This window comes from Sturnira hondurensis, unplaced genomic scaffold (assembly GCF_014824575.4).
Source record: "Sturnira hondurensis isolate 20B ecotype Veracruz unplaced genomic scaffold, ASM1482457v3 Scaffold0001221, whole genome shotgun sequence".
In the NCBI taxonomy this organism is placed as follows: Eukaryota; Metazoa; Chordata; class Mammalia; order Chiroptera; family Phyllostomidae; genus Sturnira; species Sturnira hondurensis.
Genome location: NW_028073852.1, coordinates 6435028 through 6502416, shown reverse-complemented (window position 1 = coordinate 6502416; position 67389 = coordinate 6435028). Strand labels below are relative to the sequence as shown.

General features: G+C 55.7%; 3 protein-coding genes and 1 long non-coding RNA gene across 11 annotated transcripts in view; 1 reads left to right on the top strand and 3 right to left on the bottom strand.

Moving 5' to 3' along the window:
- The window catches only part of FMNL1 (formin like 1), a 26109-nt gene extending 12815 nt beyond the window's left edge, over positions 1 to 13294 (top strand). For 2 of the 7 annotated variants that reach the window (XM_037067166.1, XM_037067127.1), the window contains exons 7-28: positions 39 to 56; positions 1580 to 1688; positions 2289 to 2365; positions 2584 to 2677; positions 3782 to 3856; positions 4123 to 4233; positions 6338 to 6487; positions 6985 to 7086; positions 7274 to 7526; positions 7782 to 8069; positions 8240 to 8364; positions 9010 to 9212; positions 9654 to 9888; positions 10055 to 10123; positions 10770 to 10850; positions 10937 to 11066; positions 11224 to 11387; positions 11638 to 11739; positions 11860 to 11955; positions 12207 to 12327; positions 12487 to 12585; positions 12841 to 12932. In XM_037067166.1, coding sequence (XP_036923061.1) covers positions 39 to 56; positions 1580 to 1688; positions 2289 to 2365; positions 2584 to 2677; positions 3782 to 3856; positions 4123 to 4233; positions 6338 to 6487; positions 6985 to 7086; positions 7274 to 7526; positions 7782 to 8069; positions 8240 to 8364; positions 9010 to 9212; positions 9654 to 9888; positions 10055 to 10123; positions 10770 to 10850; positions 10937 to 11066; positions 11224 to 11387; positions 11638 to 11739; positions 11860 to 11955; positions 12207 to 12327; positions 12487 to 12578 — 2695 coding nt within the window. In that variant the 3' untranslated portion in view covers positions 12579 to 12585; positions 12841 to 12932. Of the gene's footprint in view, positions 1 to 38; positions 57 to 1579; positions 1689 to 2288; positions 2366 to 2583; positions 2678 to 3781; positions 3857 to 4122; positions 4234 to 6337; positions 6488 to 6984; positions 7087 to 7273; positions 7527 to 7781; positions 8070 to 8239; positions 8365 to 9009; positions 9213 to 9653; positions 9889 to 10054; positions 10124 to 10769; positions 10851 to 10936; positions 11067 to 11223; positions 11388 to 11637; positions 11740 to 11859; positions 11956 to 12206; positions 12328 to 12486; positions 12586 to 12840 lie in introns of all 7 variants that reach the window. The other 5 variants (XM_037067147.1, XM_037067124.1, XM_037067156.1 and 2 more) reach the window with 3 other exon arrangements.
- Positions 13295 to 18110: 4816 nt separating this feature from the next.
- On the bottom strand, positions 18111 to 19140 carry LOC119001709 (uncharacterized). The gene is made up of 3 exons (XR_005069619.1): positions 18673 to 19140; positions 18274 to 18498; positions 18111 to 18157 (listed from the first exon to the last, which is right to left on the bottom strand). It is a non-coding gene; the product is annotated as an uncharacterized LOC119001709 (long non-coding RNA).
- Positions 19141 to 20206: 1066 nt separating this feature from the next.
- Positions 20207 to 22044, bottom strand: SPATA32 (spermatogenesis associated 32). Its single transcript, XM_037067114.1, has 2 exons — positions 20948 to 22044; positions 20207 to 20329 (listed from the first exon to the last, which is right to left on the bottom strand). Exons 1-2 carry the CDS (start codon positions 22012 to 22014, stop codon positions 20245 to 20247), a joined length of 1152 nt encoding a protein of 383 aa, XP_036923009.1. The 5' UTR covers positions 22015 to 22044; the 3' UTR covers positions 20207 to 20244.
- Positions 22045 to 28891: 6847 nt separating this feature from the next.
- On the bottom strand, positions 28892 to 67008 carry MAP3K14 (mitogen-activated protein kinase kinase kinase 14). 2 transcript variants are annotated; one of them, XM_037067094.1, is made up of 16 exons: positions 66912 to 67008; positions 45425 to 45700; positions 44157 to 44226; positions 42514 to 42724; positions 41806 to 42423; positions 40715 to 40852; positions 36389 to 36518; positions 36030 to 36161; positions 35465 to 35569; positions 34030 to 34193; positions 33395 to 33545; positions 32618 to 32992; positions 32315 to 32421; positions 31732 to 31876; positions 30792 to 30892; positions 28892 to 30435 (listed from the first exon to the last, which is right to left on the bottom strand). In XM_037067094.1, the coding sequence occupies exons 2-16, from the start codon at positions 45678 to 45680 to the stop codon at positions 30271 to 30273; spliced, it is 2868 nt and encodes a 955-aa protein (XP_036922989.1). In that variant the 5' UTR covers positions 45681 to 45700; positions 66912 to 67008; the 3' UTR covers positions 28892 to 30270. The 2 variants fall into 2 exon arrangements, with proteins under 2 accessions (XP_036922989.1, XP_036922998.1); XM_037067103.1 differs by lacking the exons at positions 45425 to 45700; positions 66912 to 67008 and adding an exon at positions 42960 to 43072.
- Positions 67009 to 67389: the final 381 nt, after the last annotated feature.

Below are 67389 nucleotides of genomic sequence, written 5' to 3'. Positions count from 1 at the left end.
ACCCATCTAATCCCAATTTTCTTCCATGCGGCCTCCAGGTGCCCCCCATCTCCCCGGTACGTAGCTGCCTGGGGGCAGGTGCATGTCTGGTGGACTCCCGGGTGGTGGGGTGGGGTGAGGCCACTGATGCCCCTGGGTTTAGCTGCTAGGGATAGGTCACCCCACCCTAACTTAGGGCCTCCTGTTGGGAGGTGGGGAGAGGGAAGGAGATGGCCCTGGAGCCTCATGTGGACGCTTAGCTTCCTTTCTTCCTACTTTGGGTCTGGGGGACTAACTTCCCATTAAGACCCAAATGCTCACAACATTTCTTCATTCATTCATTCCCTCATTGAGTGAACATTTTTTAACATTTAACGTATCAGTCATGGTAGCAGGTGCTCAGGAGACTGATTACCCTGCCCTTGGGACTCCCTGGTCTAGTAGGGGACAGTGTGTGACAGGATGTCATGGAGGTGTGACTGGGAGCTCTGAGAAGAGAGGTGGCCACTGCCTGGGGCATCGGGAAGGCTTCCCAGAAGAGATGGCACGGGAACCATGTCTTATGATGAGGGCTTCACAGTCAGTGATGGGGACGGGGAAGGGCACTCCAGGCAGAGGGAAGAGCATGAGCAAAGGCTCGGAGGCACAGCTGAGCAACCGTGAGAGAAGGGTGATGTGGCAGGCAGAGGGGCCTCACAGGGCGTGGTATGTGACAGACAGAGCTGTCAGGAGGACCTGGCGTGGCCATCACAACTGGCAGGTTCTGCAAGGCGAAAAAATTACTTTTTTTCATTTTTTAAAAAAGATTTTACTTATTTACTTTTAAAGGGGAAGGGAGGGAGAAAGAGAGGGAAAAAACCATCAGTGTGTGGTTGCCTCTCGCACGCCCCCTACTGGGGACCTGGCTTGCAACCCAGGCCTGTGCCCTGACTGGGAATCGAACCAGCGACCCCTTGCTTCCCAGGCCAGCACTCAATCCACTGAGCCACACTAGCCAGGGAAAAAAAAAATCATGATTTTTAGGAGAGAGTTATCAAACACACATAGAGCGCCCACTCTGAGCCAGGCACTGCTCCGAGCACATACCACAGTCCCAAGGACTCTATCAGGGAGGTGCTATTATTACCATTACTGTTTTAAAAGTGAGGAAACTGAGGCACAGGGGGAATTCAGCAACTTGGCCAGTGAGTGGAGAGCTGGGGTTTGAAGCAAGGCAGTCAGAATTCAGAGTCCCACTCCCAAGATGGAAGATAAGCCCATGGGGCTGGCAGCCGAAGCGCCACCTTGTGGAGGGCGTTTCTGTGGCGGTTCCCAAGCGTTGACTGTCTTTTCTTATTGGCTCTCCACGCCCACAGCGCAGTCACCCTTCTGAAGGCCATGCTGTTGTTAAGGGTCTTTGCTTTCCCGATCCCCCCTCACAGCCTCCCCTGCATGCCAGCCCCAGGCCTCGGGACCGAGGATGCCTTTCTGCCCCTGGCTAGCCTCTTTGGCTGGGTAGATGTGCCCGCCTCTTGTCCCAGAGGCCATCTTGAGTGGTGGGGGGACTGGGAAGCTGGGTTTGGGGCTCTGACCCCTGCCGCCTCCTCCGCACCCCATCCAGGTTGACCCCGGCCCACAGCAGGAAGACCCTGCGGAACTCCCGCATCGTCAGCCAGAAGGATGACGTCCACGTGTGCATCATGTGCTTGCGGGCAATCATGAACTACCAGGTCGGTCCACCAGGCCGGTCTTCACTGGGGGGGGGGCGGGCACCCACGCTGCTGAGGCTCCAGGACTGCCTGTGCCCCGACTAGTCCTTCACTAGAGAGCCTGGGCATCTGGGCTGTTGACTCAGGGTCTTGAAGCTGACAGTCTCGAGGGGGAGCCCAGATTTCTGACCCTTCCGGGTCAGGTCCCCTAGAACACCCCAGGCATGACGAGGAGTCTGGGTGTGTGTGCCCTCACGTGGGGACCTATGCAAACCCACCAAGAAAAGCCCACCACCAGGCCCAGGGCTGAAACGACGGCCCTGGGTCATTGCATCTGGAGAAGTGATTGGTGAAGCTGGGCCTCCCTCCCTCAGCCTTTGAGGACTCACTGTGCAGGGGCTGAGTCCTGGCACTGACTTTCGAACAGACAAAAGTATTTAAAAAGAGGGGCCAGGCTTTGGCCACCACAGAAGAGCTTGTGGGTGGATATAAAGAACTCCCTCGTCTCGAGGGCAGTCAGAGACCAGAAGGGCATGGCACTGGCAGTCCCAGCGGGTCTGGGCAGGAGGCTGCTGGCAGCCCTGGGGGTCTGCCTGGAGCTGACCTCTCCCCTGTCCCCAGTCCGGCTTCAGCCTCGTCATGACCCACCCAGCCTGTGTCAATGAGATCGCTCTGAGTCTCAACAACAAGAACCCCAGGTGAGATCCAGGCCCCTAACCTTCATGTCCAGATTCTCCTGCCACTTAACCCCTTGCCTCCTCTGCCCACCCCCGCCCCGGCCCCCGTTCTCAGGACTGGGGCTCGGGCTCATCCCACCCTGCCCGTCAGCTTCCTTGTTCCACGCATGCCCGGCCTCCGCACACCCTTGCTGCGGGGCCCGCTGCCCTCGAGGGACACCCTGCCCTCCTCTCCCCAGAACCAAGGCCCTGGTGCTGGAGCTGCTGGCGGCCGTGTGCCTGGTGAGGGGAGGGCACGACATCATTCTCGCAGCCTTTGACAACTTCAAGGAGGTACTGGGGGCCCCACCCAAAGATGTCTTTGTCCTCTAGTGTTGCTCAGAGCCCTGAGGCTGGCAGCTGTGGCCTCTGCTGGGGGTGTTGGGTGGACATTTGGGGAACACAGGGTGGGACAGTCTGGAGTGGGGAGCTCTGAAGAGAAGGCGCAGAATCACATGGAGGCACTGCCTGGGGCAACAGGGACAGTTACGGACATCTGCTGACCCTCAGCCTTTTCGGATCTAAGCTAAACTTGACCTATACATCTCACAGTTGCTGATTCTGGTTCACCGCTCACAAGAAGTAAATGCTTGAGAGTATGACGCAGAAGGCAGCATACAGCCTTCCTTCCTTTAATGAGTATTCATTGAGCACCTCCTGTGTGTCAGGCACAGACTGGGCACTTGACATACACTGGTGATCAGTGAACAAAAGAAATAAGGCAGGGACCCCAGGCCAGCGTGGCTCAGTTGGTTGGGGGTTGTCCTGCAAACTGCAAGGTTGCCGGTTCAGTTCCAGGTTGGGGCAGAAGCCTGGGTTGTGGTTGGGGAGCATGTGGACGGCAACCAGTATACGATGTTTCCCTCTCTCCTTCTCATACACATTGATGTTTCTCTCCTCTTTCTTCCTCCCTTTCCCTCTCTAAAATCAAACATTAAAATTAAGTTTAAAAAATTTTGAAAAAGAAGACATAAGGCAGGGAAAGACAGATAAACGACAACAGAATAAACGACCAAACTGCATGTTAGAAAGGAATGAATGCCATGTGGAGAGTCAGGGCTGCTGTTGGGGGAGGGGAGCTGCTGGTGGGGTGGGCATAGAAGCCTCCTCGAGAGGGCGAGATTTGAGCAAAGCTGTGACGGAAGTGAGGGACTCGGCGTGGCGGCCCTCTCAAGCAAGAGCATGCCAGACAGATGGGTCAGCAGCGCGAATGCCCGCGGCGGGAATGTGCCAGTGTGGCCGGAGGGGAGTAAGGCATGGGGAGTGGTTCTGAGCAGAAGAGGGATGCGGCCTTAGATTTAACTTGAGAGGAGCCTTTAGAGGCTCGAGGGTGGCAGCTGGAAGGTGGCTTAGGAGGTGTGCCCCTGGGCCCTCCGTGACAGCCATCCCCCTACCCAGGTGTGTGGGGAGCAGCACCGTTTTGAAAAGCTGATGGAGTACTTCCGGAACGAAGACAGCAACATCGACTTCATGGTGAGCGCAGGGGCCTGGCCCGGGTTTGAGTGTCTACCCTGCAAAGTGTGAGGGCTGATGGCTGGTGGGGGAGGGGTGGATGTGATGTCAGAGATGGATGTGATGTCAGGGGGGTGACGTGGGGAGAAATGGGTAGGGACCAGGCTGGGTTAGTGGAGTCAGATGTGCACAGAGGGAGGGGACTTGGGAGGTAAGTGGAAGGCAGAAGGCACTGAGGACCCCCCACCCAGAGGATCATAGACCTGCTCATGTCTCCCACCCCCCAGGTAGCCTGCATGCAGTTCATCAACATTGTGGTGCACTCAGTGGAGAACATGAACTTCCGTGTCTTCCTACAATATGAGTTTACCCACCTGGGCCTGGACTTGTACTTGGAGGTGAGCCCTGCACTCTCCCTCAGGCTGAACCATCTGCCCATTGCAGAGTATGACTCAGTGGTTGGCAGCATGGATTTTGGGGTCAGGCAGACCTGGGTTCAAATTCGGGCTCTGCCACTTCCTAGCTCATGTGACTTTGGATAGGGCTCTTCTCTCTGAGCCTCAGTTTTCCCATCTGTAAAACAGGAGACTCTTAGAGATAATAATGATTTGGTAGGATGGTGTCTGCCACATAACAGGCACCCAGCCCATGGCGCCAGGCACTGGAACAGGCTCTAGGTGGCCCTGGCCTGGCTTCAGGAGCACGTAAAGGGGGGTGCAGAGACACCAGGCTCACCCTGGGTGGATCCCGGTTATGGGGCTGTTCTTTGCCCTGGGGAAGGTGGGCAGAAGGGCTCGGTGCTTCCTGGCCTGAGTGTGGAAGCTGGCACTTTCTTCTCTGATACCTTTGGGAGGCTTCCTAGAGGAGCAGAGCCTTTGGGGTTGGATTTCCTTTATTTATTTACATTTAAAAAACTATCATTTATTCTATTACAGTCATCTCAATTTTTCCCCTTTGCCCTCCTCTGCTCAGCCTACCCCCCGTCACAGTCAGTCCCTACGCTGTTGTCCATGTCCATGGGTCACTCCTACATGCTTTTTGACTGACCCCTCCCCCTCCTTTCCCCCATGACCCCCTCCCCCTTCCGCTGTGGCTGCTGTTTGTTCCATGTTTCCAAGTCTCTGGTTCTAGTTTGCTGGTTAGTTTGTTTTGTTCACTAGATTCCTCTTGTAAGTGAGATCATACGGCGTTTGTCTTTCACTGCCTGGCTTATTTCACTTGGCATAATGCTCTCCAGTTCCAATTATGCTGTCACAAAAGGTCGGAATTGCTTTTTTCGTTTTGCTGCATAGTATTCCGTTGTGTAAAGGTACCACAGTTTTTTAATCCACTCATTTACTGGTGGGCACTTAGGCTGTTTCTAGCACTTGGCTATTGTAAATAGTGCTGCTAGGAACATAGGGGTAAATGAGTTCTTTTGAATTGGTGATTTGGGGTTTTTAGGACACATTCCCAGCAGTGGAGCTGCTGGGTCAGAAAGCAGTTCCATTTTTAGTTTTCTGAGGAAATTCCATACTGTTTTCCAAAGTGGCTGCCGTCCCACCAACAGTGCACTAGGGTTCCCTTTCTCCACATCCTCCTCAGCACTTGTTGTTTGTTGATTTATTAATGATGGCCATTCTGACAGGTGTGAGGTGATATCTCATTGTGGTTTTAATTTGCATCGCCCTGATGGCTAGTGATGCTGAGCATCTTTTCATATGTCTACGGGCCCTCTGTATGTCCTCCTTGGAGAAGTGTCTATTTCGGTCCTTGCCCAGTTTTTAATTGGCTTGTTTGTCTACCTGGTATTGAGTTGTATGAGTTCTTCATATATTTTGGAGATCAAACCATTGTCCAATGTATCATTGGCAAAAATGTTCTCCCATACAGCTGGTCCCCTGGGATTGGATTTGTTAAAGCCAGGATTAATAGCAGGCTAGGGTGCTCTATCTACACAGTGGAGCATTATTCAGCCATAAAAATGAACGAAATACTGAAACGTTCTACAACATATAGGAGCCTTGAAAACTTTATGATAAGTGAAAGAAGCCAGACACAAAACACCCCATAGTGTATGACTCTTTTATGTAAAATGTCCAGAGTAGGTAAGTCCACAGAGACAGTGGATGGGCAGTTGCCGCGGGGTGGGGGTGGGGCGGGGAGGAGGGCACGGGGGGGGGGGGGGGGGNGGGGGGGGGGGGGGGGGGGGGGGGGGGGGGGGGGGGGGGGGGGGGGGGGGGGGTGACTGCTGATGCGGACAGGGCTTCTTTGTGGGGTGACGAAAATGTTCTGGAATTAGACAGTGATGGTTGTGCAACCTTGTGAATATTCTAAAAACTACTGAGTTGTACAGTTTAAAGTAGTGAATTTTGGTCTATGACATTCCATCTCAATACAAAATAAGGGAGGGAAAAAAAGCTGGCTAGGGCTCAGGCCCCTTCCCGTGCCTCTGGCGGCTCCGGCGGGTGTTGGAGAGGCCCCTCACACCAAGCCTCACCCGCCCTTCCATCTGGGAGACAGAGGCTGCGGCTCACGGAGAGCGACAAGCTGCAAGTGCAGATTCAGGCCTACCTGGACAATGTCTTCGATGTGGGCGTGCTGCTGGAGGACACTGAGACCAAGAACGCTGTGCTGGAGCACATGGAGGAGCTGCAGGAGCAGGTGACCCTGGTGAGAGCTGCTCCTGGACTCGGCCCAGAACGCAGTAGGCCCACAGGGCCGAGCACCGGCATCAGGCGCCGGGCCTGACACAGGCATGCCCACCTGACTCCTGAGTTTGACCTTGACTATAAATTCTAAACCCTCTCGGTGTCTTTCTCAGTGAGTGTTCATGGAGCCCCTACCCTGTGCTGGACCTCTGAGGAAGGCAGGCCCCCTCCTCTCTCAGTGTGGGGTGGAACGTCAAGCCCGAGGTCCCTCCCAGCTCAGTGACCTCTTCACCTCCCTCCCCCCATCAGTGGTACCTTGGCTTCCCCTCCTGAGAGAACTTTAGTGTCCTCAGTGCCTCACCCATTTGGGCTCAAGTGCCAAGCTCGGCCCACCCGCTTCTGGGCTCTGCACGTCAGGAAGCCTCCCCCAGCCTTCCAGGCGTGTCTGATGCCTCCCCCTCACTGGTGGTGACAGTGCCCGGCAACGGGTGGGAACTCACCATGTGTCGGGTGCCACAGCTGACAGAGCGGCTTCGGGACGCGGAGAACGAATCCATGGCCAAGATCGCGGAGCTGGAAAAGCAGCTAAGCCAGGCCCGAAAGGAGCTGGAGACCCTGCGGGTGAGGCTGGGGGCAAGGGCCGCGGGCCAGGGGTGAGTGGGCTCCCAAGAGGAGATCAGCTGGGGCTTCTAGCCTCCCTCCACTCTGGTAAGAGAATGGAGCTCAGTGCCAGGCCTGTGGGCGGGCACTGACCCCCCCCCCCCCCCCCCGGGGGTCCNTGCCCCCCCCCCCCCCCCGGGGATTGCAGGAGCGCTACAGCGAATCCACTGCCATGGGAGTCTCCAGGCGTCCTCCTGAGCCTGAGAAGGTGCCTGGCGCTGCCCCAGCGAGGCCCTCGGCCCTAGAGCTGAAGGTGGAGGAGCTGGAGGAGAAGGGGTTAATCCGTGTCCTGCGGGGGCCTGGGGATGCAGTCTCCATCGAGATCCTCCCAGTCACTGTGGCAACTCCAAGCGGCAGTGACGCCCCAACTCTGGGAGTGCCCACTGGTTCCCCCAGCCCAGGTGAGCAGGAGAGCCCAGCTGGTGGGGTAGGGTGGGGCAATCAGCGCCTGGAGAGGGAGCCTAAGGCCATCACCTGCAAGAAGACTTGGGAAAAATAGGTTTGGGTTGTGGGCGCTGCTCAGGTAGGTGCGGATGGGTAGGAAATGGGACCCGTGCGCATGCGTGTGGTGGGGAGGAGGAGACGAGACCACCCAAGGCAAGAAGTTGACACTTTCCTCTCCTTCTTCCTATTCTCCTACTCTCGCCCACCTGCAGCAGAGACGGTTCCCGACGCAGCGGCCCCGCCCCCACCACCCCCGCTGCCTGGCCAACCCTCCCAGCAGGAAGCCGCACTCGGGGCGCCCCCATTGGCCCCGCCCCTCCCAGGCAGCTCGGAGCCCCCGCCACCTCCACCGCTGCCAGGCCTATCGCCCCCACCGCCACCGCCTCCGCCGCCACCACCACCGCCTCCTGGCACAGATGGGCTGGTGCCTCCGCCACCCCCACCGCCTCCGGGAGGTCCCCCTGATGCCGTTGGAGGGCCCAGCCCAGAAACAGGCACCGGTGAGTGGACCACTCAGGGCTGGGAGTAGGAGGCCATGACCCTGGCCTTAGTGTCCTCAGGACTCTCCGACTACCTCCTGCTGGTCCTGCCAGCCCTTGCTGGGTCCTGGTGCCCTCCAGCCACCCCACCCTCTGCAGCCCCAGTACTCACCATTCCTTCCTTGTCCCAGGGGTGAAGGCCAAGAAACCGATCCAGACCAAGTTCCGAATGCCACTCTTAAACTGGGTGGCCCTGAAACCCAACCAGATCACGGGTACCGTCTTCACTGAGCTCAATGATGAGAAGGTGCTGCAGGTGCGTATGGCCTTGCTTGTTGCTGGGGTGGGCGCCAGAGGAGGGGCCTTGCCTGATCATGCTGGGCACTGAGAGTGGTGGCCTCCTCTGCCACCGTTTACAATGACGACACGTGAGCCTGGGCCTGGGCAGTGAGCCACACCGGATCAGCGAATCTAGGAGGCCGCGCATCCTGGCGCCCCGGAGGCTCTCCCTTTTATCCCTGCGGAGGGGCCATCCCTCCTCCCTGTCTGGCCTGTCTCTCCTCCTTCCAGTTCCCTCCACCATCTTCCCACAAACAACCTGGGCTTCAGCCCTTCCAACTCCACTTTGTTTTTCAAAAGGCGCATGTTCTCTGGCTGCCAAGCCATTGCTCAGGCTGTACCCTCTGCCTGGAATATCTCCTTTCCCCTGCTCGGCCCTGGCCAGTTTAGCTCTTCCTTCAGCTATAACTGCTTGGACTCTGCTCCTTTTGCTCCTCAGTGCTCCCCGTGCTTCCCCTGTACCCCCATCAGGGCCTGCAGTCAGGCTGAGTTACTGGTTTGTTTCTCTGCCAGTGGCCAGGCCCCGGCAGGGTAGGTGGCTCTAGTACCGAGCGTGGTGATCAGCCAGGAATATACTAGACCCTAGCCCATCCAGCCCTACTTCCTGTCCCCGCGCCCTCAGGAGCTGGACATGAGTGACTTTGAGGAGCAGTTCAAGACTAAGTCCCAAGGTCCCAGCCTGGACCTCGGCGCTCTCAAGACTAAAGCAGCCCAGAAGGCCCCCAGCAAGGCCACACTCATTGAGGCCAACCGGGCCAAGAACCTGGCCATCACTCTGCGCAAGGGCAACCTGGGGGCTGACCGCATCTGCCAGGCCATCGAGACGTGAGTGCCCCTGCCATGGGCTGGTGGGCACCCCGGCCCCTCTGCTAGTCCAGGGCTATAAAAGAGCCCCAGTGATGGGGCAGAGCTTGCCAAGCTTTACATCAACCCTGGTCAGGGACTAGGGTAGGGAACCTTATTCCCATTTTCAGGCCGAGAAACTGAGGCCGCACTGTGAGGTCACGTCCAGACGGAGATGTTCCCATTCCCTCCCTGCCTCCTTGCCCAGCTGAAGGCACTCAGGCTCAGGCGTTTCAGCAGGACATCTGCCACTGATGTCTGATGGGGGTCCCAGGCTTTTCCCAGTTGCCAACTTCCCTTGACTCCTCTCTTTTGTTTCCTGAAGCTGTTGGCATATAGCAAATCCTGAAGTTCATTTATTCAATCAAGGAAGGGGAGGGGATCTGGTGGGTGTGGGGCAATACCTACCCCCTCTGCCTCCAGCTACGACCTCCAGGCCCTCAGCTTGGACTTCCTGGAGCTGCTGACCCGCTTCCTGCCCACGGAGTATGAGCGCAGCCTCATCGCCCGCTTTGAGAAGGACCAGCGGCCAGTGGAGGAGCTGTCAGAGGAGGATCGCTTCATGCTGCGCTTCAGCCGCATCCCGCGCCTGCCAGAGCGCATGACCACGCTAACCTTCCTAGGCAACTTCCCGGATACTGTCCAGCTGCTCATGCCGGTGTGGGCGGGGCAGGCAGAGTGGTGTGGGCGTGGCCTGGGTTGAGGAGGGGGAGGAGCCTGCCCCAAGCCTGGGCTCCAGGATGGCATTTGTGTGCGCGTGAGCTTCCTACGGGCTTGCTCCTACACAGTCCCAATTGACGTTGCCTCCCCGTTGCCTCCCCCAGCAACTGAATGCCGTCATTGCAGCCTCAATGTCCATTAAGTCCTCCGACAAACTCCGCCAGATCCTGGAGGTGAGTGAGAGCCCAGGGCAAGGGTCTGGGAGGTAGGGTCCACCCTGACCCCTTGCCTGTTCTGTTGACGTTATTGGGAGACTCAGGTCCCGCCCAGCACATCTAGAATGCAACAAATATAATGTTCCCACCTCTCACATACAGGCTCAGGGTGGGGACAAAAGAATAAACTGTCAGAGTTTATTCTTATATTACTTATTTTATTCAAAAGTAAACACAGCTGTAAACCTACTTTTGCCCTGCCCTGTAGACAGCATCACACTTCAGACTCTGCCTGAGGACTCAGTCCCTCTGAGGGTTACTGTGTAATTAGCACAGCACCCACTCCTGCTCAGTGGGGTCCAGGGAACCGGAAGAAATGGCTGTTGGAAAGGTGGTGACCCCACAGCCTAGGAGGAGATGTTGGCAGCACAGTTTTGGGTAGGGATAGCAGAAGATAAAATTGGGCGTGCCATGGTGTTAGCCGTGCGCATGTGCCAAACATGAACACATGCATGTACCTGTGTCATGGACCTGAGGGCTCCGTGGTGGACTGCAGTGAGGGCTGAGTTTGGGGCTCGCTCTCTGCCACCTTTTCTTGTGCAATTGGTGCCTCAGGGCGTTTCCTCAGCCCAGCACCCGGCTGAGCTCTCCCTGCCTCTCCTAGATTGTCCTGGCCTTCGGCAACTACATGAACAGCAGCAAGCGCGGGGCGGCCTATGGCTTCCGGCTCCAGAGTCTGGATGCGGTGAGGGGCGAGAGAGGGGGTTCCTTGGCTCGGGCGATGGGGGAGGAAGGCTGGTGGCCTGTAGCTTATAACAGGTCCTCACGCAGCTGCTGGAGATGAAGTCAACCGACCGAAAGCAGACACTGCTGCACTACCTGGTGAAGGTCATTGCCGAGAAGTACCCACAGCTCACAGGCTTCTACAGTGAACTGCACTTCCTGGACAAAGCAGGCTCAGGTATGGGCGGGCAGACCCCCTGCCCACTCTCATCCTTGGGAGAGGCTCAGCCCTGGGGATTGATACGGGTTGGGAGAAAGCAAGGGGCCCACAGGATGCAAATGGATGGGAAGGCGGCCTCCCTGATTCCCCACCTCTCTACTGCCCCGCCCCCCAGTGTCCCTGGACAGTGTCCTAGGTGATGTGCGCGCCCTGCAGCGAGGCATGGAATTGACCCAGCGGGAGTTCGTGCGGCAGGATGATTGCTTGGTGCTCAAGGAGTTCCTGAGGGCCAACTCACCCACCATGGACAAGCTGCTGGCGGACAGCAAGACAGCTCAGGTAGGTGGGGACAGCCAGGCCCTGGAGGTGGGGAGGGTGGGGGTGTGCTATGGAAGGCTACCTAGGTGGGGTTGAGTAACCAAGGCTTGGAGTGGCGTGGCCACAGCTGGGACACTTTGGGGGGTGGAGCAGGAATGAGACACCGTCTGCCAGGAGAAGCAGAGGTGGAGTGGCTGGTGTGTTAATGTGGGGGGGGGGTGTCAGGTGTCAAGGGGTCCATATTAATGGGGTTGATCGGCTGTGTCTGCAGGAGGCCTACGAGTCTGTGGTGGAGTACTTCGGGGAAAACCCCAAGACTACGTCCCCCTCCATGTTCTTTTCCCTCTTTAGCCACTTCGTCAAGGCCTACAAGGTACATGTTTCTGGGAGGCAGGCTGGTAGCACTGCAGGGTGCGGCATCCTGTCCGTGTGGGTGGAGGGAGGGGTAAATGCAGGAGACCTGGGCTCATGGAGACCTGCCTTGGCCCCTCAGAAAGCTGAGCAGGAGGTGGAACAGTGGAAGAAAGAAGCGGCCACTCAGGAGGCAGGCACTGAGACCCCGGGCAGAGGGGAGCCTCCAGCACCCAAGGTAGGCAGCTGCCCCTGAGCTTGGTCCTGGGATGCAGGGGTGCTTGGCTTCCTCATCCTAAAGATCTGGTGCTCCTCCGCTCCCTCATTTTCACTGGCAGACCCTGCCCAAGGCGAGTAGCCTGGGATGGGAATGGGTTCCTTCTGCTCAAGCCAGCAGTGGGGGCTGGCTCTGGGGGGCCAGATAGCATTTGGCGGTGTAATGGGGAGGGGATCCTGAAACTGCAGCTACGTACCCTCCCCACCCCCCAGTCCCCGCCCAAGGTCCGGCGGCAACAGATGGACCTCATCTCTGAGCTGAAACGGAAGCAGCAGAAGGAGCCACTCATCTATGAGAGTGACCGTGACGGGGCCATTGAGGATATCATCACAGGTGAGGGCTTGGCGGGGACTGGCGTGCACTTGGTCTGTCCTGTGCTTCCTCCGTATACCTCCCCACCCTGGGGGTCTGACTGCCTCACTGCCTCTTTGCTACTTTTCCTGTCTTTTCCCTATCCCCCCCCACCCCGTCCTCCCTCCTAACCCTACTCAGTGCTCAAGACGGTGCCCTTCACGGCCCGCACTGGCAAGCGGACATCCAGGCTCCTCTGTGAGGCCAGCCTGGGAGAGGAGCTCCCCCTCTAGTTCTCAGGTACCTGGGTGGCCTCGTCTCTGAGTCCAGTGGCTTAGCCCCGAGGGCCTTGGGGGGACTGAGGCCTGTTGCCATCCCCCGGTGTGGCTGTGCATGCTGGGCTGTTTGAGGGGGTCTGGTCAACAGAAACGGGTGCCCCCCTCAACGCACGCAACCCGGGTCCCCGGAGGGGTAAGGCCTGCGCCTCCGAGTGGTGGTCCCAACCTCGGGCAGACTCCTTCCTGAAGGGTGAATGCGCTGTCTTCTCTCTGCCAGATCTTCGGAACCAGCCCTACATCCGCGCAGACACAGGCCGCCGCAGCGCTCGCCGGCGACCCCCTGGACCCCCAGTGCAGGTCACCTCGGACCTTTCGCTGTAGCTGCTGTTTCCGCAGAGAGACTTTGGGGGTGGGGGAGGGGGCTAGCCTGGGCACATGGAAGGGGGTCCTCAGCTCGGCTGGGCCGGGCAACCCCTCTGCCACTGTCCCCCGCCGTGAGCCCACCTCAAAAGGGCCTGCGCACCCTCATCTTGCTACAGCGGACAGGATCACTGGCCCTCCCCCCCCCAAGTGCTGCTCACAGCACCCCCCCTCCCCAATAGCCATACTGTACTCAGCCTCAGCGGGAGACCGGCCCGTAACTTATAAAATGCAACTCACCCTACCCGGCCTCCGGGGACTCTCCATGGAACTTATTTTTATACAAGATTAATAAAGATGTTTGCAAAAGATCTGCATCCGCTCTGTGCCCCCGCTACATTCCAGCCTGTTTCATTCAGCAAACGCTTTACTTGTACAAGTTCTTCATAGCAGATATCTGCAAACAGGCTGGCGAAGGGGAATGGGGCTGCTTTTGCACTAGAGTTGGTGGGGAGGGAGCCAGCTTCCAGCGGCGCGTATCCTCCACTGGCTGGTCCGAGGACCCTGCGGGAGCTGAAGGGTCCAGCCAGTTATTCGGGTTGGACACGCTGGGTTAGCTCTCCCTCAGCCCGCCTTGGTACCGACCCCATCCTGTTTCTACCGGTCTGCTTCCTACCGCCCCTCATTTGCATGCCCCGCCCCGCCGGCCCCGCCCCGCCCCTCAACCCTGCAAACACGTACTTGTCCTCAGTCCAGCTACCTCCTGCCCCGCCCCTCCCCCATGCTCCCACCTGGGTTGCGCTGCTGCCTCTGGTTAGTCCTGGGCCAGGGGTGTCTAGAGGTGTAGGACTTGGGAAATAGGACTTCGGAGCTCGGAGCCAACTTAGGTATCTGAGAGTAGGGGCTGCAGGAACCTGGGGTGGGGAAGCCAGTGAGAGAGAAAGGAGGGGCCGGTCCTAAGAATGGGGCCTGAGTGAGAGTCCCCACTCCCGTGGGTGCGCCTAGCCCCACCAAGGGGCACACCCGCTTTGCGCAGTCCGTGCAGCAGGCTCGCCAGCTGGGCGTGAGAAAGGCCACTGATCCGCGCGGCCTGGCAATAGAAGTTGGGGCCACAGTGACTGTGCTCTGTGCAGCCTTGGCCCTGCGACCTGCCCCTGCAGCCTGGGGCCAGGGGCAGAGCCCGCTGCTTCTTGGAGTAATAGCTAGAAGGAGAAAAGTGGAGCAGCTGCCTCAGATGCCACCTCCACATCCTCCCCCCAACATACCCCGCACCCCCATCTCACAGGTGGGGAACCAAAGCAGGGCAGGGTACCACTTGTGTCTGGCCTGGGGTTCACTGGGGCCCAGGACACTGACCCAAAATTCAGGGCTTCCCTCTCTGGGGCAGGAACATCAGGGAACCCCTGCATGGGGCAGAGGCTGCTTCCCAAGATCCTGGGCCCTGAAACTGGATACATTTGTGCCCACCTCATCACCTCCCGCACTGACTTGTAGGGAACAAAGCCCTGCCTCGTCAGCTTGAACAGCGTCTCTAAGAAGAGGGTCTGCAGGCCTTGGCTGTCCCAGACTCGGCTGTCTCTCACTTGGCCTGGTGTCCAAGAACACGGGGAGGGTAAGGAGAAGCTTCCCTGGAGCCAGGCCCGTCCTGCCCCACCAGCCCCACCATTCACCCAAGTACTGAGGGAGGCGGTGGCTATTGGTGAAGACACCCAGGAAGTCTTCGAAGCCTACAGTTCCATCACCTGGGAAGAAGGAGGAGGGAGTGCTGTGGGTGCCTGCCCCGGCAGCAGGCCTACCCTGTATAAGCATTAGGGACTGGCTGGAAGTTCCAGCCATTAGCGATGCCAAGTGTCAACCCTGGCAGAAAAAGGAGAGGCCACGGTGACCTCAGAGAAATAGCCTTTGCCGGAGGGAAGTCCCAAGTCTGAATGAGGATTAACACAGCAGAAGTGTCTAGAGGTTATGGGATAGGCACATTGGTCAGGGCTTGGTTATGGTTAGCTTGGTTATGGTTGGTTATGGTTAGGCATGATAGGCAGGCTTCCTGGAAGAGGAGACTTTAAAATAGGACTAGGCTAGGGATTCTGTGGGCAAGGCTAGGGGTTCTTGGGGGCTAGAGGTGGGAGAGGAAGAGAGGGCAGAGAATGGGGTACCCACCGTCCAAGTCTGCCTGATGCAGGGCCTCCCGCATCTCCAATGGGCTCAGCCGGATACCCGCGGTGCCCAGGGCAGCTCTCAGGCTCTGCATGCCCACAGTACCGGTCCGACTGGAGCTGAACAGTTCAAAGACGTCCTGGAACGCTGCAGGCAGGAAGAGGGGCAGGCAACAAGGTGAACCGCACACCTAAGAACCCTGAGATCTGTCCCCCAGCTCAGAGTGGACTGAGGACTTGGGTCATTCCAACCCCCTGGGCATTATCACTTCTAATGCAAAGAACCGCCGTGGCTGCTGTGTTGACAGTTTAGTGCCCATTCAGTTATCTTGCCCAAAACTCACGTTTGGACGTGTTTGTATGAAAATCATTCAAAGGGGACTTCTGGCCAAGATGGAGGTGTAGGTGGAAATACTGTACCTCCTCGCAGAAACAAATTTAAGGACAAGATTTAGAAACAAAAATACAACCAGAACAAACAGAAAATTGAACGGTACTGAAGCCCAACAACAACGAACCATTCATCCAGACCAGTAAGAGGGGCAGAGTTGGCGCCAGCGGAGAGGGGTCCGGGCAGGAGGCAGTTCTAGCAGAACCAGGTGCGGGGAGGAGGTGAGTAAACCCAGTGAGACGCTCAAGGTGGTTGGCTGACCGAGGCCACACATTCGTGTGCAGATAAACCAGGTGAAAACGGGTAGTGAGAGAGACTGCACAACCCAGGACGCCAGCGACGGGAAATAAAGCCTAAAAGCACCAATTGGAAAAACTTTGGGGGGCTGAGGTGCTGGGAGAGGCTCCCAACCTCACAGGAGAGTTTGTTGGAGAGATCCACAGGGTCCTAAAACGTATACAAGCCCACCCACCTGGGAACCAGCACCAGAAGGGACCAATTTGCTTGTGGGAAGCGGCAGAGGGAACTGAAATCCAAGAGAGAGCAGAACAGGCTCCATTACTCCCTCTCTGACCCCACCCCACATACAGCGTCACAACCTGGCGACTGGGTTGCCCTGCCCTAGTGAATATGTGGGGCTCCGCCCCTCATACGAAACAGGTGTGAACAGACCAAAACATTATGGCTCAAATAGAACAGATCAAAGCCCCAGAGCCAATACTTCTAAGTGACCAAGAGATAGCCAACCTATCAGATGCATAGTTCAAAATACTGATGATCAGGATGCTCACAGAACTAGTTGATTTTGGTCGCAAATTAGATGAAAAAATAAAGGCTACGCTAAGTGAAATGAAGGAAAATGCACTGGGAACCAATAATGATAGAAAGAAAAGTGGGACTCAAATCAATGGAGTGGACCAGAAGGAAGAAACAACCAAACAGAAAAGAATGAAGAAACAAGAATTCAAAAAAATGAGCCCTGGCTGGTGTAGCTCAGTGGATTGAGTGTGAGCCTGCGAACCAAACAACCGCAGTCCAATGCCCAGTCAGGCCAGTTCCCAGCAGAGGACGCACGAGAGGCAACCATACATTGATATTTCTCTCCCTCTCTCCTTCCCTCTCCCTCTAAAGATAAATAAGTAAATCTAAAAAAAAAAAAAAAAAACACCCGAGGAGAGGCTTAGGAACCTCCAAGAAATCTTTAAACTTCCAATATTCGAATTATAGGGGGGTACCAGAAGGGGAAGAGGAACAGCAACAAGAGGAAAACTTATGTGAACAAATAATAAAGGAGAACTTCCCCAATCTGGCAAAGGAAATAGACTTCCAGGAAGTCCAGGAAGCTCAGAGAGTCCCAAAGAAGTTGGACCCAAGAAGGAACACACCAAGGCACATCATAATTACATTAGCCAAGATTAAAATGAGAGAATCCTAGAAGCAGCAAGAGATAAGTGGACAGTCACCTACAAAGGACTTCCCATCAGATTGTCAGCTGATTTCTCAAAAGAGACCTTACAGGAAAGAAGGGGCTGGAAAGAAGTATTCCAAGTCATGAAATCCAAAGACCTACAGCAAAGATTGCTTTATCCAGCAAAGCTCTCATTTAGAATGGAAGGGAAGATAAAGTGCTTCTCAGATAAGGTCAAGTTCAAGGAGTTCATCATCATCAAGCCCTTATCTTATGAAATGTTAAAGGGACTTATCTAAGAAAAAGAAGATAAAAATATAAACAGTAAAGTGACAGCAAACTCAAAGCTATTAAGAACCACACCTAAAATAAAAGCAAACTAAGAGGACAGCTAGATTGGGATTGGAAACATAGAAATGGAGATCACATGGAGGGTTAGCAACCGGGAAGTGGGAGGAGGAGAAGGGGGGAGAAGGTACAGAGAATAAGTAGCATAGATGGTGGGGAGAAAATAGACAGGGGGAGGGTAAGAGTAGTGTGGGAAATGTAGAAGCTAAAGAACTTGTGACACATGGACATGAACTAAAAGGGGAGAATGTGGGGGGATGGGGTGTGCAGGGTGGAGGGGAATGAAAGGGGGGAAATGGGACAACTGTAATGGCATAATCAGTAAAATATATTAAAAAAAAAGAAAATCATTGAAGACTCATGTCCAAGGTCACACCACCAGCAGGGGCCATGCTGAACTTTGGGCTTCAGAGGTCTGAGTCTGGCTGTGGTGCAAAAATGCTTTGCGGGACCTCTACCAATATTGAGGCATGGTCTTTGGGGGGCACTGGGGTCCCCAAATGTCAAAGGGTTTCTTCTATCCCAGCTTCCACTGCTGCAGACCCAAGGGATGTTGGGGACTCAGGTTCCTTTTTTTCCATAATTTCTCCCAATATTCCTTTTCCCTTGCTTCTTCCATCCTGTTTATCTATCCATTCATCTGTCCACCTAGCATCCAAATACCTTCCTGTTCACCAGTCTGTCCCTCCCTTTGTCCTTCACACCACACCCACACATCAGTGAACCCTGGGGTTGTAGAGACAAGCAAATTAGACGGGCATGGAGGGAAGGTTATAACACAATCGCTGTTTTTCTTTTCTGCCCTCTGGGCAGGCAACAGTAGACCTCGTAGGTCTACTCTGAGCACCCCAGATTTTTCTCCCTGCTCCCAGCCACGGGGCCCTCACCTGACAGCTGCTGGGATGTCAGTGGTGGCAGGTTCTTGTCTGCAAAGCTGCCTCAGAGAAAGAGGTTGGAAAGGCCTTCACACCTGCTGAAGGGAGGTGCCAGGGCCAGGCAGGCCTTTCCGAAATCCCAGCACCCCACACCTGGCCTCCAGTCCGTCCTCACCTCCGAGACCCGGCACGTGAGCCTGGCCCTACCGAATGGGTCGCGGCCAGGTCTTTGAACTCCTTGGCCTTCCGTGTGTCCTGCTTGGTCCCCATGGCCATGGCAGCTTCTGGCTCTCTCTGGGTAGGCAGGGCCGTGTGCCGCTGCAGCCTCCTGTTCTGTGTCCTGCCGGCCTGCCCCTCTCCTGGGTCTCGCGTGAGCAGTTGTTGAGGCTTCTGTGGAGGCCTTGGAGGCGGGGAGAAGACACTCCCCACTAGATTGCTGAGATTCCAGGGACCCAGGACCAAGTTTCCTCCCAGGATGCCCCACACCAGCCTTGCGCACCCGTAGTCCTCTATCCAGGGGGTTGAGGGGACAATAGCTTGTAGTAGTAGTGGGCCCTCCCCTAGCCCTAGTCACCTGTGCATTCTCTGCGCCCACAGGGGTCTCTTGGTCTTCTACCCTCTGCTACCTGAAAGGCAGAGCCACAGGCTTGAAGGCTGGTCCAGCGCTCCAGGCCCCGAGCGCCCAGGATGGCTTTGCCGCAGATTTTAACATCTTTTAGCAGGGGCACCATCTCACCTCTCTGCTGGGCAACCTGCTGCTTTACTCTTTTGAGTTTCTGACTCTTAAGGCATCTGGATTTGCCCCGCCATTCTGGAAGCTAAGGCAGGAGGCAGAGGCCTGGAGGAGAAGGCAGCCAGCCCCAGAGTCCTGAAGTCAGGGTGTGGGAGGGTGGGGTCCAGCCCCAGGTGGGCTGTGGCCTGTCTTACCACAGCTGCCCTGGGAAGAGGAGATTCCTTTCTCCCAGCTGTGCAAATCCACAAGCCACAGGAAAAGAATGTCCGTGAAGATCGGTGTCAACGGCTGGACGGCACCTCTGACCCAGCCCGTCCTGGACACTCGCCCTGCATGTCCTCCTTTTCCTTCCTTCCAGCCTCCTGCCCCTTTCCCTTGTGGCCCCCAGCCCATTCTTGAGGGATCACCCCTTCCTCACTCCCCTCTCCCAGACCCCGGGTACCGCCCTTCCCAGCCCCCCCTCAAGGCGGACCAGGCTCTTTAGGCCCCTCAAGGCTGGGCTTTCACTCGACAGGGCGCCTGGTTTCCGAGTGGCCCTGGAGGCTGGCCACCGCACTGCCACTCCCTCTCCCTCCCTGCCTTCTGTCCTCACACCCATGGCCAGCCCTGCACTCAGAATCCCCCTCCCCCCTTTGCTGCCATCTCTCTCCTCCCCCAGAACCCTCTCTGCATTGTCCACCTCCCCTTGATCTGGGAAGACGTCTGCACTTTGTGTGCACGTTTAATACATGTCTGTGCTGGTGTGCATTGGTGTGCATGGCAGGTATGGAGCGTGCTCTAGGTGTGGGTATGTGATGTGAGTGCCCATCTGTATGACGTTCTGGTTAGTGGATGGCATGTGCGCATGCACACGTGTGCATGCACTATTACACGTGGCTCTCCCCTGCATTTCAACGTGACTCCAACTCAGGGCTGTGGAGCCCTGGAGGGCCACTCCTCCGGCTTCATTCTTTCCCTGCCTCCAGCCCCTGGACCCTGTCCCTTCCCCTGCCAAGCCTCCCCGGTGGGGAGAAAAAGAAAGAACTCCCTTTAGACCCCCCTTCTAGCCTGCCCCGCCCCGCCCCCAGGGACTCTCCCCTCAGAGGATGCGAAGCCCTTTTATAACCTAAGAAAGTGCAGCCTCCGAGAGGGCACTGAGTCCTCCCCGAGACAGGACTTGACTGGTCATGAGCCCCTGTTGCTGGTGTGAACCTCCAGGCAGGTGCCCGTGAAGTGGAACAAACAGGGCTGGTAGAGCCCTCGGGGGCAGGTGGGGCCAGTGGTGGGGCTGGGGTAGCTGAAAAATGGTGTGGGGGCATCCCTAAAAAATTGCCACCAGGACTCCGCCGCCAGGTGAGCTCACTGGCCCAGGAATGTCTGCATTGAACATCTCAACCGGGGGCCAGCACTGGAGGCTTTATTGGGCTCATCTAGTTATTTCACTGGGGAAGAAGGGGATGACAGCTTAAAATGGATTTTCAGCAATAATGGACTCCCTTTCTTGGTTCCTGGCCCCGAGCTGCAATGCAAAAGAGAGAGTGTCACTTGGGCCCCGGTGGGAGGGTCAGGGGAGAGGGGTGAGCCCGAGGCCACTCTTGGGAGGGCGGGAGGGCAAGAGGACCCATTCCTGTTGCACACTGATGGGCAGCTGACACCTGCTGTGTCCACTCATCACCGGGAGGCAAGGGGTCCTGGAGGACCCTCTTCCCTCTTCTGCCACTCGCTGGAAGTGTCCTGGGCCCAAGGCTGGAGCCACGAGGTTCTCAGCTGGGCAGACACTAGCGTGAGCATTTCCAGGGAAGGGGAGGCCGTCTGTCCTCTGGGTGAGAAGCCTCCTAGTGGCCTAATGGCTTAGAATGGCGCTCCCCATTTTGAACCCAGATCCCTGCCCGAGCCCTGGAGCGCTCACTCTCCACGGTCCCCAGGTCGCCTCTGGCCCTGGCCTTGGCAGAGCACCTCAGCCCACTAGAACCTGGTTTCCATCAGTCTTTATGAGGTCACTGAGGTTGAGAATCAGAGCCCATTCCGATTCTCCTGGGGGTGCCCTCTCCACCCAGCCCCCAGCCCCTCACTGCTCCCCGCCCTCAGGTCCTGGCACAGCCTCCTCTTGTGGGAGCTGCGTGCCAGCCTCACTTACTCTTTCCTGTCTCCTGTCGGTGGAGAGGGCATGACTGGGGTCTGGAGGAACTTCACTTTCCCTTCAATGATAGCCTTCTGGGCCCCCAGCTTACTCAAGTCAAAGAGAAGGGGAAGATCGTTCTTGTGTTTCTGCTCGCAAACTTTCTCTGGCTCCCCGGCTTCCAGCAGTTTCTCTGGCGGCTGCTGTAGCAACTCAGAGGGCTTTTCCTGCTCTGGCTCCTCCTTGGCACGAGAGGTGAAACTCTCCACCGACGGCGGTGGTGCCAGAGAGGGCTCCACGGCATTCTCCTGGTCAGCTTTCATCATGTGCTCCAAATTCGGCAGGTCCACCTTGCTGGAAGAAGCTATGGCCAGGGAAGTGGCCAAATTGACCACGTCCTGCAGGCTGATAATTGGTGGGAGACTGGAGGAAGAGGTGGTGCTCGGCAGCTGCCCGGAGCCAGTGTCCCAAAGCTCTGGCTGGGTGCTGGGGTCCTGCAGCGGCTCCTCGGAGCTCAGGGCATCCTTGGGGACTGACTCCTGGTTCGGGTGGCTGACGGTCTTCTCTGTGCTCTTCTCACCCAGCTGCCTGCTGGTCTCACACTGTACACTCTGTTCTGAGGCCTGGATGAGTTTGTCTGCCCAGAAGAGGTGCTTGGAGGTCTGCACCTGGATGGAGTGATGGGCAGGGGTCGCTGGTTCCTCCTCCGCGGGACTCGGGTAGCTGACGTCCCACCTCCCGCTCTGCAGGTGGGTGTTGTCCTCCAACAGCTCCTCCGTGTGGGGGTGGACAGGCTCCACTCGGTACCATTCTTCCTCCGGGTCTTCACTGCGGGCCTCCAGGTTGGAGCCCAGCTTGGCCTCAGGCTCCAGCATGGGCGACGGGCACCACTCCAGCGGTGGCACAGACTCCTCCTCCAGCTTGGTGTCTGGGTCCCGCTCCGCCTTATTTGGGGGCTCCAGCTCTAGTAATTTGTCCTCCCGCTGAAAAGTTTCAGCTGAAAGCTGAGGAGGCCCCTGCCCCTCAGGTCCTCCCTGACACGAGCTCCCTGCTCTGCTCCCCCCTACCCTGCCCCCACCCACCATGCTCACTTCCTTCCCCACATTTGCCTCTTTGCAGAGACCTGCCTGGGGCAGGAAGGCTGTGTGTGTGTGTGCATTCGTGTGTGTGTGTGTGTGTGTGTGTGTGTGAGAGAGAGAGAGAGAGAGAGAGGGCGAGAGCGAGCATGACAACATTGGCCTTGTACTAGGGTGCCAGAATTGCCAAAGGTAGGGGCTGGTCAGAATACAAGGGAGATGAGCTTGGCCTCAAAGAACTCTGTCCCTTGCCTATCATTATGTCTCCCCATAAGAGGTGACCCTGCCCACCATTACCTCTGTCTCATCTTCCCTTCGTTCCAGCTGGAGCTGGTATTGGTTTATGTCAATCCTAAGGAAGAAGGAGACAGAGTAGGTAACAGGGCCCCATGGAGTTGGGGGGTTGGCTTCAGGGGGAAGGGGGCCTCTGGGACCCACAAGGCCCCCTGCCTCATACAGGGGCTGGCAAGGTGCCCCCCTTCCAGCTAATCTACTGTCCCCACTCCCACCAAGAGTTCCGGAGTCGTATTCTCAAACTGCAATGAGTTTACAAAGTGCACGGAGAGCTTGCCAGGTCACTCCCCTCTCCCCGCGAGGAGGGGCGCAGCTGGTTGGAGGTGAGCGCCGGGAACCTTCACTTCCGTCAGGAGGGCGTTCCAGTCCCTGGTTGCAGCTGACTTGGAGAACCAGTGCCCAGAAAGTGGCTCCTCAAAGAAGGAAAAGCCCAGAGCTCCGCCCTCCCCCCCCCAGGGCTGCTCGGCTGATAGGAAAAGCAGAACTCTGTGTGTGTAGGGGATGTACGTGTGGAGGAGGTGTGTATGTCAATTTTTGCTGGCAGAGTGCTGGCATCTTGGTCCTTGTCTTCAGTGCTCAGCCATGTAACCCACCTCCTTGCTTAGAAGCCTGCCCACCCTCAACTTAGAGCAAGGTGGATCTAAGGGGTCAGGTCCCATCCATGTCCCTGGGTGTGTCCTCCTACTCCTTAGTCTTCCTCCAAGGTTGGTGACTGCAGGCAGAAGCTGGAGTGGGTGGCACCCCTTGCCCTGACCATGGCCTTTTGGCCTGGATACTACCCTTGGGGAGATTTTGAAAACAGGCAAGATGGAGGGAGACCCTGGGTTGGGGGTACATGAAAACTTGGCAGTGGTGGTGGGGGGTAAGGGTTGGTGGCCCTGGAAGGTGGGGGAGAGGTCCATTGATGATGGGGGACTGGTTCTCACTGTGTGTCTACAATGTCCACCGACTCCTTGGTACAGCAGGGAAATCCATTGGCACCTGGCAGAGAGAAGGAGATGAAGGCAGGGGAGTGATAGGTGGAGATCGATGCCTGAGGAGTTCTGGAGCTTGGGCTGGTGGTGATGCTTCAGCCACCCCGTCCCTCCCCTTAAACCATATGCCATTCCCTCTCCCATCTTAACCCTCGTTTCCTCGCTGTCCCCAGCCAGTGTCACCAGTCCTGTCCTTCATGTCTGCTCCCCTCCACTTTTCATGCTGGTCCATGCTGGCCCTCCCCCGTACAGGTGAATGCCAACGGTACTCACTCCCATGTATTGAATACTACTAACTCAGACCCTGTGTCGAGCACTTCCGGTGCTTTATCTCATTGATTCAACACAAAAAAGAGCTTTGCTTGCCCAAGATCCTTCAGCTGATCATTCAGGAAGTCAGCACTTGAATGCAGATTGGATTCAGGAAGCGGAGCTGCCTTGCCCTGAATGCTGTCCTGCCCCAGAGCCCGGAACTGCGTGGGGTTCCCTGTCATGCCCTCGTGAACCTTGCTTACCTCCCTACATTCCTGCTCCTCTGTCCCCTTCTCCACTTTCTCTGGCCAGGCTTCAGATCTGCCACTCACCCTGGCCCCTCCTATCCTGAAGTCCATCCTCTCCTCCACTGGCTTCTCACCCCATCACCCTGGGGTCAGCCAGGGTTCTCGCCCCCAGTGATCTGTGAGCCTGTGTAATCCCTCCACAGAGGAGTCTGACTCCCTAGGGGGGCCTCCCCACCCAGGTCTGTCCCTGGAGTCCTGTATCTTTCGTGCTCTGGTGGTGGGAGGCACCAGGCTGTCCCCTTCTTCACTTTCCAGGGAAGTGGATAGAGGTTGATAGTGAGGTCATCATGGCAATGAGCAAGCTGGGTTCCCAGGAGCCTGGAGTGTGGCAGGAAGTGACAGCCTTGGCTCTGGCTGAGAAGAATTGCTCCCGGGATTATATCAGGAGGATCGGAATGTGCTGTGGCCTCTTCCTGGAGATGTAGAAGCTGAGGAGGGCCCTTGCGTGGCTGGTCCCGGGGCTGGGATCTGGTGTGTCCGTGTTCAGCCTGGGCCTCGGGATCCTACGTTGGCTGGTTGCAGGGCTAGGCGCCTGTGTGCCACCATGGACGGGCAGTGACCTCCTCGATTGCCGAGACGACCACGCTCCTCCCTTGGCTTTCTCCCCACCTGACTCTTCGTCTCCAACTCTCCCAAGCTCTGCTCCTCCCCGGGCTTCCGACCTCATGGATGTCTTCCTTGCTTGTTTACAGAGTTTCCCTGGCAATGGAATCAACATCGGCAGCCTTATCCCTCCCATAAACAGCCACTGGGTGTGGGCCTCCTAGCAGCACCGGGGGTGGGAAACAAAAGCCCGAGGTTGATGAACTTGGGGCTTCTGTGACATTCTGCGGTTCACAAAATGATTTCCGTGTCCGATTGTTGGTTGCTGGTCGACAGACAGAAACATATTGATCCTGTATCTTACAACCGTCCTAAAATCCTGTCAGTTCTATTTATTTTTTGTAGATTCCAGAAGGTTTTCTACATGAACAGTAATGTGTGGGACTCAAGACAGTCTTCCTTCTTCCTTTCCAATCTGGATGTCCATTTCCTTTTCTTGTCTTATCCAACAGTCTCCAGCACAAGGTTGAACGGAGCGGAAGGTGGGCATCTCACTTTGTTCCTGAGCTCCGGGGGGCACCAGCAAGTACGACATTCATGGTAGTTTTTCTCACAGGTGACTTTTATTGGGTTGACAATGTTTCCTTCTTACTTTATTTAGTTTTTAAGTAGGAAGGGATGTTGGATTCTGTTTGATTTTTCTGCATTACTCAGATGATCACGTGGTTTCAATTTTCTGTTAACACTGCATGTCGTCTATGTTATGTTAACATGAGTACTTTTACATGTTATTCTGTTAATTCTTTTTGCAGTAAAATACATTGATTTAAAAAAATATTAAATCAATCTTATGTTCCTGGAATAAACCTTACTAGGTCTTTTTATACACTGAATTTGATATGCTAACTTCTTTTTAGAATTTTCATATATATGTTCATGAGGTAGCCTAGTGTGTAATTTTCTTTTCTTGTAATGTCTTTGTCAGGATTTGTGATATTAGAGTAATGAAGGTCTCATAGAATGAGGAGTATTCCCTCTTCCATTTTCTATGTTTGTGTAAAATTGGTATTTTTTCCCTTTGGGAGAATTCACGAGTGAAGCTTTGAACCTGTGCCTGGAGTTTCCTTGGAGAAGATTACAGATTCAACTTTCAAAAACAGATACAGGGCTATTCAGCCTATCTATTTTTTTATTGCGGTAAATATACATAACATAAAATTGCCCATTTAAACTAATTTTTTTTGTTTTATTCTCACCTGAAGACATTTTTTCATTGCATTTAGAGAGAGGGAGGAAGGAGAGGGGGTTGAGAGAGGGGGAGGGGGGGCAAGAGAGGGCTCCCTGGTCAGAGTACCTGCTGAGCAGGTGTCCTCTTTCTGGAATTCCCTTGTTTCCGGACGTGAAGGTGCTCAGGACTCACCTCTTCTTGGAGCCCTTCCGGACTCCCCCTCATGGCCCTGGACTAGGGGCTCCTCTTCCAGTGACCACCCCCACCCCAGCCCCTGCAGACCTCCGTCTGAGGACATGGCCTCTTGCTGATCCTCAATTAGAGGTGCGTTGCTCGCTTTGCACCTCTGACCCCCTGCAGAGTCTGGCACAAGGTGATGGTCCACAGAGTCCGTGTGAAGAAATGAGTGCCTCCTCCCTCTCACCTCGCCAAACCCTGCGGTCAAGTTCACCCTGTGTGTCGACTGTAGCATGGCCAATGCGGTTCTGCAGGTCCCGCCACTTTCCTTTGCAATCTCTTATCTCTTTACAACCCCCTCTTCCTGATTCCCCCTTCATCCTATCACCCAAATCAGAAACCTGGGTCACCTGTGACCCCTCCTCACTTCCGATCTCCCTCCTGCTGACCTTGTGCACAAGCCCATCTGCACCCCCACAGACTCTCCGCACCTTCCCCTTCCAAAGTCAGTACAGACCCAGGCCTTACTACCTGCTGGCACCCAGTGCTGAGTGCTTTGCACACATCTGGTCCTTACAGTGCTTTTCTGTGTCCTTGGGTGTCTTGAGGGACCTCCTGAACTGGGTTTCCTTTTTGTGTGTGTGTTCTTCAGGCCTGGCCTGCTGGACAGACAGCTGTGGCCTGACTGCGGCTGCCAAGACCAGAGCCTTGCCAAGACTGTCCTCTTTCTTCACCCACGTTGATGACACTTAGATTTATCCAAGCAGTTTGTCTTCCGGTGACGTCAGCTGCTCTTCCATTGCCAGTGGCTTTAACACTCCACCAAACACCTGTTACTTGTTTATTGCCCTGGGACGCTTTTGTGCAGAGTCTTTATCCAAAATTAAAATAAGTGTAACACCTTTCCTCTTCCTGGTGTTTTTACCTTTCATCGTGGTAACTTTTCCAACTTGGAAAACGTCTGGGCCCAGTCACTGCTGGTCAGGGGAGAGTGCAAGTTGGATACATACACTGCGCTTTCAACTTGGGGCTAACACACCTCTCATTTCTTCGGGCAGAGCGGCCGGGAGGTCTCAAGAGCGTGAGCTCTCTGCTCAGCTGGGGCTCAACCCTGACTATTCCTTGCGACTCGAAGTGCCCTTGGCCTTGGCGTCGTGGGTACTGAGACGGGCCAGGCGCTGCAGAGAAGGAAGCTGCAGCAACGCCTCTTCCTGGTTGTCCTCCCGCCCAGGCGCTGGAGGTGGGGGGGGGGGGGGGGGGGGGCGGAGGCAGGCGCTTTTGCTGACCTACATTTTAACTTTGAGTCAACTTCTCTGACCCAGGGCCTAACCAGCCCAGGAATAAGCCCTGAATGAGGTGCAGTAAATGTTGTATACATTTGTCATCCCAAAAATTTGGGAAAGGGGATCAGTTGCTGTCTGGTTGGTGGTTTTTCACACGCACATTTTTATAAATGCTGGCCTATGTATGGCGTCCGGGGAGAGAAGGTCCTAGTTTCGGGGGGGATCTGAGCCCCCATTATTAGAAGCCGGGGAGACGCAGGGCCCTGAGGGGCAAACACCTCTGTTAGTTGGTGCAGAGAAGAGTGCAAAGCACAGAAGAGGTGCTCAGTAAACGCTGAAGTGGATTGCTTTTTGCTTTCTGCAAAATTTCCAAGTGTCAGCCAGGGACGGCTGGACGTGATTTTAGCGGTTATCTTAAGTTTGGGTAATTCATGAGTCGTTTCCTGAGCAAGAACTCTCTGTATCTGCGGCTTTAATCCCAGGGTGTGCGTCCATGCCCGTGCACACGCACGCTCGTGCACCGCGGAGGGCCGAGGCTAGGCGTGAGAATTTGGGTAGCCGCCGCCGCCCGGCAGGGATGGCGAGTGGTTTCGCTGGAGTCGCCCTTCCTCAGGCGCCTGGGGCTTGAAAAGCAGGGGCAGGGGCCGGAGGCCAAATCCCTGCCCCGCCCGCCCCCCCCCGCCCCCTCACTTTCACTTTTCCCCTCTGGTCCCTGCCCCTCTGTCCCTCCGCACCCCTCCCCGCTGCGCGCCCGCCCGCTCCCACCTGTCACCCCCATGCTGACCGAGGCGGCTCTGTCCGGGAGGTGTGGAGAGGGGTGGTGGCTGGTGCCCCTCTGCCTCCAGTTGTGCCCTTTGGTCAGGGACAGTGAGGGGCCGTGGAGATGCGGGGGCACCTGTGTCTGTGATGTCGCCGGCTCTATGACGTCTCTACAGCAAGTCCCGCCGGCTGGGAACAGAGCTCAGGATTTCCGGCGCTTGGGTAGCAGCGGCCTCTGGGGGGCAACCTCTGGGGAAGGCTGCCCCAGAAGCCCCTCTCTAGAGACCTCGGGAGGCTCTCACTCCTCCGCAGCGGGCGCAGGGCGGTGGGGGACCGAGGCGGGGCTAAGCCTGGGCTCTTCCGGGTGGTCCTTGCACCTGCCCTGGGCACACTGGCAGGAGGCCGCTGCCCTTTCTGTGTACCCAGGACCCCTCGGAGAACCCTGTGAACCTGCAGCCTTTACCCCAAGGTGTGCATGCAGGTCCCTGCCCCGCCCCCTCCACTTGTGTACAGCTTCAGGGGCTGTGCAGCCAGATGAGACAGGCACCCCCTCCTCAGGCCTGTGTCTGGTGACCAAGGTACCCACTCTGAGAAGCCATTTCTGACCGAATGCAGGCATTCAGGACGTGGCTGGAAGGGCTGGGAGTCCAGCTGCACTCTCAGGTTAGTCTCCTGGAGGCCTGGTCTCAGGGACGAGGTGGTGGGTAGGGCAGGCCCTTTCTGGGCATGCAGTGGGCCCCACTGTCCAGGCCTGGTCAGTGCCCAGGCCTTCTCTCCATTGTCGTGTTCTCCCCTCCGCCTGGCAGTGTTGGGCAGGGACGTCCCTGCTGCTGCCAGGTGGGGCATCTCGCCCAACTGGTCTGAGTGGGTAGCTCAGAGGTGGGACTGGGTGCACCCACTGGGAGTGGTGGGAAAAGCAGCCCCAATCGAGGGTTGAAAACTGCCAGTGCCCCGGACGAGGGGCAGGTTTGACAGGGTCCCACCGTGAAGGCTGAGGGAAACAGCTGTGGGGATGGGAGTCTCAGCCGGCAGGCAGACGAGAGTGGAGATAGCCGAGGCTCAGATTCGTGTTGTTACCCGAACTTTATTGCTTCCAGAGGTCTCTGCAGCCCAACCCAAAAGTGGCAGGGCTGCAGTCCTTCCCGTGCTGGGGGCTGGGGCCTCTCCCTGGGGAGCAGTGTGGCTCCTCGGAGACAGCTGGACAGAAGGCACCTTGGCAAGTCACGGGGACAAGCTCTTCCCAAGGAGGAAACTCGCAGGCCCCTCAACCCCCAACGATTCACAGTTGATTAATGCTACATGAGTCTCAATCAGCTTCCCCCTTCCCCAAATAAAAGACTAGCCTGGGGCAATGGAGAGGAATAGAGTCAGGGGGCTTCCTCTTAAAGAGATTTGGATGTTTGGAAGGGTAACATGTGTGGTGACATACACCTCATCTCCTAGTCTGCCTGTGCTCACGCAGAACCACAGACCTGCCCTTCAGGAGGGCAGCCAAGAAAGTGCTTTGAGGTCATCAGAGTGCAAAGTGCAGCTGGCAGTGCCCCGTGACCAGGGGCAGGGAGGGTCAGTGAGGGCCTGATGCCCGAACTGTGGCTTAGGGAGCTGGTATGCAAGACGTGGAAGACTGTGGCTTGGGTCTAGCAGCGCCCACACCTGCTGCTCTCTCCCCCGTGGGTCTGCCCTGTCCGTAGACACCTCCGGGGGTGGGGTGTCTCATGCCACTCGCTCCTCACTTTCACAGATGAGGGGACTGAGTGCAGCAAGTCAGGGGCATGTCCTTGGGGACTGAGAACTGTATCACTTAAACACCTGCTTGGTCCCTTGCTGTTGCTGAGTCCAGCACAGGACCTGTGTCGCAACGCCATGGAAAGTGTGGCGTACGCTCCCAGGGAGACGTCCCAGGTCAGGCGTTCCCACTTCCCTCACTGTCTGACAGTTCCTGGGTCTAAAAGGGGTGGATGGAAAGGCAAGGCCAGGCAAGGGGGTCAGAGGGCCCCGTTTGCCCAAGGGTAGGCATAACTGCTGCCTGGCCCTGTTCCAACCCCGACACGCTCACATCTGCCTGGGGATCTAGGGGCTCGCCGGGCCCTCCCTGACCCAAGCTGGAACCTGCTCTTCCCTGACTGCTGGTAAGTGATCACTGACACAAAGGGGTCAGGCCAGGCTCTTTGGACCAGGGCGGAGAAGACCCTCTCTGTTCCCTGTGGGAAGAGGCCTCCTGCCTTCCTCCTCCTCCTCTTCCTGCTCACATGGGCACAGGGTGTTCTCCTGGCGGGTCAGGCAGGACACAGGTGGGGAATCCCAGGAGGTGTTTTGCTGGTGTCCACTTTGGCCCTGGTCCCACCGCTGAGGTCCCTGGGAGCAGCCCGAGCCTGCTTCTTGGCAGCCGCACTGGGCACTGAGGACGGCTGCTGCTGACTGAGTGGAGCCGGTGGCACAGGACTGGGTTAGGGTCTGTTCTCCAGCTGTCCGTGCTTGACCCTCCAGCTCCAGGCGAGGCTGCTGTCTGGGGCCAGGGTGCACTGCAGGTCGATGCCTGAATCCGGCACCTCCATGTCATAGCGCACAGGCTGCCCATCCTTGGTCACCAAGCTGAAGGCTGCAGCTGGAATCTGGGGCAGAGCAAAGCAGTGGGCCTGAGATGGTGGCCTGGAGCCCACTGGAAGTACAAAGAAGCCACCTGGAAGTACAAAGCTGCTGGCCTTGCCCAGCGCCCAGCACTGGGAGATGCCTCCCTCCAGCCAAGCAGGCAGCCCTGAGGGAACTCTCTGCCTTTCACCTGGTCCAAGTGGGGGTCCTGAATACCCCTCAGTTACCAAGGCCAGTTTTGCACTGAGTCCCAGGGGGACATCCAAGGCCAACTAGTGTCTATGGGGCCATTTCTACTTCAGAAACTTTCCTCTAGGAGGGCTGGGCCAGGTGCCCTGGCTTCTGGGACTCTGCCCCCAACCATGCACCTGCCCCTTACCTGGCTGCTGATGCCAGTTGCGATGTCTCCCACCTTGACCCGGTGGAACTCCCGGATGTGCAGGTGCTCCCCATTGAGAGACTGTATTTGGACTTTGACACCTACAAGGCCAGCAAAGTGATGGTCAGAAAAGCGGCCGCTGGCTCTCCAGGGAGCCCCAAGCAGAGAGACGCAGGCTGGTGGCGCTGAGGCCGCACAGATGCTGCTCGGTCGGCAGCGGCCCTGAGGTAACACGCCCTCGAGCTCTTCCCGGCCACTTCCCGTCTACACCAGAATGTGGCCTGCACCAGCAGAGTGCTAAGGTTAGCTTCTATGGGGAAGTAGCACCCTAGGGGTCACACACAGCAGAAGGGAACTGGAGACAAAGATTCTTAAATTAGACTGCAGGCAACTTAGAGTGTGATGTTCCCTGAGCTGGAGCAGCCGCTGGCCTGCTGGCGTGGCCGGAGGCCATGAGTCACGCTGGCCCTGGGGAGAGCTGTGGAACTGTGAGCTGACGAAACCCTTGTTCTCTCGAAATAACAACAGAACTTGCACAACCAAGCTTGAAAACTAACTTCTACGTATGTTCTTTCTCCACTTCTGACTTCAAATCCCAGAGAAGGATCCCAGCAAACTTGCAGCTGCCTTCCTGATTTAAATGCTTGTCCCTTTGGAAGACGCTCATTGCTCAGCTTCTTGACTGTCGGCCAAGACTTGACTCCTGACCTTGGACACCATCGGCAGCCCTTGGGGGGCCACAGTCCCTCCGCCCCACCAGGAAAGGCCCATCAGGCCCTTTGCTCTAAATGACTCCACGGCCAGGTTCTTCAAGTTCTGGCTGCCAGATGCCTCCCCTCCCTTCCCCATGTGCCGGAGGAAGGGAGATGGAAACTCCCCGGGCTCCCAGTCCCAGGCGGATGAGATGTGGGGGTGCTGAGCAGGTGGGGGCGGGCCGTACCATTGAAATAGCTGGGGGTGTCGGTGGGCCGGCCCCGGGCCAGCACGGCGTCCCAGCTGGAGCTGCGGGCCTCGGCCTGGCTGCTCCACGAGTGCACGCCGGAGCTCAGGGTGTCCCGAGAGTCCTGAGAGGCCTTCGACGGGTTCTGGAAGGACAAGGTGGCCAGACTCAGGCCCCGTGCTCCAGCCTTGATCTGCTCTGGGGCAAAGGGGCCCCGGGCCCTCCCCTGCGGGGAGGGGCTGCTCTTGTCCTAGGCTGGTGCAGGGCTCTGCTGGGTACTTTTGGGGCTAAGCAGGGAGCTGAGGTTCTGAGGTGCCCCCAGAACCGGAAGAGGGTGAGCAGTGGTTCTATGGGGACCGAGACCCAAGTGTCCTTCCCCACCACCCCCAGTAGCCACGCCATTCCTTCATTCCTAGGTGTGCTGGAGATGGACTGTCTCCATCTGTGAGAAACCCAAACTCCTTGCCCCAGTGAGGACCCCTCCCCTCCCTGTCTCTGCCCACTACTTGCACACGGCCCTCTCACCAGCTGGACACGAAGCCACCCGCTCTGTGCCCCGGCGCCTGGTCCACGGCTGACTCACCTTTTCACTGTCATCTGACAGGGAGAGGCTGTCGACACTGAGGCACGAGAGAATCTGCTCCTGTTCCTCCAGAGAGAATGGCTGGGACAGGCTATTCAGAAACAATTCTGCAGAAAAAAGCAGAAGATGCCCTGAAACACCGGGAGGGTCCAGCTGTGTTGCAGGGCTCTTCCCGCACAGGCCGTAGGCGCTGATTTACGGGGAAGGGGCCAGAAGAGAACACACGCTGGCTGGAAGGAGGAGGAAGCCCAGGCCGTGGCGGGGCCCAGAGACCCAGGGACCCAGAGGCCGCAGTGCCCGAACCTATTTCCAGCTGCTGCAGCTCCTGCTCCGGGAAGGTGACCCTCCGTTCCAGCGAGCTGGGGTTTCTGGCGGGGGCTGGCTCCAGGGAGGAGAGAGGCAAGGGTTCCCACGTCCCAGACTCCTCCTTGCCCCAGTTCAGGCTTGGACACTTGTTCCGCTCTGGGGGGTCTGGAGGCAGAGGAGGTTGGAGCTTGGGGGCCCCGCCTTTGGTGTCCCCGGCTGGCTGGGGCTCCCAGGCCCCTGGGGGCAGCTCCCTCGGCTGGGCTGGAAGGGCCTGGTGAGAGTGGGCTGGGCCAGGTGGCGGATGGGCGTGGTGTGATGGCATTCGTCTGGGCTCTTTGTAGCCTCCCCTCCAGGGGCTCTTCAGACCCCCCACTGGAAAAGAGAGAGCAGCGTGGTGAGGTGGGCGGGCCGCACAGGCTCGCTCCTGTCCCGCATCCCTCCCCCAACACCTGGTGCCACCAAAACCTCGGGTTCCCCCACTCGGATGGCTGGAGAGTGACAGCTGATCCCTGATGAACCAGAGCCCCTTTCCGTGTGGCCCTGCCCCCCCATCTCTTGGGCACGCGGCCGATGCACAGTAAGACGCGCTCTCATTCGCACAGTACGACGTGCTCTCATTCGCTTCGCCTCCGTCTTGCCCACGAGGCTAAAGCTGGGTAGCTGCCCTGTTCTACACGGGGAAGCGGAGGCTCGGGCAGGTTGACACCTTGACCCTGACCCTGACCCTTGACCCTACAGGCTCGCGGGCTCCTCCAGCCAGCGCGGGGTTCTCACCATGCTGCAGCGCCAGGCTGACGGTCCGCCACAGCTCTACCGCGGACGCGCGGTGGACGGGCTCTTTCCTCAGCCCCTCCTCCAGGGCCCGGGCCGTGAGAGGGGCGCAGGAAGGTGGGATCTCCCTCACGGGCGGAGGCTCGCTGGCAATCTGGGGGTCAAAAGGCAACATGCGAGGCCCGCCTCCCCTCACTTCCCAGCACCCAGCTTTCTCTTCTTGCTTCCCCCTGCTATGCCCACCTTGCTGCGCTGCGGTTGGTCAGGAGGACTGGAGGGGCCGGGGGCGGAGAGAGGGCTGGGACTTTTCCAAGAAGAGGGAGAAAGGGGGTGAGGTGGGACAGGCCAGGCCGGGCAGCAGGACACCCAGGACCTCCAGGCCCAGCCTGTGAGGGGGCGGGCAGAGGTGGCCCAGCGTGGACCCTACAGGAACTCAAGAAGACCCCTCACCTGGGATCTGCCCTTGGACCCTCGGATTTGGGTGACGTGTATTTTAGTCAGGACCCCACATCTGTCACGAGGCTTCTTCCTGCCCCTGCTCCCATCTGCTGCCCCTGAAGGGCCGCTAAAATGCAAGGCCGCCTCCAGCCTGCCGCCTGCCGGCCTTCCCTCCTGGTGTCTCAGGCGCCATCCCTGACCTTGAGGCAGAGCGGCCCCCGGAAGTACTGGGTCCAAGGGTGGCAGCCGTTGAGCATGTGCAGCATCATGCAGCAGCTGCTCCACACGTCCACCTTGGCATCGCAGGGCTTGCCCGTCACCACCTCCGGGGCCAGGTGGGTCTCCGTGCCAGGGATGTAGTCCCCTGTGGGGGCGAGGAAGGAGGAAAGTCCCCAGTGGCCTCTGAGAGGCGAGAGCTTGGACAGTGACCACCCCAGTCCACTCCTGAGACGCCTTGAGTCTGTCTCTGCTCGAGTGCTTTAGACAGAGACAGAGCCGCCGCATCCAACCTGCCGCGGGTGAGCCGAGGCAGGGGTTCTGCGGGGGCTGGTACGAAGGATACATCCTCCACATGTGGACTCTGCCCTTGGGGCCAAACCCTTAAAGCGCTTTTTAAAAAGGAGGAGGGGCCTGGACCTTGAAAGTGAAGTTGCAGAAGACTGATTAACGGGATCATGTTCCTGAAATTTTAGTTAAGTGGAAAAAGGAAATAGAAAACTATGTGTGTAAAAGACGAGGAGATTGATACCAGATGGAAGCAGTATTGTTTTCTGGTGATCTATAGTTTTTATTTTTGCTTGGCTCTACTTTCCGCAACCATAGTAGAAAAGAAGTTATTTTTGTAGTAAGAAAAAAGTTACTATAAAGTGGGGGGGAGGTACCCACGCCCAACTCACACCTTCACAAGGACGTCCCAGCCCTTTCCCATCAAACCACCACCTCCAAAGGGTGGTTGCTCCTTTCGCCAAAGTGAAACCACTTCATGCTACACACGAGAAGCAGGGCACGAGACTGGGTTATAATGGCCTTAACTACAGCCAGAAAACAAAAGACCTGGAAGGAATCACCTGAAATAGTCACGATGATCTCTCTAGGCAAGAGGAATGGCGAGAATTCTTTTTCCCCTTCCCTTCTATTCCACTTAACTCAGTAGTTGCCAAATATCTTACGCTGGATGTGGACTATTTTGATAAATAGAAAAATCTAAGTTAAAAATAGATTTCGGAAGCTACAGAGCCCAGGCCCTTTCTGGTGGCCCCAGAAACGGAGCTCTCAGGGCTGAGGAAGGCTGGGGTCACAGGCTGGGGGTGCAGCTCCCCCAAAAAGGCTGGACAGGAGGAATGGGGCCACAGCAGCCCCTGGGAGAGGACCGGGGACCCGGGGCAAGGCACGCAGCCTCTCCATTCTTCCGTGTGAGGGGAGCACCAGAAATGAGCAGTTGACAGGCATGATGGCATCTAAGCCTAACGACAAAAGCCTTACAGGACAGCCCAGGTGGCTGTGGGCTGAGGTATCTGGTGGACGGAGAGCGCGCTCATCTCTGCTTGCTGCTATGGAAGGTACAGGAGAAGACTCAGGGCTACTGCTCACTAAGGCTACTGGCTATGGTCTTCATGGGGAGAGCTGGGAGCTTACCTGTGAGCAAGGAATTCCCCAGGCCATCAGGTCGAAGGCACACAGCATGGCCAAAGTCACAGAGGGCTGCTCGGCTCCCGTCGTTGGACAGGAGCACGTTGTCAGCTGCCAGGCCGCCCCACGGGAGAGGAGGCACAGGTGAGTCACGGCGGCCCTGGCCCACCCTGGGCTCCCAGTGAGGCAGTTTTCTGGCTGACCCTACACGGCAGCTGCTGCTTCTGATTAGTTCCATTAGTCATGGAAGAGGCGGGGAGGGTATCAGCTCAGGCTCGAGGCCGGTAGCAGGCAGGGGTTCCGAAAGTCACAGCACAGGAGCAGAGTTTACTCCTGGGGGACGCTGCCCCCCACGCCCGGGGCCACCGGTGGGTAGGAGCTCAGCCTGCAGTTCCCTGTGGGCACCACCACGGGGGGCAACTGCAGTGCCAGGCTGAGGGCTAGGAGAACGCTTCCCACTGGCACACCCCTCTCAGCCCACCACTGGAGACAGCCAGCGAGGCCCAGTAGATCGGGCAGGAAGTCACGCAGGATGGGAGCGGAAGCAGCCCGCTGGGGAACAAGGCCTCACCTTTCACGTCGCCATGCAGAACCCTGCGGGTGTGGAGGTACTCCAGCCCCTCCAGGGCCTGGCCCAGGTAGTAGAGGGCGCGGTCCTCCGGCAGACAGCCCTGCTGCTTTATGAGCTGGCCCAGTGAGCCACCTAGGAGACCAATGGCCAGGCTTTACATGGGGCTCTTCCAGGCCTCCAAGCCAAGGGCAAGGGCCCTGCAAGGGCAGGTGGTGGAGAAGCAGGCCTTTCCTGCCAATGTCACAGGGTCAAGAGGTTAAAAATGGACCGACTGGGGACCAAGGTCAACCTGGGCAAGACTCGGGGAAACCCTTGGCTCTGAATTTTGAGGGGGAAGGCGGGGGACCCTAGCTCCTTACCTTCCAGCAGTTCCATGAAGATGTTGACCCAAGGCCCCTCCTTCACCGCCCCATACAAAGGGACGATTCTGGGCGAAGCCAGTCCTGCACATGACGTCAGCTCCTCGGCCCGAAACACATCAACGCGCACCTGGAGGGGCCCAGAGGCGGCTGTGAGTCAGGGTGAGGGGCCAGGGCTGGCTCCCTGCGCAGACACTGCTGGCGCTCCAGCAAGGGTTCTGAGGCCTGGCGGGGCCCTGGTGGGCCCACAGGACCCTCAGAGGCCAAACCGTGCCAAACTGGGGACAGGGGCAACTCCCAGGACTTGATTCAAGTTCTGTAGGGCTGACGTGTACGAAACCACAAAACCCTGCAATCCTTATCTAGGCTCCTGGCTTGCTGCCCACCCTCAAATCTGCCAAGCACAGAATTTTCTTCCCCCAACACGAATGTCTGGGCACTTCTAGGACACGGGGCATCTCGTTCATCAACATGCACAGCGATTCGTCAGGTGCTGGGTTTCTGACTTGTCCGTGGCCGGGGCTGATGCTGCCGAGATCCCGGCTCTGCCAATGCCTCGGAATCCCCAGTGCTCTTCTCCTCTGATGGTCTCTTTCCTTTGAGCACTAAAACGTCCATGCAGACGGTGTGGTGCTGTTCACTCTGTTCGCAGCGGTTTCCCCAGCATCTGGGCACAGGACAGGCTGCTAGGGAGGGGTCAGGCCACGGACCCTCCCGCTGTGGAACGGCAGGCCTGAGAATACCCACTCCTTTTTGCGGTGACCAGTATGGAATGGCAGGAAGACAGACCCTGGATACCGACATCCTGGGCAGACACCCTGGTGGAGCCGCTTCTGAACGTAGACGAATTAATTCTCCTGGGCTATGTGTTTCCATAAGTGAAAGGTGGGCACAGTGGCATCTGCTCCTGGGCAGAGTGGATCTGACGGGGTGATAACCAGCAGCGGGCCTGGCAACCAGCGGGTGCTCAGGAAACGCTAGCTTCCCACCTCCTCCCTCCAACTCAAGTGAGAGCAGCTTATTAAAGGCTTAGACTTCCTGAATGGACTCGTTCTTCCTGGCTGCCCGTGGGGGGCAGGGGTGTCTCAGGTTCGCCTTAAGAGATGCCACCAGGGGGCGCCAGTGGCAGCAAAACCAGCCTGGAAGAAATTAGTCAAGATCTGGCAGTTTTCTTTGGAGACTTTGCTGACTTGGCAAACAGGAGCTCTGCGATGTGGGGTTTGGGGACTTTTGCCTATCAGTGGAAAATGTCTCTCTTCTGGTTACGTAACGAATATCTGGTTTTGTTAATCAATTCGCGTGAACTTTGACTCTTTGTCAGTGTTTCCAGCTCTGAACCTGAGTTGGAACTAAGTTACCAACGGGACTTGTATTAACAAATGTCCGTAACCTTAACTGCTCCCAAACTGTTAGCCGGAGCACCTCGGGGCATCACGGAGAACTCAGTCGGGTGCGCAAAACATCAAGTGCTTTGGAAATCTGTGCCGGCTCAGGGAGAGGGAGCGGCGGGCTGGGGGGCGGGGAACATGGGGCTGTGCAGCCCAGGCAAGCTGCCAGCCCCTCTGGCCCGCTCCTCTCTCTGGTCTTCAGTGTCCTCCTCTGGAGAGTGAGGGGCTGGCCTGTGATAAGGGTGTTAACGAGAACTAACATGGAATGCACACTTAGCACCTGCCAGATCGTTGCTTATCTACATCTCACAATAGCCGTGAGGTGACACTGTGTCCACAGAGCAGGCGCTTGGGAGCCACTGGCTGCACTTGGCCAAGGCCACACTGCCCGTGGTCTGCGGCGGAGTCGAAAGGAGACCCCAGAACTCCGTGCCAGAGCCGGATGTTCTCAAGTGAACAGGCCTTCATCCTCCTCCAGCCACAGACGCCTCTGAAAATCTGGTAAGTGACACGAGCCCTCTCCCGTCAGAACAATGTATGCATCCACACGTGCCATACACAGACACACACGTGTGCACACGCACACACGTCAGAAGGAAGTTCCAGGGGTTCGTGGGTCCTGTGAATCCATCCACTGATGGGGCTGAGTACTTTCATGTCGCTTGTTAAAAAGCGTTGAGTGCAATGCACACGCGCCAGGAAGGAAGTCTGTCCACCACATACTTTCACACGAGCAAAGCACGGCACACAGTGACCTCTGGGTACAATCTCATTATAAGAAAGGTCACACCTGCACGTTTATAACTAATCTAAAACAGATTTAGATTTGGGCATAAAAATCTAAAAAGATTTAGGTCAAAGAATGGGACCGGGAACGAAGACTTCTGGTTTTTTGGGTATCGTTCGAATTCTTTTATATAGTGAGCCTGTATTTATTTGCAATTACAAGACCAAACCAAACCTTAAACCCTACATTAAACCCTGGACTCGTGAACAATCAGTGTCCGACCTGGGGCCATGGGTGCTCTGGAAGGAGGACCAAGGAAGGGTGGTCCTCGCCATGTGCTGGATCGTCCCCAGGGAGGGACGGAGGGTGCACAGGCTTGCTCTGACCCTATGTGTAGCCTGACCTCTGACCCCTGCCTGCCCATCCCCCATCCGCCCACCCCACCCCCTCAGCAGGAAACTGTTTCTCAGGTCTTCACTACTGCCTGCCCTACCCCCTCCCCAGAGAGAAAGGAAAGGAGTGGCTGTCGCCCAGCCTAGGGCAGCTGTGTGACCTGCCCACAAGCCACGCCCACGGAGACCCTGGGCAGCAGGAGAGGTCTGGAGTGGATGCTCTGGTGGGAAGCGCTGAGCTGACTGGTGGGAAGTCAGGGTAGTGCTCAGAGCTTGCCTCGCTGCCCCAGGGAGGTGGGAAATGGAGTGTTTGTCCTCTGCCACTATGTCAGGGCTGTTTACCCTGTTGCCTGGGACTCTGAGAACTTTAGCAGGCGAACAGCTGAGAAGCCGGGTGACTAAGCTGCCCAGCACTGGCCATTCATCTCCAGGGCACCTCACACCCTCCGCTCTCCTTCCACCGCCTCCCCAGAGGGACAGCTGAGCCTTCTCCGGTGGCCTGGGGAGGGAGCTGCAGCTGAGGAGGTCGGCACGTGGCCCTGGCATCCCAGTGGAAGACGACCCGTGCTGGCAAGAACTCCGCACACGTTTCGGTCAGTGGGGGCCAACGAGGGTGAAGCTGGGTTATTCGACACGGTGTGTCTGAAGTTTGGGGTAATCCCTACGGAGAGTCCCCACTCTCCTATCACTGGAGGCTCATACCCGGGAACTCTTAACATCCTGGCCCATATGTGAGCTGGGAAGCTGGGCTTAGTACCATCCCAATTTGTGCTTCACCCCTTAAAGCCACAGGGACCCCAACAGCGGCAGAGTTGACGTCCACTCTGCCCAGGGCCTGGTCTGGCTGCGTGGTGCCTTTCCACCTGGGGGTCAGAAGATCCTTGACAAAAGCTGCTGGAAAGCAAGGTCCTTCTCTGGGCTAGCTCATTTCCCCTTGCCCATGGGCCCAGGAAATGGCTCACAAAGAGGTTTCTGATGTCTGGCTTCGGGCCAGGGCCAGTGGCTCCCAGGCAGGGTGAGCCCAGAGTCAGAGGGAGGGGAGAAGGTGGCAGATGGGGAGCAGGGCCAGCACCTCCCTGGTCTGTGACTGGACAGGAGAGGCCTCAGCTCCAGGCCGGCTGTGTGGCTTCGGGCAGAAGGCACATGACTCTCTCTGGTCCCCAATTCTAATACCAGGGAGATGAGGGAGTGGAGAGGCGACTCATGCCTCTGTCTCCAACCGAATTCCTGGGACCCCAGGTCCTGCTCCCTACCTTCCCTGAGAAGTGGTTCAAAGGTGGACTCTGGTCAGACCAGCCAGGGCCTCTCGCTACGTCTTACTTCCTCATGCCGTCCGTCTCCTAGAACCTATCGTACCTGGGCGACAGGAGGCAGAGCCCGACCTTGAACCAGACTGGACTTCCCACACACACATGGCCTCCTCCGGGAGGCCCGTTAGGAGGAGGCTCCTGCTCTTGCGACTGACTCCTGGTCCAGGCGTGGGGTGACCCCACTATGTGGTGGCCCCACTCTGTGGCTAGGGCTTTCGGCCCTACGTGAATGATCCACCCACCTTCTGGGTTTACTTGCCCCGGCTTAGTCTCAGGCGTGCCCAGGCTGCACACACTCTCCGGTTCCCTCTCATGGACACACAAACCAAGCGCAGCTCCTGGGCTGGGACGTCTGACTGAAGCGGACCCAGGGGCTGCTGCGACAGCCAGGCTCCATTAGCAAGTCAGAGTCCGGGATCCCCGGGACTCCATGAAGGAAAGCAGGGGAGCACAGCAGGCCACCTGGCTCGCCCTGCGGACCTGGAGCTCTGGCACTCTTTCTGGCATACCTTCTTGACGGCGCACTGGAAGCCGGTCTGCTTGTCCTCCATCCTGTGCACCTCTCCGAAGGAGCCTCTGCCCAGGCAGGGCTGGCGCGTGGCCCAGTGCACCTCCTCCCGGTACTCGTAATCCACCGGCTTCAGTTTCTGAAGTTGGCAGGAGAGAGGCCAGTCTCAGTGGCCAGGGCCACAGAGGGATGCAGAGTCACAGTGGGCAAGGCTCTGCGGTGGGTGGTCCTCGCCAGGCCGCTGGGCTGAGCCCTCACCGCCAAAGACACCACCGAGCAGGGGGCTGGGAGGGCAGGACCCAGGAGGGGGTTATGGGAATAGGTGAAGGCAAAGGAGGGCCCCCTGTGCTGCCCGAGGCTGACTGGTCCTCGTGATGAAAAGCCTCCCAGACTTGTGGGTGTGGGGCAGAAGTAGAATTGGCAACAACTTGACAAGGAAAAAATACACCTCAGTAACTAAAGGGAAGAAGAAAGGGAGGGGGTGGCGCTGAGGGACAGTGTCTATGATGGATGGAATAAAGCTCGGAAGTGTAAGTGTGGGAAAGCCATTTAAAGTTCCAAACTTTTTAACTAGAATAAGAGAGAGAGAGAACCAGAGGAGGAGAACTAGAGAAAAAGGGGGAAAGAAGTAAGTAGTAAAGAGGGGTACAATCCCCCCATTTCTTATTGGGGTCACTGGGAAAATTCTGAGGTTGGTATTTCCTTGTTCCTGTTTCTCAGAGTGTGTGTTATTTGTGTAACACACACACACACACACACACACATTTTGGCAATAATGAAGGAACCAAACAACTGAAAAATGAAGTAGCTAAAAAGACAGAAAAGTGAGCCTGCAGGTTGAGTGGGGGATTCCTGCTTGTCATCAATGACGAGTCATTTGCTATGATTTCATTTTTAACCACATGCATGAGTGATTTTGATAAAGAGAAGACTCATCCCCCTAAAGGGTGTGAACTTGACAGTGGGTCTGGCAGGTTTCCAGCGATGCCCCTTCTCCCATAGCAACCCCTCGATGCCCGATTCCCACCTGCTGCCCTTGAGCCAGGACTTGGTGGTGGTGGTACATGTGTGTGTGTTTGGGGGATTGTTTACCTCAGTGAGTAGGACCCCCTCGCTGTCTTCAGGTTTGGGGCTGGGCTCCGGGGGCCTGGAGCCCTGTGCCGTCCAGGTCTTGGCCAGGCTGGCCAGGCTGTGGGGCTGCCCGGAGCTCACACTGCCTTGTAGGGCATGCACCAGGTACTCCTCCACAGAAAACTTCTCGTGAGTGCCGCGAGGCGGGCAGCTGGGCTCCAGGGGTGGGCCAGGCAGGGGCCTCTGACTGTCTATGTAGGCCAGTTTGCCCAGGGGTGGGCCAGGCAGGGGCTGGTGGCTCTCCACACCAGCCAGCTTGCTCAGGAAGAAGGACTCTAGGCGGTGAGGTTTCCAGGGCTGGAGAGGGTGGAACGGGAAGGGGTGGGGAAGCCTGCTATAGGGAAAGCGCTGAGAGGGCTGGGGCAGGGGGCCCAAGTCCTGGGGGTGGTGGAGTTTCCACACGTGGCTTAGACATTGCAAGGGGCTGATCAGCTTGTGGAGTTCCGATCGAGGCAGCGCTGGACGCAGTCCCTCCCCAAGTTTCTTAAAACAGAGTTGGCCAAGGCTTGGCTCCTTCAGAGGCTTGGTGAACGGGGGGGCATTTCTAATATATGGGGTGCCAAGAGGGGACTCATCTTCCTGCAGGGAAAACACAGGCATTAGAACACAGGGCCCAGGCACAGGCGCTGTCTCCAAGGCCCCAGGCCCGGGGATGATGGCGGGTCTCACCTGCACAGGGACTGTGCAGCTTTCCTGCTCGGGCGTTCTGGGAAGGGGTCTGGCCAAGGCCACTCCTGCCGGAGCCAGGGGCTTTGAGCTCTTCTTCTTGCGTTTCTTCCGGGCTTTGCTGCGACGCTTCCCTTTCCAACACACACGAGCCATTTTGCCCTCGGTTGCGTGGGCCACATTGTTGGGGATCTGATCAAGGCTCTCAGACTGGCTGTCAAAGAGGCAACAAGACAAGCATTTTGAGAGCGAGGAGGTGGGAAGACACAACCGCTTAGATAACTGTGGTTAGAGTCGTAGACAAATCCCAGCCTACTTGGTACCAGTGGAAACATGGGAACATCCCTAACATCCCAGGAACCTCAGTTTTCTCATCTATGAAATGGGCGCAGTATTTTCTGCCATGTAGGTGGAGAGGTTTAAAGAAATAGCTCATTTTAAAAGCCTACCTCAGTGCCTGGGCCCAAAGGGGAGCTTCCAGTGAGCAATATTACGGTTGTGACAGCGTGCACGCTGCTCTTCCAGACACGCCCCTATTCCTGCTCTCCAAGCTGGGCTGCCCCTGGTGGTCCCAGAAGGTGGCATGTGACTCCGAGGGTCCCACTCCAAGGTGGGCATTCTTAGCTCTGACTGACCAGAGTTTGTTTCCGTCACCTTCAGAAGAAGGGACAGTTGAGGGTGGTCACCTCTGGTACCTGGTGGCCACAGGAATGTGAGGAGCCACAGAGACAAAGACATCGTGCCCGAGTGACTGGGGACTGGAGGTGCCTGGCCTGCTCTGGCGGCCCGAGGCTCCCCGCCGCCTTGGATGTCACTCGGCTCTCACCCCTGCCCGGTCAGACCATGGCCTTGCGTGCCCTGTCATGGCCCCAGTCCTGGGGGGCTGCTAGAGGCCTACAGAAGTCTCTGGGGCAGCTGAAAGAAGCGGGTCCATGGGAGACCCCCGGCCTGTGGCAAAAGGCACCTGGGGCAGTGGGAGGAACCTGACCAAACGCTGAGTTTTGGGTCCGCGGGTGGCAGCCCACCTTACAACTTTTTTTTTATCACTAGCAGTTTCCAAATTCCAATGAAAAAACAGTCTGACTCGCAGCAGAAGAGGACGTTACTTCCAGGTTCAACTTTCAGTCGCCAAAGTCATCTTTGGGGACGGGGAGCCTGGGAACAGGCTGAGCCTCGCTTTGGCCTCCTTTCCACTGGGCCACGGAGCTGGGAGTCTGTCTGTCCCGCCTGTTCTCAAACGTGCACCCCTCCCGGGGCGTGTCTCGCAGGAGAAAAGACACAGTAGGGCCTCTCCCACAGCTGGAGGGGCCCCTCTGGGCCTGTGCTCAGGGTCACACACCAGCGAAAAAGTGCCTCGTGCTCCCAGCACCCTCCCTAATGATGGGAAACGAGGCGGAGCAGCGAGGACTCTGAGGAGAACAAAAATAAAACGTCCAGCTGATGTGGCCCAGAGGCAGTCATCCGCACACTGTGAAAACCTGGGCGGTTCCAGCTGCTCCACAGGTGCTGAGGGTGGGGGCTGGGGCCGGGGCCAGGGCCGGGGCCCGGGCGGGAGCTGCCGGGCGAGCCGCCAAGGGCGGGAGGATGCCTTGGGCGGGAGGACGCCGGCTCCGGTCTCGGTGTCCCCTGCAAGCTCACCTCCTTACCTGTACTGTTTCGACCCAGCGATGAAAATCCGTTCGGAAAAGGTGGGGCTGAACTCTTGGCTGTTCTCACCTTTGGGGTAAAGAAGAAGGCGTTGGACAGGCAGGAGGGAGAAGAGAAGGAGCAGGAATTCAGCACTTAGGAGAGGCGATTGGCAGACACCTGCTGGGCCACCCTCCCCCTGCTCTGCGGGCCACCTCCCTGTGTGGTGGCCCACCTCCTCACCCATGCCAGCCCCTCTGTCCGGCTGCCTCACCCGACCCTCCCAGTCTGAGGGTCACAAGCACAGGGCACACCTACAGTGTGGGGTCGCAGGGTGCCTACCTCACTTCCTTCACTGTGAAGCTTCAGTGAGATGGTTCCTACGAAACCCTCAACACAGTGCTCAGCACATGCAACAGCTCAAAAAATATAAGCTATTATTTATATATTTACATATATGTGCATATGTGTGTCTATGGGAGTCTTAGTATAGTCTGTCGCTCGCTCCACTTCAGTTTTTATTCTTCTCAAAAACCAGGCAGAAGGCAGTGGAAGACAAGAAGGGTGTATGCGGGCAAATGCCAGTGCAAGCTGCCTGTCTTCGCCCCAAGAAACCTAGTGGGCTGGGGAGGAGGGAGACTCCTGGCCCCTGCAGCCCTCCCGGGGGCCTCTCAGGCTCTGGGGGCAGCCCCCATTTCGAGTCCTTCTGAGGTACAGTGAGCTGAGTGGACACAGGAAGGACCAGGCCAGGCCCCCCCCACCTCGCTGCAGCCTGCCACCCATCGGCCTGCCCAGCAGGCCCAGAGCAGGTGTTCATTCTTTGGGGTGGGGCCGCCAGGAGGTGGAAGAGAATCAAGCCCCACAGGGGCTTTCCAGGAGACCTGGCCTTTCCTGTCGGGGCCTCTTCGGAGATGCTCAGGCTGCCTGAGGCCATGGTAGGAGGCTAGGAGCCTGATCGATGATCCGGCAGTGAGTCCCTGGGACCTGTGAAGCCCCCTACTTCCTCCGCCCAGCGCTCTTCCCTGCTCTGGTCACCGTGGGCAAAAGCCCCCATAGGCCACTTCTCCCTTCTTCGGTCTCACTCCCCAGTGCCATTATAGCTCCCACCCTACACTCGTTCTTGGCTTAACCCCCAGCTGCATCCCGTGAGAATCACACAGAGTGGCCACTCTGATCTCCCTCTTTCGTTGGGGCCCCCAAACCTCACCTGTGCCATCCACCCTTGCACAAAGACTGCAGGACCCCTCCTGCCCTCTCCACCAACCCCACCCCAGCCGGGCCCCCTTACACTCGGCCTGGGCGATGATGGAGATGGCGGCGGGCCCTCCCTTGGAGCCTTCTTTGGCTGTGCCTTTGGTGATCACGTCATTCAGGATCTCCCACTTCCCGCAGAACACGGGGCTCTTCTCCACGGCCTCGATTTTGTGGACAGGGCTCTGCTTCTTCTCTGTGGCCTGGGTCTTTTCCTTGGCTTTGGCAGGCTCCTTCTTCTGCCCAACCGCCGAGCCAGGAGCGCCTGGGCAGGCCATCTCCATCACTGCCATCTCCCAGGCTCACACTCGCCCTGTGAGAGGGACGAAGCACAGAGCAGGTCACTCACCCCAAGGGGCCCGGGTCTGGCTTGGCTTGGGGGAGAAAAGTGGGGGGACATGGGGCTCAGCCTCTTTATGCCACACATGTTTATCCTTCAAATGTCCCAAGTGGCAAAGAAGACCACCCCCTGCACATCTACACAGCCCCGTGAGCTGTGAGCCCCCAGTCCGACGGCATACCCCCACAAACAGACTCTTCCCTGCTGCCCAGAAGGGGGCTTCCAGGCCACTTCCTCTGGCGGCCATGGCACTGACATCTGGGTTGGTTCTCTCTTGCTTTCATAAATAATGGCTGGGTCGCCAGTTGTTTGTTTCATGGCCAAGCTTGCTTCCCCAGAAGAGGGTGGTGGATCCTGTATTCCAAGACCATTAGTCACAGCACTGACTGCCCCAGCCTTGCCTCCGTAGTGGACGTGTCCCCACCGTCCGCAGTGGCTTCGCTCCAGCAGGAGAGAAGAGAGGGTTTGTTCCCCAGCAGGAGGCAGGTATGTGTGCCTGTATGTGCACATACATATGTACATATATAAAATCTAACAAAGTCCAAAAACCAACAGCGAGCGGCAGCACCAGCACTCGGCTCCTGTCCCAAGAGGCATCTGCCGGTGGCTCTCCAGAAGGACTGGGCTTCCTTCTGCGAGGTCCAGCCTCATTTGCTGGAAACCTCGCCTAGGTTTCATTTTTCTTTCAGGCAACAATAGTGGTGGAATTTATATGAGAGCTTCCAGTGCCAACCTGCACCTCTAGAAATAGGACAGAGCCCGAGAATTCACCTCTCTCTGGGCTCCGTCCCCACCAGGCCTGTGTGTCACCAGGAAGCCCCAGGGTGGCCCAGTGTGGTGACAATCTGTGCCAACAGTGTGTGGATGAGAACAGCCGCGCAACGGAACAGCAGTAGCCTGAGACTGTGACCATCTGGGAACCTTTTCAGAGACCGAGACTGTGAACTCCCAAAAGCCTGAGAAGGCACCAAATGCAAACAGGTCTTTCCGAAGTGCTCTCTGGCCCTGGCCAGTGTGGATCGATTGGTTGAAGTACTGTATCGTGTACCAAAGGTCACAGGTTCAATTCCTCGCCAGGGCACACACCTAGGTGGTGGGTCTGGTGCCCGGGTCCCTGGGATCTCAGGCATGTACAGGAGGAAAACGATTGATACTTCTCTCTCCCCCCCTTTCCCTTCCCTTCTCTCTCAAATCAATGGATGTATCCTCTGGCAATAATTAAAAAAATGCGCTCTGTCTGGTGGCAGTCTGGTCTTAGAGCTCTCACTAACAGCTGTTGCTGCACTCATCCCGAATCACAGATCACGCCTCCGTGTGCTCGTGGGGCGGAAAGGCAGACCATGTGAATGTGGCCAAGCCTCTAATGTCTCTGGCCCTTCCTCCTGTCAAGTTTAAATGAGACAGTGGGAAGCTGGGACACATTAGGCTGAAACCTTCCTACTGACTCTGCCTCGGTGGCTACGAAGGACTGAGCCAGTTGGGGGGGTGGCGGGGGATGAGGGCGACGGGTGCGCTGGTCACAACTGCTGTGGTCCTTACAGCTGTGCCGCCGAGGGCCTTCTCGCTTGGAACTCAGAGGGGCCCCGGCTTTCAGTGCCAGTGCCTGGGTTTGGTCCCATGGGCTCGGGGCTAAGGAGGCTCTGAGGGTGAGCTCACTGTTACCTGATGACCTGAAGAAGTCGGGGGAGTGTCCTGACTTCAGTTAGACAAATGCCCCCAAGGCAGGCTGTTTTCCTTGTAACCGCGGTTCTTCCTGCCCCACACCTCCTCAAGCCCTGCAACTTCCAAAGAGGAATTGTTGACAGTACCTCTTGCCCTTCCCAGGTTCTTTTCCAGGGGAGCCGAGAGCTTATAAACAAACCAAACCTCCAAACCCAACAGCCTTAGAGGTCTGCTTGCAGGAGCTTTCACGTTACTCTAATGTCCCCATTTTCGCTCGAAGAAACAGGCCTAATTTGGCAGTGACTTGCCCAAGGTCATCCGGACCTAAGTAGGGCAGGGCCGGAACCTAGAACCCCAGCTCTTGGCCGTGTGGCCTGCTCCCCAAGTCTCTTGGTTGCAGGCAAACACAAGGGGGGAGCTCATAGTCCTCCCTGGCCAGAGGGCTCCTGAGGGCACAGCAGGGTGCAGACCAAACAGCTGGGGTTGGCTGAGTGAAGGAAGCAAGGGTAAGCTTCCGGATAGGATGATCCTGAGCCTGGGGGATGGAGAGAGAGTTCCATCGGATGGGGGAGAGAAACAAGGCCAGATGGTCAGTGGTGGTTCCGAGGGCGCCCAGCTGTTCGAGGTCTGGCTGTGCTGGGCTCCCATGGGCGTCTGCTGGACGCGGCTCACCCTGAGCGAAAGCTCTACTGGAGAGGCTGTGGGGGACCCTCTCACCCCCAGTAGCCACCCTGTCTCCTTGGTGATTAGGTGGGCCACTGGCTAGGGTCTCCGACGCTCCCTCCACGAGCATGTCAGCTCCCCTGCCCCTGAGAAGCCGAGGTGGAGGCAGCCAAGCTCAGGACCTCTGCCGTTAGTTCCCCAGTGACTCATCCAACAGCCTGGCAGGCAGAGAGAGGAACAAGAAGCCTGTTGAAAAGCTAAGCCAGCAGCTGGCAGCTGAATCTGTGAAGGGCACAGGGAAAATGGTCTGACCCTCACCTCTCAGGGGCACAAAATCATGGTCCGAGGACTGGAGAGCTTTGCCCGTGGCTGGCTTTCCTGGGCCACATGACCATGACTCAGGCCCTCATCGACAGACTCCAAGTTCAAGAGGCTATTCTCGGGACACTCTGGCCTCACAGCAATTCTTTCACTCCCCCCCCCCCCCACACACACACTTACTTGCTCCTCCCCTCCTCCCCTGCTTCTATTCCTCACTTATATACTGGTTCTGATCTACAAAAGCAGCTTCTGCGTTACGCCTGGGACTGCTGGTCTGGGGGCCTTCCCAGCCCTGGGTTTTGGTCCCTGGCTTGTCACCCCAGCTCACAGGCCCGCAGCTCTGTGGCCTCTTCTCTCTCCTGCAGCTTGTGGAGAGTGAGGACTAAGTGGGAGCCAGTTATGTCTCTGCCTTTGAAGGCAGATCAAAATCCCGATCCATTACTCAGCCTGGACTCCCTCCCTGGCCCCACTCACGCCTCGAATGCACTCAGGCCCCTGCACCGTCAGAACCGAGGACGCGTATGAGCAGCAGCAATGACCAGATCCACCCAGACACACCACAAGGGCTTGAAAACAAAAGTGGAAGGGAAAGGGGTGGAATCCTTTCCGTATTCTCTTGGGGCCTAATGCAGGTCCATTGCCTGTTCTCTGCCGTGGTGCCCTGATGAGCCCCTGGGAAAGCCTGGGGGTCAGGAGGGCTGGGATGGGACCAGAGAGACCCTTGGGCGGATCTGTATGACAGGCTTGCTGTGGACAAGACTCCTGGGCCCTGAGACTGAAACTTGGCTCCCTTCTGGGGTGGTCGAGTCTTCTGTCCAAGAGGCGGAATCCCTAATGTGGGTTCAAGGATGGCTTCAGGGTGGTCTGTGAACCCCAGAACTACACAGCGTTTTAATTTTTTTCCAGGGAAGAGGTCCATAGTTTCTGTCACATTCGGCAAGGGTCTGACCTTCCCCAGAAGGGTGCTGTAATCCCCCGAAAGGTCTAGGGCTAGGTGCCTGATGCCGGCTCTGCCCTCCCGCCCCGAGGGAGAGGGCACGCAGCTACAGCAGCATTTTCCAACCTGCGAGTCAGGATAACCAGAGGCGTCCGAAAAGGCACTCACCCGAGACACACCGGACCTGCCACTGGGCACTAGGCCCAGAATCTGTTCTTTTCACAAGTTCTCTGGATGACTCTGATTCCAAGGGGTCAGGGATTCATCACCATTTCCCCCCTCTCTGTACTGTAAGGCTGTGCTGTCCAATATGGCAGCCACTAGCCGCATGGAGTTATTTACCCTTAAATCTATTAAAATTAAAGAAAATGTAAGGACCTGTTACCGCAGCTACTCTGTTGGACGGTGCAGCTGGAGAACATCTCCATCTCTACAGAAAGTTCTACTGGAAGTCATGCTCTAAGGCTACGGCAGCAATGTTTTCTCGACAGAAAAATTTCCATTCCTAGGGTTCTCAGACAGGAATGAGGTTTGGATTCAATACATGTTTAATTAACTAGAGGGCATGAAAATAATGTTTTAAATGTGATCTTCAGTGTTGAGAACCTCTCTCAAATGCATCATGTTTCACTTCTCTGTTTTAGTATGTATGGTAAAAACACCAGACTAGGAACCAGGAGGTAAGCGTTTTAGCCTTGGCAAGTTTAAATGAAAAACAAACAAACCAAAACCAAAACCAAACAAACAACAAACCCGTGGGACCCTTTTTGTCGAATGAATTCGTACCTCCACTCCAGACACACAGAAGAGCTAGAAGCACCCAACTGACACGCAACTCACAGTAGGGTCAGCTGCTCTGCTACAGAAGGTGGGCAAGGCTGGTACCTCCTTGGCTTCCCTTCACCCACCGAGGCCCTCTGTGGACTCCTAGGTTTCCAAGGAAAAGAGTTGGCAAACCAGTGGCCTAGGAAATCTTCTGAGGTTCCTTCTAGTTCCCCAAATGCCGCTGGTTTGTCACAGTTATTTGAGGGCCAGATGACTCTAATTCAGAATGATAACTGTCAATATTCACTGAGCACCTACCGTTATTAATTTCCTTTTCTGATGTGAAGACCAAGGCTCAGGGAAGCTCAGTGACCCACCCAAACAGTCACACAGTCACACAGTCACAGGCGGCAGAGGCAGGGCTCACCCCACACTGCCGCACCCCAAGCCTGCACACCAACCCTCAGGAGGCCCCCAGTTTCTTCTCTTCAAGTCTTTGGAGTAATTTTGAGGACTAAATGACGTAGAGTACAGAAACGCCGATCGGTTTGCCTGGCCAACAGGAAATGCTAAATGGAAGTTTACCCCCTTACCCTTCACCAGGCCCATAAAAGCCACCACTGGCACAAGGGGACTTCTCTGTTTCCTACAGTCCAGGGGTGGAGGCTTGCTGATGCCATTCAACACGCGGAGCCTCGGTTCTCTGCATATGAAGGAGACATACAGAGACATATTTTTATCTCCTTGTGAAGGAGATAAAAATCTCCACCTCACAAGGTCATCTTGAAAATGTCCACTGAGGGGCCAGGGCATACCAGGGCAAATCCCTCTCATGACTATTTCATCTGGAAGTAAAATCTGTCCTTCTCTCAATGCCCCGAGGGGACAAATAGCAGAAGTAGAATGACTCAACTTCCTTAATAAGATGTTAGTTGAAAATCATTCTTATTCGGATGCTTCCTCTTTTAAGCCCCAGCCCGCCTGGCCACTCGGCCACCCCGGGCCAGCCTCTGCGGATCAAGGACCAGGGGCTGCTCAGGAAGGGAAACCAAGGGCCAGGGCCGGGCAGAGCGGGCTGGCCGGGCAGAGCAGCCATCGGGCCAGGCAGACGCAGAGACCCCCAGGCAGGCGCAGCCCTGGCTCCCTTTCTGCCTTGCCTGCCCTCCCCAAGCCCTTTCCCCAGCTTCTGTTCCAGCCAGACTGCTCCTTTCATGGGTCCTCACAGTGCGGCAATGGGCGAGCCTCAGATTCCTGACCTCTGCTCACGCCGTCGCTCCCGCAGAGAATGCCTTCTTCCCTTATCACCATCTGTCCGGATCTCACATGTCTTACAACCTGTCTCGTCCATGAAGCCCTTTATGGTGGGCCCTGCATTCATTCAACCAGTGTTCAGTGAATGTCTGCTGAGGGCCAGGCAGGGTAACAACCATGACCAGCCACCGGACGCCTTCTGTGTGCGGGGCATGTGCCCAGTGCCTCACCTCCATTGCTGATGAACCTCCCAGCAGCCTGGCGAGGGTGGTGATATTATTCCCATTTGACAGGTGAAGAAACTAAGTTCCCAAGCTATAAGTTACCCGTGGAAGTAAACGAAGCCCATTCATACAACTAGAGAGTCTAACCTGGGGTTAGGGCTAAAGCTAGGACTCAAGGATCCTCAGTTCCTTCCTAGAGTCAAAGTTGTTGGCAGAGGTATCTGGAACAACTGGGAACTGAGCAGCATTACTACCCATGTGGATATTACTACCCTCATTTTACCCATAGAATCTACCCACCACTGGTAACAGCTTCTTAGCCCGTGGACACGCGAGAATTGAAAATGAGGGCTTTCATCGGGAAGGGCCGAATCGGCCCCAAATCGGTCAGATTGCTAGTTGGCTTACACTAGTTCCTGTTCCTGGGTGTTACCACTTTTAACTTGATTAGCTTTACCAGGTCATTTCATTTTCCTAAAACAATTAAAAAGAAACTCATACACACGTACCAACAGGAGTTCCAGGAAAGAAGGAGCTACCTCCATTGAAAGAATCACTAAAAATGTCATCCCAATAAATTCAAGGAAAAGGTTAAGAAAAGAAAGAAGGAAAGAACCTCTGAAGGACGTGCTTTGACAAGCAGAAAAGTAAACCAGAGGAGAAACAAATGCAAGAAACAATGGTAGGCTTGGGAATCAATACGGAATCAATGCAATACACCGCCAGCCAGTTTAATTAACAATTGAATGTTTAAACAAATTAGTTTGAACCGTTTTAAAACATTAAGTTCCAGACCACATAAGTAAAGAGGAAGGGTGGAGCGGGTCGTTCCATCGGTAAAGAGTGATGTGAGCCTTATCTCTAGGTGAAATTTGCATATCAAAATGTTTCTACCTTATTAGAAAAAAATCATAGTTAGATACATGCATTGAAATTTAAGAGTAACCGTGTGAATAGAAATTCAATTCAGAGTTTCCAAACCAGAAGGGTGAAGAAGGAAAAACAGAAAAGTTGATCGCTGTAACAAAGGTAAGGAGAGGAAGAAAAAAGAAGCAAAGAAAAAGACAGTGTGTATAAAAGGCAACCCAAGTCGAGGCGGCACAGATCAGCTGAAACAGTAATATATCATGGGTTGCAACAGACAGGAGTAGGTTAAGCCCACCTATCAAAACAGACCGTCAGCTAGGATTTTGGAAGGTCCAGCTGGCTGGGGACTACAAGAGACAAAGCACAATTACACAGAAAGGCTGAAAACAAAAGATGGAAAGAGATATGCAGGCCAATACAAAAACAAGCAATATGGATATCAGGTAAAATCCTGAAGACAAAAAGATGTAACGATCACTTGTATGCACACCCAATGAAGAGCCTCAAAACCCGGAGACTGGTGTCGGGCTGAGGCTTCATGGATGAGTGAGGTCTTGGCTTCAGAGCGTCCTATCACGGGGCAGAGAACTGCAGGGTCTTGCAACACAGCCTTCTTTGGGCATGCACTGGGTCTGCTGGGGCCGGGCCCTGTGCTGAGCCCTGAGGTACACGGAGGAAGAAGACACAGGCTGTTTGGAAGCTTACAGTGTGCTGGGGGGACAGAGACGAGTAGTCAGACAGTTACAACACAGTGTAGCAACGAAGCGACAGATACAGGCACACCGCAGATGCAGTGGGAACACACACCCAGTACATCCTGGTGGGTGTCAGGAAAAGCTTCCTTAAAGCAGCCAATGCCCATGCTGAGTCTTGAGGGTGAGCAAAAACTTCCCAGGAAAAAGGAGAGGTATTTCAGGGAGAGAGAATGGCTGATGTTAAGGCGCAGAGTGCGTGTGCACAGCAATCACTAGCAGCTCCACGTTGCTGCTGGGCAGCTGCGGTCAGGAGGCTGCAGAGATGAGGCTGCAGATGCGGTTGGTGTACTAGATAATGGAAGGGTGCTTGGTCCTGATACACCCGCAGGGGTTAAGTTCTCAGGAGAGAGAGGGGTCTATAACTCAGGGGCAGATTTCAGATGGAGGAGCCCATGGGGTAGGGGCAATGGTGGGTGGTGGGTCATTAAGCAAAAACCCTGCCATTGGGACAGAATCTCCCCCCATCTCGCTGGCCGGGCTGGCAATATGGAAAAGTGATGGGCATCCAGGAGGCTTAAGTCTTTCTCTCAGGTGGAGAGACCCAGTGGGCATTGGGACCCAGAGGCAGACACCGAGGAAGGAGGAAGAAGCACTCCATGAAACCCGCCTCACTTGCCAGCTCCAGGCCTGCCTCCCAGGAGAGTGATTTCTGCATAAGCGTTTCCCATTAAGGAGGCTATGAAATGTGAATGTGCATTCATCATTGAAATCCTCCAGATCAATTGCAAAAGAGAAAAACGCCATGCCCACAAAAATGCAGTCTCGCTGCCCATTCCATAGGTCGAACTACCGGGTAACTGAAATGTACAGGAAAACATTCATGAGCCGGCTTCAATTCCCACCGGGCCTGTCAACACAGGCCAGCCCCACACTTGCAGCGATACTGTGGTCGATGGGCCCCTTCAAACGATTAAGGCAATCATCTGACATCTACTCTATCAGCCCAGGTTTTACCCAGCTCTAGCTTCTCCCCTACACCCTCCCACCCCGCACGGGTGCTGAGCTGATCTAAAAACATCGTGTCCTGAAGACACCTCGAGCTCGAAGACATCCATTGACTCTGCACTGCTCACGGGCTCAGTCCCAACTCTGTGGTCTATAATGCCTGACCGCTCTCTCCCTAAACACGAGGTTTGGCTCTGGCCGCTGTGATCTTTTCACACCCTGCTGGCAACTCAAAGCTACAGGGCTCTAGAGGAGCGAGCCACATTCTGTGTGGGCCGCCCTGCCCGTTCTGCTCGTCCTCCGAAAGTGAAGCTGAGGCCTTCCACCTCCAGGAAGTCCTCCCAACAGCTCCACTGCACGGGCTCCTTTTCGACTGTATACAGCACTGGGTGTCCTGACTTTTCTCACCCTCGCCCTGGCCCTCAATCACACCTTTCCTCCCTCTAATCCTCACATGAAATAATGTAGCTGAAAGAGAAGGTAAGGCTTTATACCAAGAGAAGATCGCCGTTTCTGTGCGCACAACTCAGTTCTGCAACCCAGGCACGGAGCAAACAGTGATACCGAAAAAGATGTGTGGAGACGAGACGTTCCGTGTTTTTGTATAACAATAAAAATCAGGGAAAAAATGTCTAATTTTAGGGGAAGGATCATTATTAAGTAAATCCTGGTCCATCCATTAAAACTGCTTATAAATAATTTTTAACTATGTGGAGAAATGCTAATAGGACACAACGTTAATAGGAAAAGGGTACAGAAGTACAACGCAAGGGTGACCCTGCCTATCCTACGTCCGTGTGTTATAACCACATTTAAGAAATGCCGACACCTACCACGGACACGCAGTGACACTCCTCTCCGGGAGGTGTTTGTTGTTCTTTAGACTTTAAAAGCTTTTCACATTCTGGTTTCAGTGAGCATGTATTCCCTTTCTAAATGTTCATTTTTCCCACAGATATTTCCAAGAGGTTCAGAAATACAAAGAGGATACACAGTGACAAGTGCAAGTCCTTTCAACCCTTCTTCCACTCCTCTGAGATCAGATTCTTGTAAACACATTTCTCCAGAGAAGTTCTCTGAATGTTACTTTCATAGTGAAAAAAAAAAAAAAAGCTGCAAAGGGGACTGACTCTACGTCCGGGATGAAGATGTAGGAGGCGCTGGTCCACCTCTGTGAATGGGGCTTAATTAAGTAGGTGATGGCCGTGCCCGTCTCCCCACCACTCACACAGGAAGCCTCAGCAGAATCACTGTGGCTGGCGAATGAGATCTGGCAGCAGGGCCACTAGAACAAAAGGCTGGGGACCAACGAGCAAGCTCATCCCTCTGGCTCTGGCTGTCATTTCACTGCTTTTCTTGCTCTCCCCTGAGAATGGCAGGTGTGATCAGTTATGACTCAAAGAGTAGGAAGGTGGTCCAAGGTGGTCCCGTCAGCTGTCCTTGATTCCGATGGCCACTGCCTCCCTGCTGTTACTTAGCACCACCCGCTGACGCGGGCACACAGTGGTGATGGGCCCGGGCTGTGCTGGGCAGCAGAAATGCTCGTGGGCAAGCGTGGCCCCATAAGGAGTGGGAGACAGCGGAACTGGACCTGAGAGAGGACCACCCACTCTGCCTTGGATGCTCACGTCAACAGGTGGGATCCGAGGGCTGGGCCCATCGGGAAAACCGGAGGGGCAGGCTTCTCTGGCTAGTCTCGCCTGCCTTCCTTATATACTAGCTGACCCTGCAAAACAAATCTTTGTTTTCAAACACAAAAGTAAAACCTGCTCATTGTAAAGATTCAAAAACTACAAAAGTAGACAGAGGAAGAAAAAAATCCTTCCACTGCTCCCTCCTCCTCACAACATAGGACACACTAAAGTTTGGTGCGAATCTTTTCGTTCCATTACTATACATATACGAATGTGTAATTTGGGACTATTTACAAGATGATACATACATAATATTCTACAGTTCTGGGCGGTAAATTCCTGGAATTGAAATTTCTGGGTGACCCTTTTCTCAGTGGGTTCTCTCTTCTCTCCTCTTTCCACGTGTCGGGACGTAGGCAGTATGCACCCGTCAAGGGCAGGAGGTCCCCAACCATTACATTGGTTATTTGCTAGAAAGACATCCTTGCCCTCAAGGTGCTTACAGTCCAGTTGGGGAAAATGGGTGGATGGACAAATAAATGACAAAGGAACCACAAAATGATCTTGGGATGAGAGGACCCCAGAAGTCATTTATTCCAACATATCACTGAACAATCCTGAGGGATGACCATCCAGCTACATAACGGGATGGGCCCGAAGTCAAAAGATCCCATTCGAATCTTAGTCTCTCAACACTCTGATGTGTGACGGCAGGCAAGTCAGTAACCTGAGACCCAGCTGTCTCATCTGCTAAACGGGGACCCTGAAACCTACACAAAAGCATTTAGTAGGACAATTACATGTAAGAAACAATGTTCACATGCCCAGTGCAGTGCCTGGCACGTACACAGCGGGCGCCCTATGCACCTGAACAGAACCTCAGGAGAGGCGGAAGCTGTCCTCAGATGAGCAGCCCTTCGAGCCCTTGCCTGAGCAAAGCTGAAACGCACCTCCCCCAGCTTTCAGCCAGCGGCCCTCGAGTCAGAAGGCAGACCTGGACCAAACACCCTCAAAGAAGGAGACGAGAAACCCGAGGGCAGAGGGACAGAAACGGCCAGGAAGAAAAGGACAACCCAGGACGGAGAATGTTCTTTGACAAACACTGCACACACCGCCCAGCTCTCCTGGGCTGAGGAACGACCTGTGGGTGCACGAGGCACTGGGACCCGGAATTCCTTCACAGCTAGAACTCAGGTTGGTTGTCCTGTGCACATCTGTGGGTGTTTCTGGCCACCGCTGCTCTGTGTGCACACAATTACATGCTGGCTGTCAATAATAATAAAACGAATAATGACAGCTAATATTGGTTGCTATGAATTGGTTCATACATGCATTATTTCTTGAATCCTCACAATAACTCTGTGGGCAAGGCACGAATATTACTCCTGTGATACCAAGGAAAACTCCGAGGCTCCGTAGGTCAAGTAATTTGTCCAAGAGCACAATGCAAGGAAGTGCCAGACGCAGGAATCGCACACGGGACTCTCGTGTTAAAGCTCATCCTCTCAGCCATGGCGCTGTATCCACTTTAAAATGATCTAAGTCTTAAAGATTGGGACCCGACGCAGACGCTGCCAAGAGCCAAAGGTTCATTAGTGAGAAACCCAGGGACTGACCCAAGAGGAAGCGTCTTAATCAGGAAGCATAAACGTAGCCAGCCTGTGTTCTGGGAAAAGCAACTTCGAGACGGCACTGGGGAGCAAAGGCTGGGGGCCGGACAGGCAGCGGGCCTCCGTTCACAGGCGAGCCTCTGGTTCACAGGCCGGCACTCAGTCCGCTCAGCCCCACTAGCCAGGGTGGGATTTTTTCTTGTTGTTGTTCTTTTTTTAACAGCAAAGCCTTGAGTATCAGCTACTATCTTCATAAATACGGTCAGTACTTGGTCTCCAGGCCCCTGATTTGGGCGTCATACAAGCTTTAAAAGAAAAGCGTGACAATAGCATTTTTAGTTTAACTTTNAGAAACCCAGGGACTGACCCAAGAGGAAGCGTCTTAATCAGGAAGCATAAACGCAGCCAGCCTGTGTTCTGGGAAAAGCAACTTCGAGACGGCACTGGGGAGCAAAGGCTGGGGGCCGGACAGGCAGCGGGCCTTCGTTCACAGGCGAGCCTCTGGTTCACAGGCTGGCACTCAGTCCGCTCAGCCCCACTAGCCAGGGCGGGATTTTTTCTTGTTGTTGTTCTTTTTTTAACAGCAAAGCCTTGAGTATCAGCTACTATCTTCATAAATACGGTCAGTACTTGGTCTCCAGGCCCCTGATTTGGGCGTCATACAAGCTTTAAAAGAAAAGCGTGACAATAGCATTTTTAGTTTAACTTTTAAACCCTTTTCACGAGGAGAGCGAAGAGCATCTAGAAAAGATGCCACCAGGACACCATGGATCCAGAGACCGTTGTGCAGCTGGTGTGCAGGAGAATGGGGGCGCACGCAGCATGGAGGGAAAAAATCCAACCATAGAGGTACTTCCTTGTGTGTGATACACAACAAAGAATTTTTAGCGTATGTTATACAGAAACTGTCAAGTGGTGCTGAAATCTACCGATTGGGGCTTTTTGTGTAACTGAATATCCTGGGCTGCAGTGTGTACTGGTCACTAATGACCGGTTTCCCAAGATGACAGTGCCACAAACTGCCTTGGACGTGACATAAAGTTACAGATGCAACCAGCCTTCTTTCAGCCAGAAGTGAGTCAAAACACATTTCTGGATCGCGCCAGCCTGCAGTCATCCTTACGAGCAGTGTTCGGTTGTGAAAATCGCCTTCCTTATGTAACCTTTCCCACTGCCTTCTGAGCAAGGAGCAGCTCCCCGGGCTACGGCCATACAACCACTCCCCTCCTCTCCCGGTTTGCAACTCTGGTTTTCCCAGGTGGGGCCGGCTTCAAGCATAGTCTCCCTGTATTCAGAGATGATGGACAGAGACAGGCCCAGCCTTCCTGTAAGGGAGGAGGCTTCAAGTTCATTGTAGTCACTAGTGACTGGTTCTGGAATTGAGGAACTAGTTTGAGGAACTTCAGAACAAACAAGAAGCTCAAACACCTCTGCTTTCCACAGAAGGCTCCCGACACTTGGAGGCAAATGGAAGGAGGCGCACAGTCCAGCTCTGCCCTTGGGCGGTGGGGCCCTGACCTTGGCCTCATTTTAGGTGATGCCCTCCATACCCTTTGCCAGACTTAGCCTGAGTGACGGGCTTGAGGACATGCACAGCAGGGTTGCCTGTGACATGTCCCTTTACAATCAAGGTCCACATTCTTGTCCTCCCCCGGAAGGGAGAAAGGGCTTGGGACCTGCGATATGACGGAACAGTCACAGAGGATCTCGGACTGATTCCTCAGTAAAAGAGGGGGACCATGAACCAACCAGTGGTTCTCTCATCCTCCCTCAGGCCAGCAGGGCCTGGAAGAGCAGATGTGGCTTCTGGCCTTGTGCTTCCACTCCACGTCAAAGCTTAGCCAGTGGCCACCACGCTCTAGGTGCTGCGCTGATCAGAGCACACGTGTCGGTGACTGCGACAGACAAGGTCCTCACCCTCACAGAGCTTTCACTGCCATCCTGGAAAGGCCTTCCTGGAGTGCTGAACCCATCACTAAGCATCCCTGACATGCTTCAGGCCTCGGCCTAGGAATCTGCCTCTGCGGCATGGAACCAAGGGATTGGCCAGTCTGGTCGCTGCCCTCCCTGTCTGAGGCTGGGTGGCTGTGAGGCTGGGACAAGGCGGCCCTGTCTTTAGTGGCTGGACACTCATGACCTGCATCTGCTCTGAGTATGTCTAAGCACCTTCCTACCCACAGTGCCTACACGCTGCAGGTGACTCCTTTCCCCCAGAGTGCGTAAGTTTCCAGATTGTTCTCAAGCCTCCCATTCCTCACCAGGCCCCAAGGTGAGGGAGATGCCGAGGGTGTTCCTGCCCTGACACCTGCAGGGTGGGGAGGGGGTGCTCTCCCTTCTGAGGAGTTCCACGGGGGACGGTTTGTGCTGGGTCAAGCTGGAAATGGGGGGCACTGGGCATGGCACCTTCCTTGCTCCTCTCCGGCGCCCCCAGTAGCAGCTCACAATTCAGCACCTGCAACCTGTCTGCTTCCACGCCACCTTCCCTCGCCATGGTGACCTCCTTGAGGGTAGTGCCCAGTCATCCCCACCTTCACATTTGAGCCCCCAGCAGAGCTGGCCATGTCTGATACACTTGACAAGTGTGTGCTCGGAAGAGTGGCCGACACACTCTGGAGAGACCGGAGTGCTGTGGGCTCCGGGCGTCTGGCTGGCCCGGGACGCAAGTGTCCAGACTGTCCCATCACCTGGAGAACTGGAGAGGACGAAGCCAGCTCCCTGTGTGAGGTGTCACAGCATGACGTCCTGTGAGTGCACCCCAGCAAGAAGGCCTCATGCATGCTGGCTGTGCAGCCACCCTTGTCCTTCTGTTTCCCACACGCTGACCGAGCGACCTAGTCATTTCCACTTCCTGGAGGAACAACCTTTCGGAGCCGGACGACATCCGTCTGCACTCAGAGGGGCACATACGCGCTCGATGGGAGGCAGCACACAAATCTCTGCCTTTGACATTTACCTCTACAAAGCTATTTCCGCCTCTCCAAGTTCAGCACTTGTCAGCTGGGGCTGCTGAGCCTGGTCTCGAGGAAACTGGTCCATCCAACCAACTCCTTGCGCCAAAGGGATCTATTTCTAGTCTCAGTTGGCAAGAGCATCCTCGTTGGAGGCTGGCTAAGCCCCCTTTCTTCCCAAGCCTCCCAGCTATCCCTGGTAGTGACCAGTAGATGGCTCCTGGCCCAGGAAAAGAAAATGTCACTGTCAGCAGGTGGGTGGGAGGTGGCCCTCCTACAACAGCTCTTTGTGCTCGCAGGGGCCATCATCCAGATATGACATCATGCTTTGCCCACAGGACAAGTCTCTTCACTGACAGGAGCTGGGAGGATCTTGCCAGGACGACGCTGACCCCTCTGGCTCTTCTGACCACCTGCATGCCACTGGCCACATGTCTGCTTCACAGGACAAAGACACGGAAGAGCTTCCTGGTGCCCAGTGGGTTCGTGCCCTTACGATCAATCATTCACAGCAACTGAACGCCCACGTGGGGTGAGATGCTGCTCGGTGAAGTAGGCAAGTGCCCTCCAGGTGTGGGTAACCTTTGAGACTTCCGGGTAACCTGCCCAGAATTGTGTTTTTTTATCAACCTTGACCTTCTTTTAGTTACATGAACTTCATGGCACAAGAGAGTGCCAAATAAATAGCTTTCTGTTTACTTTTTCTGAGACTCAGAGCAGCTGCTGCTGGGACTCCACCCCTCCCAGGTCTGCCAGAACTTGCAGAAGGGGCGAGAGTGATGGGGTCGGGTGGGGAACAAAGGAGGAACGGAACACAAGTCCTCTGTCCCGTGGGGGCATGGCCCAGTGAAAACAGCCCAGACTTTACTCACTTTCAGTCATTAACCGGCTTTGGGCAACTCACTGGGTTTCCTTGGGTCACCATTTTCTCTTTAGTGTTTTAAAAACAGGAGCGCGCACCCACTAATTAGCACGTCCAGCCTGTGATTCTCATAGCACCTCCTTGATAGAGAGGTTACGGCCTGATGTCGCTCAGCCATCCCGGCCCGGTGTGCCTGCTGGTTAGTCCAGACTGGTGGGCGTGACCTGGGGCCAGGAGAAGCCTGGCGACCACCGGCCAGGTAACGCTAGTTCTCTCCCTGCGATTTCAGTAGAGTGAAGCCCGCTCTGTGGGCGACCCTGGGCATTGATCACAGATGTCCCTGACTACCTGCAGTCAGGCTCAACAATGATCGCCCTGAGCTAGAACACAGTCTGAGCCAGTTCTTTGACTTGATGGACACCTGGTCAAGGCTTTAGTGGTGAGAGGGTCAGCAGAAGCCACAGCAACCGGACACTGGGAAAGGGACAGCCAGGCGTCCCTCTGTGGCTCCTTTTTGAGTGCACACGGTGGCTCCAGAAGGGCAGGGTGGCGGCAGGCTGGACTCCCAGTTTCCAGACACACAGGGTATGATCCAGCCTCCCTGTTCCTGGAGCTCAGGGAGCCTCCAGCGCAGGTGGTGAAAAGCAAGGCAGGTGGAAGAAGGCTGCTCAGAAGGTCTTGCACTCCAGAGCACGGTCTGCACCCCTCTGCTCTTTGCCAGGGGCTCCCCGGCTGCGTGGAGCCAGAGCACGCCTCCTGCTTCTTGGCTGACTGTCACGGGAAGCGGGCCATTTCCACCCCCAAGGCGGCTGGACTCAGGAGGGCACTGAGACTGCTGATCCAGGCTCTGTGCCCTGGATTCATCTCCCTGTCAGTGGGCGGGCCCTGGGAGCCTACCTTGGCTCCCGGGTCCCTGCCTCCGATGCCCTTGGCCTGAAATAAACATGATCTTTGGCAGAGAACTTCTCCGCCAGGTCTGCTCAAGACTTCCTCTGCAACTGTGTTTGGTGAATAAATCGCCTGTCACCTCCACCCCTGCAGGGGTGACTCACCTTCCAGAGAAAGTACTCTGCTCACCTAAGCAAAGCTGCCTGGAAAATGACGAAGGCACCTATCCAATGCAGCCTGTGGGCCAAACGGCTACCAAGCCCGGCTCCAGACACACTCTGCCTCTCACCTCCAGCCGGAAGTCAAGTGTGGAGCCGCCACCCCAGGCCTGCTGGTTTCATTTTCATCTGAACATGATGCTTGACATCCGGTAATCTATTTTCTAAAAACTAGGTTCACTTTAGAAATGACTCTTTGGCCATCAAGACAGCTTCCCCAGGAGAAAACAAAATGTTATTTAAAGGGAACATCGGCCTGGTGGGAGCCTATATTTTTGCTTCATAGTAAAAAGGGGGAAAATAATTTAGAATGTAATGTGAAGCCATCTCCCCCACCCCTTGGGTGACTTAAAGGGAACTCTCCGGGTCTCTGACTACAGACCCAGGGCCCCCCCCCTGCAGACGGCACCAGTGAGAAGTCGACAGAGGCATATTTATAAGAGGAAAGGATGGCGGGCTGGGGCCTCCACGTGGTTGTGGGAACCCTACCCCACAGAACCAAAACCGCCTCCTAGTCCCTTGAACAAAGAGGAACAACGAGTCCTTATCTTCTACACGGCATTTTCCTTCTCCACCCCCCGGAGTTAAGGTTGGGACCCACCTCACCCCACGGAGGACTCAAGAAAGTCCTGGAAAGGCCCAGCTCTGCCCGTGGCTCAGAGCCTGGGAGGGCTGAGGGTGCCCAGGAGCCAGAATCACCAATTCTGATCAGGCAGAGCCTGGCTCAGTTGGAGGGTGGTGAGGGCAATGTCTAGCGTGAGACAGGAAGAGCTAAAACTTCTGGGCAGAAGAAATGCCCCCCTGGAGGTGCCACTGAGAAAATGACTCTGCCTTGCCAAGCCATCTGACCCACCCTGACACCATCTTACAGAAAACAGGTCCAGTTGACGGGGTGACTGGCAACAATGACTACTGCTATTGCCATGACGACTGTCACTGACGTTGTCTACGGCAGGCAACAGCACCGCTGACAGCCCTCCTGTTCCATGGCTTATGAAATGCCAGGCCCTGAGCAGCGCGGCGCTGAGCAGATACCCCCCCATTTTCTAGTCATAGCAGCCCGATGAAGTGTTTCTGATTCCATGCACAGAGGAGGCACCCCATGCTTAGAGAAGTGAAGTGATCTGCCTGAGGTCACGAAGAGAGTGGCAGACCTGGATGTGACCCAGGCCTGCCTGCCCTGCAGCCTGAACCCCCGCCCCAGCCTTTGACATGGAGACAGCAGGGACCTGCTCCTCGGCTTTGGAGACACGGTTTCCCCACTCCACCCCAAGGTCTGCAAAACGGGGGTGAGCAGACCCATCCGGAGGGTGTGCTGCCCCTCTCCTAGCATTTTTGATCATTATGGATGGATACTGATCAATAATTACTGACACATTAATATTAATTAATGTGCTAACATAAATAGATGAAGAAGCTACCCTGATTTAGTTACCTCCAAAATTGACATGTTTGGGGGAGCAAAACAATTTATTCTTTCATGAGTTAGCAAAAGCAGCAAACTAGATGTCAAGAAACGCGAGTTTAGATTCTGAGCGTAACACTGATTTCCTGAGTGATCTCGTCCACTTTATCTTTCCTTACCAGGCTTCACTCTCCTGTCTTTCCTTATATGAATATTGTGAGACAGTACAAAAAATAAATAGCTACAAAGTACCGCTATTCTTGATGCCAGATAATTTCAAGGGATTTAATTGGAGGGCAAGGGATTAAAGGATACAAAATAGCAAGAAGGGAAGAGAATCGCTGAAGCTAGAACACAGAGAAGGGCTCCCAGGCCACTGAGGCAAGGTGACTTTCCTCCACACTGTCACTCACGTGGCACGGCTAGCCCGCAACCAAGGGCTTCCACCCAACACGCTTCAATGTCTCGCTCAGCTCCCCCGAAATGGTCTACTACACAATCTGCCCTGGGTTTGGCCTTCCATTTCTAATCTACCACTTTCAGCATTTCAGTCAGCATGGCCAAGGACATGCGAAGCCTTCACACACGCCTCACTTTGATTGCTCACCCTCTCCCCTGAAGATGCTGACGCCCACTCCTTTCCCTAGGTGGGCAGGGGCCAGAGGGGCTGGCGGATCCTGAGAGACCCCCCAATCCACTCACATGGACTCGTGCCCCTCCCCACCAATTTCACACCGGTGCCATCAGAAGTGCCCATAATGCTCAGATGTTTCCCGTTTAACTGAAATACTAAAATGGGACAAACAGGAAGCATCAGACACAACTGCGGTAGTGACTTATTAATCATGAAAGCAGAATTTTAGTTGCATTTTAACCTTTTGCCAGGAAAAAAAAAACCAGCCCTGAGATGATGAAAGCTGTTGGTACAAATACGCTGCCGATCTGTGCATCAAGCTGACTTTTACTTTTAATTTAGAACTGAATTTGGTGTTAATGTTTCTTCACGATCCACCCAGAAAGACACCCATCAGGTCGACCAACATGAATCTGTCAGCCCTCCGTCACTGTGGTCAGGCCCGTTGGGAAAGCTCATGGGCTGCTGTCCACTGAGACAGGAAAAAAATAGGAAATTCGGAGTGACTTCACAGGCCGAAGTGATAAGACACTCTCAAGAGGGTGCCAACAATGAAGAAAACGACCCGGGAGGTAGGCTTACCCCATTCACCTCTCACCAGATCTCTCACCAGACCCCGGCCAAGGTGAACTGTTATACGCACCCAAGAAATCACAACAGTTGCTTGGAGTTGGACGACCAATCAGGGCAAGCCTACTTCTCGACATTAAATGATATACAAACACTTCAAGCACATCACAAAGAAGTCAGTGTTCAACAGGAGAACCAAAATGAGGAAGCAAACCTCCATCTGTTGAGGCGAAACGGCCAACCAGACATTTTTGTTTAATAGATGAAGACTCTTTTGGCAAGGCCTCTTGTCTGCGGCGCCCCTCCCACAAACTCTAACAGACAATACCAGGGCCAAAAAAGCCCCTTGAAAACGGCTCCTTATATTCTTAAAACAGAAGATGACCTAAAGTTTAGCAACTGATGGCTGCCTGATTCATGAAAGTGCTAGGACGCATACCTGGGTATGTATTTCTAAACTTAAAGTTGGAGACGATTACTTTTATTTTGAGAACTCCTGAGAAATTCACCACACCATTCAAAATAAATGAGGATGTCCCTCAAGGTGTCTGAGAAACTCAGAGGTTTGGCATCGCTGCACCGAAGGAACTGACTTTGACATCATTTAAAAAACACCAGGAGTAAACCCGAACGCATCACAAGCAAGACAAGCACCTGACCACCTTTCTCTCACGTTAAAGGCATAATTCCACACCAAACACTCCTCCCTCTCTCCTGCATCTCAGTGCCAGAATATGGTCCTGGTTCAAGGTGAGGGGCCTGGGGAAGACTCCAGAGGCCTAGGCTTGAGCCCTCACCCTAAGTCCGAGTTACTAGGCTTTAGGCAAGATCTACACCCCCCTCCCCTCAGGTGCCTTACCTATGAAACAAGACAAGACTATCTATCTCATCACACGTACGCGTCTGAAGGAAAAAAGGTGGTTACAGGTATGAGGATACGAAGTAAGAAACACATCACTAATGTGAAGATACCATCTCCTAATCTTTCAGAGCGACCATGTTTCTAGTCAAGGGGTTTTCAACATTTTTCCTGGAATAAACTTCAGACCGCTATTTTGAATGAGGCTCCACCTCTCATCATTTCATCTCACTTGCTTTTAGAGTTCTTAATCAAGTCACCCGTGTTCACTCTCTCCATTGAACAAAAACTGATTTCTTTGGTCCATTCATCCTCTTTCCCACCCATACTCATTCCCCATTCCGTCATTTAGGGCTGAGAGCCACATTTTAACTTTAATAAGGAAAAAACCGCTTTTAAAAAACATTACCCAGCACCAAGAAGGCTCCTGGGCAGGTGAGACTCTGCACCTTACAAGCAGCCTTTCTCTGCCTGGTGCTCGGTGGCTGCAGGTTGCTAGGGGCCACAACGGGCTTCTAAGATGGAAATAGATTTGAGCCGACAGATAAAGTCTCAAGTGGAGTGGCCAGAAGAATTACAGAGGAGTCAAGGGAAGCAGGAGGATGCTGCGAGTGGCAAGCGTGCACCAAGGGCAGGCTCTGCTTCTTCTCCCCGCCTCGGGGTGTGTGACCCGAGAACTTCCCAGGGAAGGCCAGAGAGTTTCACTGACAGGGGCTGGTGGGAGGACGCACCGACGGGGCGCATTTGTACATTAAACACCTTCCGCCCCAAGCCGATAGGAGCCCCTATCCTACGGAGCACCCAGGGAACGAGGCAGGAGGCGCCTGCAGGCCTGGCGGTGGGGCAGCTGAGCACCAGGGAATCGGGATGTTGGGAAGGGGAAGCAGGGCGCCCCCGCGCGCGCTTCTGGCGACCTGCGTGTCGCCTGCGGGGGTGCGGGGCGAGCTCGGCGTGAGATCGTGGCCCTGGCGGCGTGCGTGAGAGCGCGCCGGCCGTGAGACCCTAGGGCTGAGGGCTCGCGCGCGAGTGGACTCGTTTGACCGGCCGCGCCGCTGACCCCACTATTCTGGGGTGGCACGCCAGGCCGCATCCCGGTTCCGGGCTGAGGGGCTACCCATCCCCGGTGCTCCCCGCTCCAAGACGCGGGGTCCCGCTCAGTCACCTACCAGCCGAGCGCCGATCTCCCCAAGCAGCGACTGTCGCTCTCCCCTCGCCCACGATCTCCTGCCGCCGGTCGCCGACCGCTGTGCTCTGGGCCCACCGTCGTCCCGCCCCACAGTCGCCCCGCCTCGGCCTCGAGCCCCACCCCTTTATTCTTTTCCCGGCCGACCCCGGGCCACGCCTCCCCCGGCGGCGGCAAATTCGCCTTCGTGGTCGTGCCTCCTACCTTTGGCCGCACCTCGACCCTTGGCCACGCCCACTTTACTAATCTAACCAATAAACTGGTACGTCTCAGTCCCGTCGTACCGTCCCTATCAACGATTGGTTAAAGGGGCCTCGCTTCCAGAAATGGGCACTATTTCCGGACAATGTTTATAGTAAAGACATTGCTGGCTGGACGGATTGACAGAAGGCGGAGGCGGCCGGGGTTTGGTCTAACCACACAGGCGCTCTTGCCTTCTGGCAGTTTTTTTTACGGGTTGC

Bases quoted from the DNA above. Each gene is read 5' to 3' on its own strand.
- MAP3K14 (XM_037067094.1), bottom strand. From the start codon at position 45,680: ATGGCAGTGATGGAGATGGCCTGCCCAGGCGCTCCTGGCTCGGCGGTT. The intron at 42,725-44,156 runs GTAAGGAGGTGA...CCTCTTTGACAG, and splicing joins GCTGGGTCGAAACAGTACAG to CCAGTCTGAGAGCCTTGATC. The intron at 30,893-31,731 runs GTACGGCCCGCC...CTGGCCTTGTAG, and splicing joins CACCCCCAGCTATTTCAATG to GTGTCAAAGTCCAAATACAG.
- SPATA32 (XM_037067114.1), bottom strand. From the start codon at position 22,014: ATGGTGGGTGGGGGCAGGGTAGGGGGGAGCAGAGCAGGGAGCTCGTGT. The intron at 20,330-20,947 runs GTAAGTGAGGCT...TTTGCATTGCAG, and splicing joins CCGACAGGAGACAGGAAAGA to CTCGGGGCCAGGAACCAAGA.